This window comes from Lytechinus pictus, chromosome 16, assembly GCF_037042905.1.
Source record: "Lytechinus pictus isolate F3 Inbred chromosome 16, Lp3.0, whole genome shotgun sequence".
NCBI lineage: Eukaryota > Metazoa > Echinodermata > Echinoidea > Temnopleuroida > Toxopneustidae > Lytechinus > Lytechinus pictus.
In genome coordinates this window covers 11,910,737-11,962,613 of record NC_087260.1, presented here as the reverse complement: position 1 = coordinate 11,962,613, position 51,877 = coordinate 11,910,737, and the positions used below count along the sequence as shown (strand labels likewise).

At 36.7% G+C, this 51,877-nt stretch overlaps 2 protein-coding genes across 2 annotated transcripts; one reads left to right on the top strand and one right to left on the bottom strand.

The window, feature by feature from the left end:
• Nucleotides 1-1,543: 1,543 nt before the first annotated feature.
• LOC129278816 (uncharacterized) lies at nt 1,544-24,305 on the top strand. The gene is made up of 11 exons (XM_064111107.1): nt 1,544-1,973; nt 13,537-13,578; nt 16,901-16,974; nt 17,908-17,976; nt 18,526-18,592; nt 19,280-19,412; nt 21,480-21,548; nt 22,203-22,326; nt 23,169-23,268; nt 23,459-23,517; nt 24,129-24,305. Exons 1-11 carry the CDS (start codon nt 1,697-1,699, stop codon nt 24,195-24,197), a joined length of 1,083 nt encoding a protein of 360 aa, XP_063967177.1. The 5' UTR covers nt 1,544-1,696; the 3' UTR covers nt 24,198-24,305.
• Nucleotides 24,306-36,115: 11,810 nt separating this feature from the next.
• Nucleotides 36,116-46,800, bottom strand: LOC135157037 (uncharacterized). Its single transcript, XM_064111432.1, has 4 exons — nt 39,331-46,800; nt 38,715-38,807; nt 37,892-37,987; nt 36,116-36,662 (listed from the first exon to the last, which is right to left on the bottom strand). Exons 1-4 carry the CDS (start codon nt 41,189-41,191, stop codon nt 36,538-36,540), a joined length of 2,175 nt encoding a protein of 724 aa, XP_063967502.1. The 5' UTR covers nt 41,192-46,800; the 3' UTR covers nt 36,116-36,537.
• Between the last annotated feature and the right edge of the window lie 5,077 nt (nt 46,801-51,877).

The following is a 51,877-nucleotide window of genomic DNA, read 5'->3' as shown; positions in this document are numbered from 1 at the left end:
AGCGAAAAGTTAATGGACAGAATAGCATTAGACTAAATGAATGTAGAACCTGCTGCGAGTGGAGGAGTTAGCAGCAGACGAATTGGTTTCAACCCGCATACCGCCCAGGCAAGCAAAACAAATTCACGACGAAATGTCGTCGTCAATATTCAAATTGGCGACGAAATTGGCGACGTCGTGAATAATTCGCGACGAAATTGGCGACGAAATTCACGATGTCGTGAATTTCGTCGTGAATATTCAAATTGACGACGAAATGCACGACAAAATTGGCGACGTCGTGAATTTCGTCGCCAATTTCGTCGTGAATATTCGCGATTTGGTCTATTTGCGATGTCCCTTCAGGGCCACCATACATACTGACCCATTGTTTCACAAATTCAAAACATTAAAAATCTTTGACTGATATTAATATGATTAAAGTTACAATATTTATGTTTAAGTATTTTAATGATCAACTTCCTCTGTCAGTCTTTTAATAATATGTTTAGGTTCAACAGGTCTGTCCATTCCTACCCAACACGCATATCACCTGGAAACCTCCACCTCACTAACCCCAAATTATTAATAACCCACAAATCCATTCGACATGATGGTCCCTATATTTGGAACAATCTTTCAGACAATAAATCATGTTCAACAATTTACTCCTTAAAAGCTACTATTAAACGTAAAATTATTACATCTTATGCAGCCCCCTCTTCAAGTTAATATAAATGAAGAACTACATGTACCTTTTACGAGGCCGCCATCATCATCAAGCCTAATCGCTCACGATGGCGGTCTCCTGCATTCCTTTCAAATAATCATGTCTTGAAAAATGTATAATACATCTTGTGGATGTTTATTTTCAATTTTTATACCATACGACTATTATTATTTTGTTATATATATTGCCTTTGTATATTGTATACATGTATTTTGTAATTCTGATACTGATGTGAATGCAGAAATAAATCAAATCAAATGATGATGATCATAGGCGGGGGACGGGGGGGACCTGTCCCTCTAAATTTGAGGTGGGGGGACGATCCCCCCTAAATTCTATCGATAACCTTTTTTTTTTTTGCTTGTCAATTTTTTTCCTGCTTCCCCCCTAAATTCAGGATGGACCCCCCCCCCCCCTTAAAATTCAGTTTTGGTTGAAAACCTTTTTTTTTTTTTGCTTGTAAATTTGGGTGGTCCCCTTATTTTTTTTTGCTTCCGCGCCGCCAATGATGATGATGATGATGATGCCTGATGATGATGATGATGATGATGATCGACGATGGCGTCGATCCTGAGGAGGGAGCACAATGAAAATACATATATATGTATATTTTTTGAGGGACAAACATATCGATTTGACCCAACAGTTATTATGACAATTTGAGAAAAAAATCTTTACTGTATAGAATCTAGGCTTGATATGCCATACAAATTATGCAGCGGGGATGCAGTTCAGAGATGATGCAGTATACGTAAGATCGTATAGATCTCTGTGTGATGCAGTTGTGGTTGCGCCAGCTACCGTCTTACATCAGTTAGCTTCCATGTAGACGTAGACGTAACGTAGACGTAGACTCGAAGCGAGATTAGAAAAGTGCCAGCTCCGAGTTCGGGATGAAAATTTACATATAATTTAGCATGCTTGATTGATGACCCTCATCTAGGTCAAGGTCTAGTTTGAGGATACTTGTTTAATCTTCTTAAGAAAATGGACGACGAAGAGGAGATAAACTTGGAAGATACTTTTGATATCACGCACGAGCTTGAAAATCCCAATTCACCGTTTGCAAATAGCGACAGGGAACGGGAATGTAACGCTGAAGCACCGGGGATCGGCCCCGATCTTCTTCTGGTGGATGGGTACAAATCGGAGACGGAGGATGAGTCGCTCGGGATGTCCTCTGACATTTCTGATCAAACAAGAACCGAAGAAAGCAGAACATTTCTACAGAGTATTGGAGTCGGTGTTGTGTTTATTCAGTGTTGTAAGTACTTTCCATTGTTTATTTGTTTGGTAGGCGCAGGTTTGCAGTTATTTTTGTTTTTGTTTATGTCATTGACTAAGTTAGTATTGTTGACATAATTTGTGATTGTCATGTTTGTTTTGAATTTGTAAATTACTTACTTGGGTCGTCTTGTTTTTTTTGTTTTTTGGGGGGGGATGGGGGGAGGAGGGGCGTAGCCAAGAGGCACCTTCCGTACCTAGAGAACGTGTGCTTACTCTCCACGGAGCTAGGGATGTTGTGCCTAGTATAATTTATATTATACATGTACGTACAGAACGGATTAGACAGCTGGCAGCCGTCTGTTTCGAGGAGTTTTTTAACATTTTTTTTTTTAAATTTCTCCTCATACACAGACGGCTCGCTAGCGTGCAGCCACCATTAGGGGACTTGCAATGCAAAATCCCCCCGTCTGGGCTCTTCAATTCTTGTCTTTAATGAATAAAATTTTTGAAAATTAACGTGACCAAAATGCAAATTAATATTCCCTCTTGGCATTAATTGCCAAAAAACAGAGAAAAATCAAGTTAAAAGGAACAAAAACAGTGACTTACCTCAGCTGTCGCGCAAATTCACTTCCCCGTTTTATCCAATCTTAAGTACATAAACATATGGCCATTGAGTCCCCTGTACAGATCGCGCTAGAACTTCGGTCTCTGTATTTGGTGAGTGAAGCCAACGGAGTTCAGCTGAACAACCAACATAACAGAGACCGAAGCTTTTGGTCTAAGAATGGATGGGCATTGAATGAGTGGGCAAATTGAACGAAACTCTCCCCCCGAGATTTCTACTTTCCCTAAAAAAAAACTATAAGTTCTAGACTCTGCTAGATCTAGCCCTAAATCAAATCATGTCAATCATGGGCTAGAACTTCATTTTCGACATTTATACATTATCGATTACATTTTTAAAACAATGAGTTAAATGAGAAGATGGGATGTAACTTACCGATCAATGTTGTTTACATCACCATCTTGCTTTCTTTCGTAGTACATGCCCGGGGGGGGGGGGCCACTTCCATTGACGAGTGGATACCATGCGCGACCATGGGGTCTCGAAAAGCACCCTAAACACGTATTTTCCATATTCTGAAAATGCACCCCTTAACAAGTATTGGCGTGTGAAACCCTACCCTAAACAAGTATTGGAAATAAAACGATACTCTTGGCAAGTAGTCCCTGAAATGAACCCCTAAACAAGTGCAGCAATATTTTATTGTTATGTCACGGGTCCGTCGGTCGTTTGTTTTACCTTTACACATCATTTGGTTTGGTACGGCCCCACACCTCGCGCAAATCGGACTCTAAACACGTAATGTTTGGGGCAAAAAGGACATCCTTTATAAAACATTTTAATTTTGTTTTATCATCCCCGCAAATTTGACCCTAAATACGTAGCTTTCCTAGCGAAATAGATACCCTTTTTTCATTATTTTTGTGTTTTTGACACCCTTATCACGTTACGTACGTAACGTGACCTATCTTGAAATAGACATCCTTTTTACGTGTTTTTTTGGTCGCGCATGGTATCCACTCGTCAATGTAAGTGGCCCCCCCAGGAGTACATGCAGCTAAGCTAAGCTATGATATGCATATACAGTAGAGGGTGGCATGATGTTGCCTTTTTTTTCAAGAGTGGGTTAAGCTTAAGAATGATTTGTCTGATGATATACTGAAGGTTTTAAAGTAAAAAATTGTTAAATTCTTTTGAGAAAATTTAATTTCATTAATTTTTTTTTACCATAGTTTGAGATAGTCGATATGGGAAGCTGCTCATTTATGATTTCACAAATCAAAAAACATTAAGATTCTTCTACCTTTCTTTTTTTTTTTCGGGGGGGGGGGGGGTTGGTGGATTTCCCTCAACCTTTGCCAATGTTATTATTTTTTTGCTATTTCCACTATAAATTTTTTCCTTAGGGTGAACTTTCCCTTCATGAACAGAACTCTAATCAGCCAAGAACATTTAAACCAGAAAAAAGGCGGACCATCAAAATAATGTTACAGAGAAGAATTCTGTATTTCTGCACTGATCACAGACATCTCAAAACAATCACATTATCGTTATCAATATATTCACACAACCAAGGCAACATGTAGGCTTAGCCCAGGGTCGGATCCAGGATTTTCCAAAGGGGGGGGAGGGGCGCATTTTCCTATGGAAAATTTGACAAGCCCCCCCAAAAATGTTTTCGCCCAAAATTGAAGGTCATTCCGTCCACGAAAAATTTGACAAGCAAATAAACAACAAAAAAAACAAAAAAGTCCTCCCTTGTGTATGAATGACATATTCCCGTTTATGCTGTAGCTTTCAAAAGGGGGGCACACTTCACACTTGTTTATTAAAGAATGGCATATTTACATTAAAAAAGACTAAGTATGACTCTCAAAGGGGGGGGCACGGGTCGGATATGCCCCCCCCCCCATTGGATCCGCCACTGGCTTAGCCAGAATGTGTTTGGAGAGTACAAATCATGTGCTAAAGCGAGGTATTTCTCCAAGTTTATGACGCCTGGAACTTGTTACTTCAATGGCTTGTTTACATGTACAGTATGTAGTTCCATCTATGCACATGCAGTAACATGGATGACCACTCCAAATCTTTGACAAAACGATAATAGAAATCTGACTTTACTTCATGAAATGCTAGATATAATAGGCTAAAGGTTAAGGTTTATATATCAGCGAAGACAAAATAGGAACAAAAATCTCATAATGCGCGAGACGAGATAATTTTCACTCCGTCGGGTCGTCATCACCACTTCCGGTTCAGAGTCATGCTCGCGCGTGGTTCGCGATACGGAGTTTTCCACCACCCTGAAATCGATGCCAATCAGCGTAATATGTACAGATTATGATACTTTTTATTTAATTTGGTCAGTCTTGATTCCATTTGAATTATAAATAAAAATAAAAAATACATTTCACGTGAAAATAATTTTTATTCATGTTTTTATTTGGTTATAAAGAAAGTAAACAAAAAATGAATATCTTAAAATTTTGCATTTAGCGACCGGCCTGACATCACGATCGTATTCGACTAGACGCTAAATATATACAGCATTCATTCCGTTCAATTTTTCGTCGACCACAAAATGGATAAAAAATCAGTTTCGGAACTTAAAAAAATCTTTACTGACAGAGGAATACCGTGCAATGGAAAGCGTCGGGCAGAATTAGTGACTTTAGCAGAAAAGGCCGTTAAACTGTATCGTGAAAGAGAGGGTAGTGATCACGAACTTTCCGAGCGAAAGCGACGTTGTGTTGCATGACGGCACAATTGATCTGAATGGCAAAACAGTGCATTGGACTTCCGAACAGGAAGTTGTAATACCGAAAAGCTATCCCATAATGCAATGCGCGTTACAGGGATTTTCCCGGATCTCGGCGAAATCGCTATTTGGGGTAGCGAGAATTGAAATGCTGCATACATGTACCAGGGTACATGTAGTTTCAATAGTCTCACTCTTCCAGGGCAATCAGTCCATTGAGTTAAATGCAGGATCATAAAATTCTGACCTTGCTGTGATTATTGAACTTATATTAAACTTGCAGGATCATGACCTACATGTACATGTGTATTTCTTTTTCTTTTTTTAGAGAGGAGTTTATTAGTCAGTACCACTTTCAGACCTGCCAACCAGTACGTTTTTGCAACCAAAATATGGCAGTACGTTTTTTCTTTAAAAAATATGTTGGTTTTTTTTTATCGTAATTCAATGAGAAAAATCATCTCTATATGTCTCTATTTCATAAAACGTACACAAATATGGTTATTAGATCAATGTAATTTCAGGTAACTTGTTTTTTTTTTCAATCATTTTGTTAAAACCAGGGTGAAGATATACACATGTGTCAATATTTTTTTTTCCATCTGCAAGAGCAGTGCGCATTTTAGCTTGCATGCAGCTTGAGCGCCGCGATGAGCAAGTGCGCCAAGCATTTTATTATGAAATAAACTTTTTTGGGGAAAAATACATTTTTTTTTATCACAGAATACAGTTTTTCATTCCCAGAGGTTGGCAGAAGAATTACTGGTAAAAAATGATGGGAAATCAGCGCTTCGTCACTTATCTGCAAGTTGCCGACATTATTGGCCACTTCCACACTCACCTCACACACACACATATGGTACCGGTGTTCATTGCAAGTACGGTACATGTCTATGTACATGTAACTTCATATTTTTCATAAATTCCTGTGAAAATGGATAAAACTGATGCATTATTAAATCACTATAAAGGAATTATTTAAAATTACAACATTGTAAAAGGCGAAGACAAGAAGGAGAGAAAAAAACAACCCTAACCTTGCTGGCTAAAATCAATCTACTTACATGAATTGCATACAGTGTATGAAAGTGATGCACATGTACATGTAAGTACCAGGGGCCCGTTTCTCAACACCTGGACAAGTTAGTCATATCTTTATCCACCAACCACGGAGTTAGTTCCAATCTTACTAAACCCGTTTCACGAAAGGCTTCCTAACTAGAATACCTTGATATCGATACTATCGGTAAAAAGTGCAGACGAGACGTAGCCTTCGTCACAAAATAGCTTAATTTTCAACAAAAAAAAAATTATGACAAAATTGCAAATATTGTGATGAATTGGGAAATACATGTACATCTTTTCAAAATAATAGCAAAGGTAAATTATAAATATGCATCATACATACTTAGACCATGAAGACTGGAGCATTCAATTGCTGAGAAAATGGAACTATGAATAATTCATTTCATGACTAAAAAATCACATGTGGACGTTGAGATGGGTACCCCCGGGTTATCCAATTTTAATAGTTTACGAAAGTAAACCATAATGGTTTTCTTTGTAAAATCATGATAAACATACGGTCTTTTGCGATTCCAAACATCATCGAAATATAGTTTAACAAAAACAAATTATATCTTTGATACCGAAACTTACGATTTGACAGATTCTATGCATAATTAGAGATAGAATTTATCCAAATGTTAAAAGGGGTCTGAAAACAACAAATACGAGTTCAGTTATGGATGGCCTGACGTGGTAGAATCTTTTATTAGTTTACTAGTTCAAAATGAATGGTTTTGTGGCGTTTTACCAACAGTTTTTAGTTTCTTTGTATTACAATGATCATTGAATGTATTATCCAACTTGTTTTGTGATGTAATTTCAACCTCTATGATTGATTTCGTAAGATTATAATTTTCAAATTTCTAGGCACTTTTGCATGTCGTAGTCTACCACGTGATGCCACTATGTCATTAAGACAGAAGTTATGACAGGTTCGGAGGTGTCATAAATATTTAGTGAGGTTGTTGTACCCGATCTTTTTAAAGAGGGCTTCGTGAAACGGTTGGTGGACAAGTAGCTCACTATCTCCGATTAAGTCAAGTTTAGACTTATGACGGTGTTGACAAACGGGCCCCTGTATTTTATGTAGTTAGGCTTTGTTTTTCACTATTAAAGGTGCAAATTGTGATCAGTCATGCATTATAATGATTATGAAGATTTTATGAAAAACGATAATGCATATTTTCAGACCTTTCTGTGATACTAAGCAGTATCCCTTTAAAGGGAATCCAACTTTGGTATACATGTACAGTACAGTACATGAATAAGAAAATGATCTGTGTGAAAGGAGAAAAATAATAAAGCAGATATTAAAGTATTAGTACATAGTACATGTATTATTTTGTTTGAACAGTTCATATCTGCAGAGGCGTCAATCCTGGGGGGGGGGAGGGGGCGATCGCCCCACCAATGAAAATATTGGGTGGGCAAACATATTGTTTTGCCCCCCCAATAATTCCGGAAGTGCAAAAATAAAGTAAAATTGTAATGTTACACAGAAATCGGAAAGCGAGATTGAGATACACAACTTGCTCTTTATTCACAATCCTGCTCAAAATGTCCGCTTTTCAGATTGGAAAATGAAAATTTTCAGCTCGCGCTTCACGCTCGCATCATTTCTTTAGCAAAAACCATACTTTTCATTAAATAGGTGAGCAGAATGTCCCGTATACAGTTCTAAACCTCAAAAGAACTCGCGCTTCTAAGCCTATGTGTGTGTGGGTGAGTTTGTTCGTTTTGTGTGGTTGAGCGCCTTCGGAACGTTGGTTAGTGATTTTGCCCCCCCCCCCCAATGCCCCTGCATATCTGGCATCCACATGTGAGTCTGTGACCCAGAAAATTAGATCTCCTGTGAACATGCAATCTACATGTACAAATAAACTGGATGCAATCCAGAAATGTACATTTTAATAGTCAACTTCCCCAGCAAGCCTTTATGATTTGTTAAAAATGAGAAATTAGAAATAGGTGTTTGAAACATGGAAATGTACAAACATGTATGTACTGGAAATCAATTATATTTGGTGGGCATGTATGTGACAGGTGGCAAAGACAAAGTTTTGTTGTCATGTGAATGATGTGATGACAACATGCAGGAAACATCAACAACAATAATAAGAATGATGATGATGATGATGGTGATAATTATTATTATATTAGTAGTAATTATGATAATGTTAACAATATTATAATACTTATACTAATTATGTTGATGATAATGTTAATAATAAATAATGATGATAATGATAATAACGATTATAATTTTCATAGCTTACAGTATATACATACACTATATGTTACACTTAAAGCAAATATTTCAACATAAAAGGTACAGAATTTCTAACAAGAGTATGAATTTCCTACCAAGGTATGAAAATGCATTGTATTCTCAAAATGACATTAGGCCTACTATTGTGCATGTTATACAAATCCTCCATTTGCACCTACAGTATACACCTTAAACTTTTATCCAGAACGATAAATAATTCATTTGTTTTTAAGTGCACTTACATGTATAGCCTAATTATTGTTATTATTATCAGAATCATAATGTACAATGAATATTGTACATGTAGTCCTGAGGCTCTTTTAGATTTGTTGTATTGCATACACTGTACATCCAGACTCGAAAGTGTACTTGTTTTGATTACCATTTTATACAAAGTGCTCTGAACCTGTATTGTTATTTATCAATGATTATCAACACAATGCCTAATTATTTCAGAATGACAGATCGTTGGTATCTGTGACATTTTGAAATCATACATGTACTTCATATAAAGTAGATACTTCTTGATATTTCCCAATTCCCAGCTTCATACATACACTGTAGTACTGTACTCCCTTGAAACAATCATATTGATAATGATATGAATTTATAATCACTTAATAGAATTTGTGTGTTTCTCTCGAGTCAGTATTTTATGCATGCGTATTTTGCTTGTTCATGTACATGTTCTGTAAGCATGTGAATCGTGCATCGAGGTGGAATAAATTTACTTGCAGATCTACATGTATGCGCCTGCCTACTATTCACCTATGAATCTAACACTCTTCCTCTACCTGATAAGATTAGAAGGTGGATATTAAATTGAGTATGGTTGGTGTGTGAGAAAGCCCAAGGAGTTATTGATTGTTACAAGACACCTTTATTGGGAATGCGCTACAGGCCTCGCGTCCCAAGAGAGTAAAAGTCACATTTTAAAGGGAAGAAAGTCGATATTTCATTTCAAAGGGAGGAAAGGAAAGGAAAGAAAGTATTTCACAGCCCCAAAAGAAATTGATCATTTTAGATTTGATATCAAAGAAAAGAAAAGGGATTTTTTTTAAGAATGCTAGAAGAAAATTGAATATTTCTTAGGGAAGAAAGTTGATTGATTGATCATTTATAGTCCATTTTAAAAATATATTAATTTAAACAATGAATGTACATACATGTATATACAGGGCTCGACACTAGCGCCGGTCCGACGGTCCCAGACCGGTAAAAATCACTGTCGGGCCAGTAGATTTTCAGAAATAGCAAGATTTACTGGTCCGACATGACCAGTAAAAAATATCATTGTCGGGCCAGTCATTTTTCCAAAAATAGCAAGATTTATGGGTCCGACATAAACAGTAATAAAAACTATTGTTGGGCCAGTAACTTTTTCAGAAATGGTCAAATTTGCTAGTCCAACATAAACATGAAAAATATTCCATGACTCAAATTGCGAACCATTTTCCTCCCGTTAAATTCTGGCATTCACACACAGAACACACACAGAATGAATCGCATGCAATTTTTAATAGGGTAACATACAGTGTACACATGGCTAGCCAGCCACACAGCCCACATGGTAAATTTCCTACTGGCTGCACGAACGAAGCTTGGCTAACCTCTGGCAGAAATCTCTCACAGAACTGTCAAAATTCACATTTCACACTAATGAAAAGCTCTTATAATGTCCATATTTCCTAAAAATTTGCCCAAATTGGGGTAACTCTGTCATTTGTAAGCAGTAAAAGGAGAAATTTTCACTTCTGTTTTAGTTCAAAGAGATCGGGTTTCGAGTGATATCGTCTGAATACATGATAGCCCCACATATGCATTTGTGTGTGTGTTGATACACTTGGTTTCTTTCGTAGCTAGTACTAGTATATTTTAATTGAGCCAAAAAGAAACTGATAATTTATTTATGATGATAGTTTCAGCTTTCTTCCTTTGTTTTCTTTCAATCTTTATTTCCTTCTTTCTTTTCAATCTTTCTTTGTTTCTTCCCTCTCTTCTTTTACTGTCTTTCTTTTTTAATTTTCCCTTTTTCTTTGTCTTTCGTTCTTTCATTCTTTCTGTCCTGTTAATATTTTTCTCTATTTCTAATGCTCTTTCTTTTTCTTTCTTTTTTGATTTCCTTCTTTCTTTAATTCTTGAGTCCATCCATCCTATATTTATCTCTTCTTTCTTTCTTTCTTCATTTCCTTCGTTCTTTTCCCCTTTCTTTCTTTCCTCATTCCATCCATCCTTTCTTTACCCTTTCTTGTTTTTATTCCTTCTTTCAGCCCTTTCTCTCTTTCATTCCTTCCTTTCTTCTTTGTCTTTTGTTCTTTCTTTTTCCCCTTTGTTCCATCTATCCTTTTACCTTTTCTTTCTTCCTTTTATTTACTGCTTGCTTCCTTTTATTTCTTTCTTTGAAGTTTGGTCTTTCTTTTTTGTTCTTCCTTTCATTTATTCTTTTACATTTTCTTTTTTTTTTATATTGCTTGCTTGCTTCCTTCCTTCTTTATTCCTTCCCAACATTCTTTTTTCCAAGTTCTATCATTTTCCCTTTTCTTGATTTCTTCCTTCTTTCAATCCTTTCTTTCTGTTTTCCTTTTCCATCTCTCCTTTTACCCTTTCTTTCTTTTTTTATTCATTCTTTCCTTCTTTCTTTCATTACTTTGTCTTTTGTTCTTTCTTTCTATAATGCTTGCTTCATTTCTTTCCTTCTTTCCTTCATTCTTTTTTATTTTGTTCTTTCTTTCCTTCCTTTCCTTCTTTGGTTTTTTTTTTCCTTCCTTCACATTTTTTCTGTACTTTTTTCTTCCTTCGTTTCTTTTATTCTTTCTTTCTTTTTTCCTTCTTTCTATCTCTCCTTTTACCCTTTCTTTCTTGTTTTATTGCTTCTTTCCTTCTTTCTTTTTCTTTTTTCATTACTTTCTGTCTTTTGTTTTTTTCTTTCTTTATTGCTTAAATTGCATCATTTCTTTCCTTCTTTTTTTTTCTTTCTTTCTTTCTTTCCTTCCTTTTTTTCTTTTGTTCTTTCTTTCTTATTTTTGTTCTTTCTTTCCTTCCTTTCCTTCTTTCTTTCTTTAGTTCTTTCTTTTTTCCTTCCTTCACATCTATCCTTTCTTTACCTTTGCTTTTTTCTTCCTTCCTTCCTTTCTTTTATTCTTTCTTTCTTTCTTTCTTTTTGACTTTCATTCATTCATTTTTTTTTTTGGGGGGGGGGTAACAAGAAAGGACAGCAAAATAAACTCACGCCTTTTTTTAATGTTTTCTTTATTTTTTGGGACCAGTAGATTTTAGGTTCGGACCAGTAACAAATTGAAAAACTGGGTATCTACTGGTCCGACATGAATAGGTTGGACCAGTAGAAAAAAAGGGTTAGTGTGGAGCCCTGGTATATATATTTATGAATATTGAAATATACTGTAATACACAAAGAATGTTCATTTTACTATAAATTTGAATGGGGAAGGAGAATCTTTGATAAAGACGGATTTAAGGCTTTGCAAAATAAAAGTTCTCACAAAAAATGCACACATTTAATTCATATTATAACCAAAAATTATACATAGAACATCGTAAAGTTAGACAGGGATTTAAAAAGAAAATCAAGAAGCAATAAACAACAAAGTTGTACTTGATTTACATGTAAATGTATCATTTATTACATTTCATTCCAAATATTGGTAGGTTGTTCCTTTATTACGTGCATAGGAAGTAGATATTTTAAAGAGAAATGGGTATTTCATAAATTAGACATTTCAAATGGAAGAGAAAATAAAATGAATACTAAAAAATGTATGAGACTAATGTTTAAAGGGAAGAAAGAGCACATTATTGAATATTGAAAAAAAATTTACCTCAACTTTTCAACATACATACATGTATGTACATTTGAATACTTTTTATTTGCATTTATATGTACAGTACATGTCACTTTTAACTATTACAAGTGATAGATGTCCAAAATACCAGATGAAATGAATTTCCTGTGCTTACTTTGGCCAGCATTCCGATAAGTGCTATTCAATTAACATTTAGTAAATTTGACATTTTGATGCTATAATTAACCATACAGATCAGGGTTGAATTATAAGGTGATGATACCAGAGTTTCAGTTTAAATGTCAGGAACTCAGGATTCCATTTTTTTTTTATAACTTCTTAGTTTTTATTGATATATTTGAATGTACATATGTATGTACAGTTGTGAAATTTGTCTATTTCCCTGCACTATTTATTCCAATATGTATATTATATTGGGATGACACTTTTTCATACATGTATCTCAGATTCAGATTAGGGGGGGAGATGAATGACTAGAGATAAACTATAAAATATTCATAAACTGTCTAAACCCCAGATCTGATTCTAAAAATATACTGTACATTGCAGGCATGAATCCAGGGGGGGGGCACACCACATGAAAATGTCAAATATTTGTGAGAAAAACGCACCCCTTAATTTAAAACAAAATCCTGGATCCGCGTCTGCATTGTCACCTCAAAGAGAGACAGTGTCCCATTCTAATGATATACATGTAGTTGTATGATGGCTATATTTTTACCCACTGGTGGATCCAAGGGGAGGGCACAGCCGGCCCGTGCCCCCTCCCCTTTTTGAGAAGCAAAATCAAAATTTTTAATGTAAAAATGCCGTTAAAACAGAAGTATGCCCCCCCCCCTTTTGAAAGTGAAAACCTTTTTTTTTCTTCTCTTTTTTTTTGCTTGTCAAATTTTTCCTTAGAAAAATGTGCCCCCCCCCCCTTTGGAAAATCCTGGATCCACCCTATTTTTCACCTACTTGAATATTTTCACTTGGTTCTGATAAGAGGCTTTACTGTCCCTACAGTGATGCATTTTCTGCTCCTCAAAAACCAATTTGATATAAGTTTATTTTCTATCAGTTGTGGGTTTTATGTAATTCTCCTTTGACCCTTTAATTTCTTGTTTTCTTTTTCAGATTTTGTGACCATTGCCTGCATCTTGGGGACTGGAATTCTTGGTGAGTGGAGATTTCTTCCCCCCCCCCCATGATCCTTAAAACGTATACACTGTATGTATGGTGTGGACGTATGGTGCCCAAAACTTTTAAGTCCATCAATCATAGCCTACAAACTACAAATGTACTTCATGGAATACATGTACTTGAACATTGCTGATACGTACAGTGTATATGTTTTCATAGAATAATTATGAAACAAGGACATGAAATAATAATGCATGCATTCTGTATCGATGTACATGTACATGCACACCATCAGGATTGAACGTGCAGTTGGATTTAGAGAGGCCTGTGATAGGTTTGACTCTTCTGTTTGTTATGATGCCTGAATAGATTACCAAGAAAGGGCACTTCAAACCCAGCAATCCCTCTTTCAATGTCCTAGATGTGTGAGTTTCTCATGCATGGAACCATGCATAATTTACAGCCCCCACGGGTTGTCTTTAACTGTCCAATTACCATCACCATCTAATCTTACTAACCTCTTCCCCGACTGATGATGATTGTGGCAGACTGTTTACAGCTCAGCAATGATCTGTCATGCATTGTTTACATAATCGATGGCGTTTCTCTGAAGAAAGCATTTTATATGTCTCGTACGTGTACATGTAACTATCAGAGATTTTAAATAATGGTCCAGCTATTATGCACCGATGAAGAGACCTGAAAACAATTTAGATTGGTCTGCAATTGTTTCGATATTTTCTATCATCGTGGAGTATAAAAACAATTGCGATGGCTACATGTAAAAACAAGAATTGCCAGTAGATAATGTTTTGGTTGAGGAGTATGGATGTCTGTGCCCGGGAGTTGAATCAGTTTGTTGCCATTTGTCATGTTTATTTTGACAAGAATGGCTCAAAACTGTTCAGAGCAACCTTTTTCTTTGTAAGAAACATTTGCACATACTGTACACATGTAGGTGTCAGAGGAGGAGGAGAATGAGGAGAAGGAAGTGATGGGGGGGGGGAAGAGGGAGGGGTGTGCAGGAGAAGACGGGTGTCTGTGAGTTTTTTTCAGTGTTTTCATATCTGCAGAAGATAAGGATGTCATGAATTAAGGTGAAGGAAGAGGAGGAGGAAGAGGAGGAAGAAGAAGAAGGAGAAGAAGAAGAAGAAGAAGTGGAAGAAGAAGAAGAAGTTGTTGTTGGAGGGGGAGTACATGGAGGAAACAGAGGGAGAGGAAGTAGAACTAGGAGATAAGACAAAGAAGGAAGGGAGAGTAAGGAGGAGGGGTTCTGTCAGTTTTGCTCGAGTGTTTTCATATCTGCAGTAGATAAGGATTTGATATTCAAAATGAAAGAGGAGAAAAGGGGGAGCATGATGATGAGGATGGGTACGTGTTGGAGGCAGAGACATGACAAGTAGAAGTAGAGAAGTAGAAGACAAAGAGAAAATTAGAACTAGAATTAGAATTAGAATTAGAAGAGGATGGAGGAGGATAGAAGGAAGGGAAGGAGGGTGAGGAGGAGGATGGGAAGCCTGATGATGAGGTTGGGTACATATTGGAGACAGAGGTAGAGGTAGAAGAATTGGAAGAGAAAGGAAAAATGGGGGAGGGGGTTCTGTCAGTTTTGCTTTGGTGTTTTCAGATCTGCAGTAGATAAGGATTTTGTGAATTGAGGAGGAGGAGGAAGAGGGAAAGCATCATGATTAGGGTGGATACGTATAGGAGGCAGAGGAAAAGGAAGGTAGAAAGTGAAGGAGGCAGAAGAGGGGAAGAGCAGAAGGAGGGGGCGGCAGAGGAGGAAGATGAGGAGGAGGGGGAAGAGGATGAGGAGGAAGAGGAGGAGGGCAGGAAAGGAGGAGGAGGAGGAAAAGAACTTTCATATCTGCAGTAGATAATGATCTTGAATGAAAATGACAAATTGAAATTAAGCGGCTGTTCTCATTACACTTTCTAAAACTAGTTTACTGGAAACCGGTTCAGGAAACCAGTTTGGAATATCGCTTTGCTAGCGTTCTCACTTGATCACACGAAAGTGGTTTTCAAAATCACTTCACGTAAAGCGATCTTGTTGCTGTGGAAACGCTCTCAGTGGGGTGACACGTTTCGTGCGAAATTCAAAACCGCAGTGTAGGCATTCTACACCTGTCGTGTGGAGTAGCGCGCTCAAAATGTGCGAAGATTGCTTCCCGAAGAATGGTTGTGTCCTCACTTACGCTAAAACCAGTTTAACGAGGCAAAGTGTTCTTGAAAACTACATCGTGAGGTGGTTTTGTGAACTGGTTTGGAAAAAACCGCTTCCAAGATCGCTTCGACCGTTCTCACTACACTTTAAACTAGTTTCCACTAAACCAGTTTCCAGTAAACTAGTTTTAGGAAGGTAGTGAGAATGGTGTCGAAGTAATGAAGATGAAGGAGAAAAATATTTGAAGGAAAAGAAAGAGGGTTGAGGGGAAGAGGAAGAGGAAGGGTTGGGGGAGAGGAAAGAATGAACGACAGTGGGAAGAAATTATGTATGTATGTATTGCACAGTATAGCATTCTGTTGAGGGAGATGTGCGTATCCTCGTAGGATCCATGATGTACATGTACCAGCAGTGGATGCATATCCTAAAGCATTGTTTATATACAGTTTGGGTTTCGGTGTAGAACACATCCCTGAATATTTATTTAGCAGAGTGCAAATGTTTCTAGTTTGCGAATGGAAATGAAAAGTACTTGATATACATACACGATGTATACATGTTCAGTTGAAGAGGTTAGTTAATAATAACAGTATGCATGCTTCCAATTGTTTTTTATTTTCTTTTGTGAATTAGTGTACATATTCCAAATCATATTGTAAATGGTCAATTTATTAAATCTCATTTTTGATGGTACAGTTATGTGATTGACATCTATCAACATACATGTAAACACCCCTCTCTTTCTTTTACTTTGTCCCCCCCCCCCTTTTCCTATCCTAGTTTTTCTTATCCCCCCCCCCCTTCTCACCCTCCCTGTCCCCCGCTCTCTTCTTCCCTCTCTTACTAAGAATTTTTGGGGTTTTAAGTTCAATAAATGCTGAATGTTGCCAGAGTTGTAGATATTATTTTTATGAATACCGGTACTGAAAACAACATATTTTGACAATTAAGTTTATAAACGTGTTTTCGTACTTGTAATTAATTATTTCGGTGGCAGAATTGTCAGTCTCTGCATTTGTACAAAGCCACAAACAATTCTAGTACCACTTATTGTTTTCATATCCCCCTTTCCTGACCCCCCTCTCTTTCTCTCTCTCTCTCTCTATAAAATGTATCTTCCATTTTTATTTTCTTTATTCATGTATGATTTATTATGTATTAATTTGCTGATTTCTGCTTGTTTTCTTGCAGGATTACCAGTGACTCTATCTCATTCTGGATTCCTTCCATTTTTGATCTCCTTTCTGATTGGATTTGTTGTTCAGGTATAAAATCTTCTTACATGTGACATTCTTTTCTTCATTTATTTTTATTCTTTCTTTTTTATTATTGCTTGTTTATAGTCTTTTTTTTCCCTTCTTATTCAGCTTAGACTTTTTCCTCCTCTTCTTCTGATTGTCGTATTCTTCTTCCACTTCTTCTTCTCCTTCATCTTCTCCTTTTTCATGCTCTTCTTTTTCCCCTCTTTTTCATCCTCATCCTCCTCTTCATCCTCTATACACTGGGCGATTTCACATCCAGTGTTGGTGTTGAAATTTGGATTGCTTCCCCTAGCTCCAAAACTTATTCAGAGTTTGTAAAACTGATCCAGATCACGTTATTGACATCTCAAACAACTAGTGAGTGACTTTTCGGGACCATCTTCATTTTACGTTTTGTGTTATAATCGTGTAAAAATTGACCTAACACCAACACCAAAAGGTCAACACTGAACTTGAAATCCTTTTCCTCTACCTCATTCTACTCACCCTTTATTCTTTTCTTCTCCTTTTCTCCTTTGTGTCTCGCTATAGGTGCTGCTTTTCCGACGGTGGCCAACATTGAAATCTTAACCAAGTTTAAGTTTTTGAAATGTCAACATAACTTGAAAAGTATAGGGACCTAGTTCATGAAACTTGGGACAAAAGGGTAATCAATTATTACTGAACATCCTGCCTGAGTTTCAGGTCACACGACCAAGGTCAAAAGTCAATATGGTCAATGAACTTAGACCATGTTGGGTTCAATATCAAAATCTTAACCAAGGTGAAGTTTTTGAAATGTCATAACTTTGAAAGTTTATGGATCTAGTTCATGGAACTTGGACATGCGGGTGTTCAAGTATCATCGATTGACTTGCATGAGTTTTTTTCAAGTCACATGCCCGAGGTCAAAGGTCATTTCAAAATGACGACGATTCTGATTTGTCTTTCTTTCAGGCACTGCTTATCTACTTTTTCATTGATGTTCTACAGAGAGCGCACGCATACGACATTGAAAAACATAAAGTAAGTTATCACATTGATATATCTTGGAAACGATTACTGATTAATAAAAAAAAAAGACAGTTTTCAAATTAATCCAACGCCATGTCTGTTTATGTTCTGTTGACGTGCTGTCACGCCGCTCCCATTGGCCTTGGAGATGTGTTGTGCCCATTAAAAAAAAAATCCTTTTTGTGCAGCAATATAGAACTTTGCCCTATTGAAATTTAAAGCCTTGGGAGATGTAAGGTGTACAGTATTTTGTAAGCTAATGAGTGCAAAATGAATGGTACAAGTGTATACATGACCATGGGTTTTGAACGTTCCCTATTGTGTCACGTTGCATGAATCTAATGATGCACCTACATGTACATGTACATGAATCAGTATCAAAATGGTCTTATAAAATTTTGTACTGCTTTTTTTAAAGCAAATTTACTCAGATCCCATGCTTAACTGAGAATGTGTTTAATATAATCATTCTAATCTACAGTTCACTTTATTTGCATGCAGTGTAAAGGAAGGATATTAGATATTGTCACCAACTTGGTAACACTTTTATTTTGTTTTCAGTGTCTGAGTTTTGAAGAGCAGCAAGTCCCACTCACTAATCTGACTGACGATGAAGAATCCATCCATGGTAAGGGCCCTCCATCTTTGAAAATTGAAGTGTTGCTGAAAATCTTTGAAAAAAATATTTACATTTAAAATAATAGAAGAGGAGGCAAAAAATGTTATTGTCCAAAAAGATTCTAATACTAGTATATGTCAGTGATTACATTTGCAGTTGTACATGTATCTACCTGTTAGTTCTTCGATTTAACTTGCTGCCCGAAAAAATTTTTTTTGTTTTGAATAATATTTTATTTTCTTCCTCTCTCAAATCAATAAGTTTACAATCACAATTCATATAAATCAAGATTCTGTCCATGTATACAATAATTAAACAAACAAATAAATATATCAATGTCAATGAGATTACAAATATTTTTAGAATTATTACAAATGAAGTTAACTGCCCAATTTCTCTTCCATAACAATGTGAAAGCAGAGGGGAAAAAACATATCATTAGACAAATTAAAAAATATACTTTGTAAAAGATGACTTTCTTCCCTGAATAGAATAGAAATAATCTCTTTTGCACATATTTATTGTACAAGAAAAAAAAGGATAAAAGATAATTTTAAATGTTAATTAGAGGAAGGTTACATGTATTAGCCTAATAATGATACGCTCAAATTTCTGTGCATAGCGCCCTCATGTGTCACCTTCCTGTCCATGTGATCTCTTGGTAAAAGTCTATCGCTGTTTCTCTCATATTCTCAGGTTCTTCAAAAGCAAGGCATTCTCACCTTAGTATAGCTAGGAAAGTGGCCAAACCAAACCTTCATATGATGGGAACATTGTTTCTTGGACGGGGTCTCAGCCAAGCATTTGACATCATTCTCCTCTTACAGTTGTAAGTGAATTGAATATTGAATATTATTAGTTTTTTTTAATATTTTGATTTGTTGACATTCTATTAAATTGGAAAATTTATTTATTCTTTATTTCTTAATTTATTTATTAGAATATATTTATTCAGGTACAAAAGATTATCAAAAAGCTGTTTTTCATCAATGACCTGATGAAAATAATATTATTAGTGTTTACACTTTTAAAAACTAATAATACTTTGAGAGAAAAATTTGCTTCCTGCTTTTTGTCTCACCTGCATAGCAGAGTGAGACTATAGGAGCCGCTTTTCCGATGGCGACGGCGGCGTCAACACCAAATCTTAACCGAAGGTCAAGTTTTTGAAATGACAGCATAACTTAGAAAGTATATGGACCTAGTTCATGAAACTTGGCCATAAGGTTGATTAATCAAGTATTACTGAAGATCCTGCCTGAGTTTCATGTCACATGACCAAGGTCAAAGGTCATTTAGGGTCAATGAACTTAGACCATGTTGGGGGCATCAACATCAAAATCTTAACCTAAGGTTAAGTTTTTGAAATGTCATCATAACTAAAAAAGATATGGACCTAGTTCATGAAACTTGGACATAAGGTTAATCAAGTATTACTGAACATCCTGCTTGAGTTTCACGTCACATGATTAAGGTCAAAGGTCATTTAGGGTCAATGAACTTTGGCCAAATTGGGGGTATCTGTTGAATTACTATCATAACTTTGAAAGTTTATGGATCTGATTCATGAAACTTGGACATACAGTGTTAGAGTAATCAAGTATCACTGAACATCCTGTGCAAGTTTCAGGTCCCATGATTAAGGTCAAAGGTCATTTAGGGTCAATGAACTTTGGCCAAATTGGGGGTATTTGTTGAATTACCATCATAACTTTGTAAGTTTATTGGTCTAGTTCATAAAACTTAGACATAAGAGTAATCAATTATCACTGAACATCCTGTGCGAATTTCAGGTCACATGACCTACTCAAAGGTCAATGAACTTTGGCCATGTGGGGGTACATGTATCTATTGAATTATTATCATACCTTTGAAAGTTTATGGATCTGATTTATGAAACTTGGATATAAGAGTAATCAAGTATCTTTGAACATCCCGTCCGAGTTTCAGGTCACAGACCAAGGTCAAAGGTCATTTAAGGTTAATTAACTTTGGCCCTGTTGGGGGTATTTGTTGAATTTATCTCTGTAAGTGTATTGGTCTAGTTCATAAAACATAAACATAAGAGTAACCAAGTATCACTGAACATCTTGTGTGAGTTTCAGGTCACATGACCAAGGTCAAAGGTCAATGGACTTTGGCCGTGTTGGGGGTATTTGTTGAATTACCATTATAACTCTGTAAAGTATATTGGTCTTGTTCATAAAACTTGGACATAAGAGTCATCAAGTATCACTTAATATCTCATGCGAGTTTCAGGTCACATGACCAAAGTCAAAGGTTATCTAAGGTCATTGAACTTTGGCCATATTAGAGGTAATTATTAGACTGCTGTCATAACTTTCAAAGTTTATAGATATAGTGTATAAAATGTGAATATAGGAGTAATCAAGTCTCACTGACAAGTTTTAGGTCACATGATCAAGGTCAAATGTCAATGAACGTAGTATTTTATCATATGAATGGTGTTATTTTGTGAATAATTATTTATAGTAGATTTCAAATTCAGCACTGCTGCTATACTGAATCGCGTGATGCAGGTGAGACCGCCAGAGGCATTCCACTTATTTTATTTATCCAGGTACAAAAGATCAGCAAAAAGCTGTTTTCATCAATGAAAAAACTTTAAAAACTAATAATATTTTGAGAGAAAAAATTTGGACATTGCTTCCTGCTTTTGGTTTCTCTATTCTGTTGTACAGTAGATCTAGGGGTAGCAGATTGATCGGAATCAGGGAAAATGTGAAAAAATGAAGAAGGTCTAATGGGAAGTGGGAGATATAAAAGTGAATATCATTTTCATTGTTGCTTGGAATTATGTGATTGTTATGATTGTATTATAAATCTGAATTCATTTTTTTTTAAGATACCAATCTTTTTGTACTCTGTTTCACAGTGTTTCAATCCTAATCAGCTATGCACTGGCTGGGAGTGAAGCCTATGCACAACTCTTTCATATTGAAAAGTAAGTCTAATTCCTTCTTTTTTTGGCGGGGGGGGGTCAAGTAAGCATTTTATGTGACCTGTGTTGTCAATTATATTATACATTTTATGAAGCACACTTGAGATTTGATATGATACATTATTATCATTGGTAGTAGTAGTAGTAGTAGTAGTAATAGTAGTAGTAGCAGTTATAGCAGTAGTAGTAGTAGTAGTAGTAATAGTAGTAGTAGTAGTAGTAGTAGTAGTAGTAGTAGTAGTAGTAGTAGTAGTAGTAGTAGTAGTAGTAGTAGTAGTAGTAGTAGTAGCAGTAGCAGTAGCAGTACTAGTACTATTAGTAGTAGTAATAGTAGTAGTAGTAGTAGTAGTAGTAGTAGTAGTAGTAGTATTGGTAGTAGTAGTAGTAGTAGTAGTAGTAGTACAGGTGTAGCAGTAGTAGTAGTAATAGAAGCCGTATCATTGAAACTAAAGCGGCTACTACTAGCTGCTATAAATACGAATGTACTATTACTACATGTATCGCTACTCCTTTCACCAACACCACCACTGCTTTAATGTACTATGCCGGATCTAAGCCTATAAAGCTACTGTTTAAAATGCACTTGAGCCATATTTTACTAGACACTGGAGAAAATATGAAAGTTCATCTGTGCGATATTATTCTCTCCTTTGATAGATACCTCTACATCATCCCAGCTTTTGTTTGGATTCTGTCTGGGAGCATAGTGTTTGCTCAACGGATCATCCAGCCTGTAGTCTCCCTGTTCACACTGGCCAAAGGTGGTCTCCTTGTCGCAACGGTGAGCTCACATGCAAGCCAATATGCTTCAGCTGTTCGGGGTCATATTTGGGATGTTAGGACGGCCAAGATTTCTTATCATAAAGAAAAAAAAATACCTACAAATGGTATGTATCTATATCTGTGGAGCGTTGTGGCCCAGTGGATTAGTCTTCTGACTTTGAAACAGAGTGTCGTGGGTTCGAATCCCAGCCATGGCGTAATTTCCTTCAGCAAGAAATTATCCACATTGTGCTGCACTCGACCCAGGTGAGGTGAATGGGTACCCGCCAGGATTAATTCCTTGAAATGCACTGAGCGCTGAAAGGCAGCTCGAGCTAAAGCAGGGGTAATAATAATAAACACTGCGCCTTGGAATAGATTATGATAGATGCGCTATATAAATGCCTATTATTATTATTATAACAAATTTATTTCTGAAAAGTTCAATATTTTTTTATCTTAACCCGTTTAGATAAACAAACAACAGGTTTCCAATGGAAAGGGAGACATCCCCCCCTCCCGCTGTCATTAAACCCTGTATACAGCCCCATATCCAAAGAGCAATCCTTTGAGCTGGATCCCGTGAGCATTTCACAAAACAAATAGTGAACTTCACTGACATCTGTTTTTACTGAAAGTTAAGTTACTAAATTGCATCTCTATTGGCTCAGAGTAAAATTGCCAGTTAAAATCGTTCCCTCCCCCTTCGCTTCATGATACACTCACCTGTCGGGTACTCTGATATTCTTCATGAATAACATGCATTTAACAACGTACACGGAACTATGATTCTTTCACCTTCCTTAGAACTTTACTTTTCCTTGAAACAGTTGTTTTGTTTGTTGTCCCCTTCCTTTGTAGGTTGTGGTAACATTTGGTGTTGGCTCGGCAGTAGGCAATACTATAAGCAATGACTTTCACTATATGGGGTCGCCTTTCCTGATGGGAACCGTAGCATTAGGTAAGTCTTTCACAGTCAAATAAAACTTGATGAATAATTGAGACCAATATTGAATGATGATGATGACGGTGGTGGTGGTGGTCGTGGTGATGGTGGTGGTGGTGGTGATGATGATGATGATGAGTATGATGATGATGATTAATGGTATGTACATGTAATTCTTACTGATTGTTTCTGTTCAAACCTGCAGGGGGTGTGTGCAATGTGATGCCAATGATGTACAGCAGAATAGCATATTCTAGAAAACAGGTAAGACACATGAGAGAAGAAAAATATGAGTTGACAGATTTATTATCCTGATGTACCCTTCCGATGAGGTTCAGTTCTGGGCATTACCATAAAATAATTAGTTTTTTTGTGGACCACTTTCATTATTTTCATGAACTGCCTAAGCCATGATATCTTGAGAGTATTACGAGTAACGTAGAGACAAATTATTTAAAAAAGGGGGGGGGTTAAATGTACAAATTTCATGGACTTGCCCTTTTAATTTATTTGTAAATCAGGGACGTAGTCGAGGTCGGTATTTCCGAATCACAAGGCTGTTAAAGAAAACCTTCTCCCAGAGACTTTGTACATGTGACTCGGGCCGATGCCAAGGCCGGCAAAATGTGGCCTCGAGACCGGCCTCAACTGCATTCCTGATTATGATAAGAAGAAATTTCAAGTTACAAATGAAACTTTATGTTGTGATGTCACCTGAAATAATTGATTTTTTATTGTAGAGGAGTGGTAATTTGCACTTTTCTTTTCATGACTCTGTAAAAAAACAGTCCTTCGTATGATGAGCAAAAGACACTCTTATCTCACTGACCCTCGATCTCCATGTGACCAGTATCAATCATGTTCATTCATTTCAGATCTCTTTATTCTGGTGGACCGTGTTTGCAGGTCTTGCTACGTGTATGATCCTCAATGTGTTGTGGTGAGCTTTGAATTACATGTAATATTCTATTTTTCCTCGTACCAAGGCATAATAATTAAACTCATGAATGTACAATTTAGATAACCAAATAAAAATTGGCTTGAAACTTTTTAAGTGCTCTGTATTTTCTTGTATACAATATATGAAATTATCTAACCTTTATCTACTCCTGGTGGGTGTTTCCAAGTTGTTTGTATTAAAGAAACAAGCGACTTTAAGAATTGCCGGTGAGCCTTAAAGGTCAAGTCCACCCCAGAAAAATTTTGATTTTAATTAATAGAGTGTTACAGTGTTTTAATTAATACAGTGTTATGCTAACAAGCATAACACTGAAAATTTCATCAAAATCGGATGTAAAATAAGAAAGTTATGACATTTTAAAGTTTCGCTTATTGTTCTCAAAACAGTTATATGCACAACTCAGTGATATTCAAATGAGAGAGTCAATGATGTCCATCACTCACTATTTCTTTTGTTTTTTATTGTTTGAATTATACAATATTTCAATTTTTACAGAATTGACAATAATGTAAAACTTGACTGAACCACAAAATGTTAAACAATACTAATTCCACATGTTCAAGGAGGAATAAAACTCTATTCCACATGACAAGGGGGAGAAAATTAGAATATTTCATATAATAGAATACAAAAGAAATAGTGAGTGAGTGATGTCATCAGTCCCCTCATTTGCATACCAACCAGGATGTGAATATAACTGTTTTGTGAAAATAAGCGAAACTTTAAAATGTTCTAACTTTTTTATTTTACATCCGATTTTGATGAAATTTTCATTGCTATGCTTGTTGGATTTTTCTCTTTTTATTCAAATCAACTTTTTGTTTGGGTGGACTTGTCCTTTAAGTGCTAAATTGTCGCCAATAATACCATTTACTACAACAAAGGATCACCAGTCGTTTGTAAAGTCGCTCGTAACTTAAAGAGAAATTTGTGAAACACTCCCAGGGTCCACAAGTACAAAACATGGTGATTAAACTTACAGTTGAATTACTAATGCAATGAATCATACAAATCGGCCTTATGATCAATTGAAAAGCTTTGTATCCGGGACTTAGTCCTATTTTTTATTGCAAGCTCTCTTTGCTATTCCTTTGTTTCAACGAAAATCAGAAAATCTATTATAAGAGCACAAAATGATATCAAAGTTCACTGAGAAGGGCATTAAGGCCATTCAAACGAACTTGTCTTCTATCTATTTAATCTTGTCTCAAATCTGCAAGGTTCATGATGGTGTACATGTACTTCTATTGATATATATATATATATATACGTGTGAAATTATACATGTACAACAGCTTTGGCAACTCTTTTAACCCATCTACACCCGACAAAGGAAATTATAATTGGTATGGTGTCGAAAATCTGTTTATCTGACAGTCAATTGGATTGGGGTTGCCCTAGCCACTAACCCGTCTCTGTGGTCTAGTGGTTAAGGCACCGGCGTTCAAAGCTGGGGGCCCGGGTTCGATTCCCGGCAGAGACATTTTTTCCGCATCACCAACTTTTCCAAAAGGGTAGATAGCTCTGGGGAACCTTGATTTAAGCTACGCCTACCATTGTTCTCTTCGTCCATTTCTTTCACAATTATATATATATATATATATATATATAACACTTTTTCCGCACTTAGGGGGAAATGCGGAATAAATGATACTTAAGGGGAATTTTCATAAAAGCTGAAATAACTCTTTCAAAAAAGTCAGAAAAAAATAATTTTTCCACCTGTTCTTACAAAATAATATAACAAAACGTTCCGTAATCGAAATATATGTGAAAAGTTCATCATAAAGGATTTAACATATACACCAGCCAAATTTATTCCCCTTTACGTATTTTAACTCCCAAAGTGACAATAAGGGGAATTTGTCATATTTCCCCTGTTAGTTCCGCTGAGGGGAATTTTTATGAATTACCCTTAAAGTGCTATATTTACCCTAAAGTTGGTCTAAAAGCACGAATATGTCAATGTGAGAGTGTCGTGGTGTAGTGGATCTCGCCTTTCGATGCGAGGGTCGCGGGTTCGAGTCCCACTATGACCGATGCTATATTGCCATTCGGCAAGGCATTAATTCACAATTGCAGCTCCTCGAGACATTAGGTTAATACATATTTCCCCTAAGAGTTGAGCGCTTCGCTTTAGCAAAATATTTCCCCTAAGAGTTGAGCGCTTCGTTTTAGCAAATTACCAGTACCGTAACCAAAAGGGATAGTATGAAACAATAAGGTAATATATAATCATATTTCCCCTTAAGGTTAAGTATATGCTTTTAGGGGAAATATATTTTACCTGTACCGTAACCAAAGGGGGAAATATGAGACAATAGGGTAATATATTATCATATTTCCCCTTATGGTTAAGTGTTATGCTTTAAGGGGAAATATATATATTACCCGTAAGGTAACCAAAGGGGGAAATATGAGACAATATGGTAATATGTTATCATATTTCCCCTTATGGTTAAGTGTTATGCTTTAAGGGGAAATATATATATTACCCGTAAGGTAACCAAAGGGGGAAATATGAGACAATAGGGTAATATATTATCATATTTCCCCTTATGGTTATGTGTTTATGCTTTAAGGGGAAATATATATATTACCCGCAGTGGCGTACCTGACATACCTCGTCGGGGGGGGGGGGGGGGGGGAGCGATTTGGACGAGTAAGGGGGGATGTGTGGGTGTGGAAGGGGGTGAAGGGGGACTAGGGGGTGTCCTAATAACACAGTAACAATCTGGTTGATATTAATATTTGCGATCGGGCGATTGCATATCTTTGGTCTATTTTGATTTAAAGCCACACTACACCAGTACTCAGAAATTGCTCCATCTCGAGTCCTGAACTACTCATATTGTTCCCATGAGCTCTCCCAGGATGCAACATTCTGATCTCGTAGTCTTAAAACATATGCCCACTTGAATGATTACAAATATATCCGCTACTCTTTTCAACACACACACCACTAATATGTTACCAATTAACAAAATGAGTATTGAACATTCCTGCTTTCTGATATAAAACCCATTATAGGTTAATTTACTGAAATACATACTGTCAATAATTGTGTTAAAAGGCATAGGGTCTATTTATTAAAACTAAATCTTAACCACTGAACCAAATGCTCACTGCTCGCGAGCCTCCTGGTGTAGTGTGGCTTTAAAAGAAAAAATTATCATTAAAAAAAATGTGAAATGTATTGAATTTTGACAAAATCAGTGGTTAACTTATCACTGGTAATGACAATGTTTCTATTAACGTACTTCTATTATTCCCGGGATTATTCCTCTTTGAAGAAGCTATTGACATAATTATTATGCTCCCAATTCTGCATTTATTTGGAGATGTAAAAAAGTGTATTTGACAATGAATTGAATTGAATTGATTTGCATTTGTTTCATTCCCACATGCACAATTAAAAGAATATTCAGAATATGCATCTATTCACTCATTGAAAATAAATGTAGTAAAGTGAGAAAAAAATTAAACAGTAAAATTGTGTATCACTAGATATAGGAAAAATCACTCACTGGGAGGAATGTCAGAAGGTTGAGGGAAATGAAATTGGAGGAAGATAGATAGGGGAACAGAGAGATAGGATACATACAGGGGCGGATCCAGCCGGCGGCGAGGGGGGGGGGGGGCAAATCGTGAGAAAATATTAAGCGGCTCGTCAGCGCCGTGTTCCGCGCTTGTGAGGACAGGGGGGAGTCTGAGAAGCTGAAGAAAAATCGAATTTTTAAACTCAATTCGTGCGATTTGGTGTATACTTTTTGCCAGGATATCATTTATAATCTGTGAATTTTTCCAGCATAAAATTATGATAAGCCTTGGATTTCTAGAGGGAAAAGACTGTTAACACAAGAAGCGGGACTATGTGTGCAGTCCTCATGGATATAGTACGCCGGTGTAACAAAAAGTCTTTGGGACACTGGTATTCGTGACACCGGTACCTCGGAAGACAACCATGTTGACACGGTACAGTTATCTAGTACCTCTTACACTTATCACTTGATTTTCAAAACCAGTCAGTACAAGACTAGTACAGTAGTTGGGATGGGCAGACAGCAATCACTGGCGTCGGGCTTCAGCTTCAAACACCTTACATCAGGCCCCGGGGAACGTTTTTCAAAGTGGGGGGGGGGGGAGGGGGAGGGGGTGGCTAAAGTATTTACGATCAGGTAGAGCGTAGCGAGCGAAGCGAGCGGAGCGTAAATTGGCGTGGGGTCCAGGGATAGAGCCCCCGGAAGCTCAGGGGTTTCAGCAGGCCAGGGGCGGCGGAGCGTCATTCAAAGTTGGGGGGGGGGGGGGGTGAACACCACCAACAAAAAGGGCACTTTCCGGGAAAAAGGGGGCACCTACAAAGGGAAACCTCTGAAAGCGAAAATATACAATTTTTTAGACATTGGTATATACCCCTACATTGTGAGTACATTATCAGGGATGATTTCAATGTTTGTTCTCTCTTTTCATGGTCCAAAATACTGTTTAAGCATATACATGTACTTTGCAGTTGGTTGTGATGGTTAGAAAATTCATTTGCGAGCGAGCAAAAATTTTGAGATTTGTGAAGTCGCAGTGCAAAAAATTACATGTTATAATGAAGAAAAAACGATCCTGATGGGGTTCTAAGCAAAATTTAATCATGAAAGACTGAAAAAATCTTAACATAATTATATCAACTTCAAATACGAGCGAGCGTAGCGAGCCAGATTTGGGTGATATTCAAGAAAAAGTTGCTCTTAGTCGCTTTAAATTAGGAGCACTTTTTATGGGGAAAGGAAAAGGGGGCACATATCAAAAGGGAAAAGGACACTTATTAGAAAAGAAAAAGAGCACATGTCAAAGTAAAAAGGGGGATTACCAGACCGTGAAAATGGGGCACTCCTCGCGCTTAATAAGGGGCACTCACCAGAGAGGAAAATGCACTTATGACAACGGAAAAAGTGCAATTATCAGATTAGGAAAATGGTACTAATTAGAAAGGATAAGGGGCAAGTGTAAAATAAAAGGGGCAATTATCAGAGATGAAAAGGGGCACTTAGTAGAAAATAAAAAAAAAATCTCACGCACAAATAATGCAAAGGTGGTGAGTAATTGCGTCCCGCAGGATACAACAAAAGTTCCCAGGTTGGTTTCCGGAAGCTGGAGAAGAATCATTTTCCCATCGTATACTGATTATAATTTTAATGTTTTACACATCTATCCAATCTGTCCATATAGTGTAACAGTAACGACCCATCTGTGACACTAATAAACGATGTGCATGAGACTAATTTTGTTCGGTATAATTTGCATATAATTATGCGCGGATTGAAAAAGAAAATTTTTGACCGACAGTTCGTCTTCTGCGCACCTGTACAACTGAATGGAGTGTTTTTACCCAGATTCTGGCGTTAAAAGTGTTTAATTTTACGAACAACTTAGGCTTTTACGATCGCTTTTACGGAACTGATTTTATTAATCCGCAAACTGCCGAACCCGGAAGCTTTGCCGAGATGCTTGACTATGCCTCCGTCTTTTTTGCTGAATTACGTTCGCTAAATCGTGCTTTTACGTAGGTAAATGTGGTCTCGCAATTTTGCAGGGAAAAAAAAGAATGAGTTTTTTGTCGGGGCCTTGCCCTTAGCTGGTTGCTTTCTATTTCTCTTTATAACATACTTCTTCAAAAAAAGAGGGAAGGGGAGGGGGGGGGGGGCTCGAGGCCCCCCCCCCCCCGAGGGGTATGCATCCCCCCAACTCACAAGGTGGGGGGGATGACATGTACAATCACCCCCCCCCCAGGTTTTAGGGAAGGATGTTTGCTTACAATTAAATTGAATTAACATGTTATAGAAATGATAGGAACAGCAATAATGATAATTATTATTATAACAACAACAACAACAACAATAATAATAATAATAATAATAATTATTATTATTATTATTATTATTATTATGATAAAAATATAATAATAGTTATCATCATCATCATCATCGTTAATGTGACTGAAATGACGATTACTATCGTGTGCGTGTGTGTGTAAAATTGATCCTCGATTTCTCGTGAACGGCAAATCATCCCCCCCCCCCTGGTGTAAGAACCTGTCTACGCCACTGGCCTATATACTGATAAGTGAGTGCCCTTTCCTTTCCTTTCCTTCCTTTCCTTCCCCCCCTTTTTTTTTTTGTTGTTGCTTGCTTGTCACTCGTCAGGGGGGGAGACTGCCCCCCTGCCCCCCCCCCCGTAGGTACGCTAGTGATTACCCGTAAGGTAACCAAAGGGGAAAAATGAGACAATAGGGTAATATATTATCATATTTCCCAATAAGGTTAAGTGTTATGCTTTAAGGGGAAATATATTACCAGTACCGTAACCAAAGGGGGGGGGGGGGGAGTATGAAACAATAAGGTAATATATAATTATATTTCCCCTTAAGGTTAAGTATTATGCTTTAAGGGGAAATATATATTACCCATACCGTAACCAAAGGGGGAAATATGAAACAACATGTAATCATATTTCGCCTTAGGTTATGTGTTAAGCTTTAAGGAAAGATATATATTACCCGGAACGCAAGATGGCGGGTGAGTGCCCACGTTGCTATGGCGGGAGCTACCTATGAATGTTATTGAGCGAAGCGAGCGAGCGCTTGAGCAAACAATTTAAAAATTTCATTAGAATGTGAGATTTGGGACAGCAAAAATATGAAGAAATGTCTCAAGATGACAATCATTTTATATAAAAAAAAAATATAATGAACAGGAAACACTTTTAGCACTGTACCTTGCTTGACTTTCGTTCGAGGGCAAAAACCTCTGTCCCACTTTCATCCAAAACGTAACCTTGCACAAGACATCACCGGGTAGATAGGTAAAATTACATTACGGTAAGCTTTCAATAAACCAAAGCCGGGGAAACTTTGACAGGCTGTTAAAAAATATTAATTTGTTATCTTAATTTTAGCTCATTTCTAGTGTAGTTTTAAACATTTCCATCTCCATGTTGATGTCAAATTATCGAGATGTTTAGCATAAACAAAAATCGTGATTACAGAGTTCAACTTCTCAAAACCAGCAAATTATATATATGTAGTTCTGGATCATGATGGATATAGCAATTATGCATTGATATGGTGTCCCTTACCCTGGGCCCCGTCAGGAAACAGCATCGTAGGTACTAGACTATACACTTTTCTATTCTGTGGAAAAGGCACTAAATAAAGATAAACATATCATAATACCAAAATATAATATAGAACATTATTATGTGTGAGTGTTTGCATGGTTTGTGTGCGCAGTATAGTATAGATCCTCCTTTTTTCTTCCTCGTTGTCCCCCCCCCCCACCCCTCCCCTTCTTCTGTATTGATGTCCATTTTTGCTGTTGCTTTTCCTGTTTCCCATTTTTATTTCTATCGCAAAGCAGCGACTTTGGTATGGGTTTCGTGCAGGCCATCTCTCCCTCACTCTCTCTCTTTTTTTTTTCTTTCCACTCTTTATCCATTTTGTCCTTGTTTAATATGGGTCGCGAAGGGTTTTTTTTTTATTCATTTCTGTGTGATTTAGTACAGTAATAAGTGGTTTTAATTTTTAGGGAGATGTAATCTACAAGCATGGCTTTTTAGCATCTCCCTCCCATTTCAAACAGGTATTATTTTTTGCAATCATGTAAATTTCGTAAAAATTCACATCAATTTTTGTTTATTATGTTACATATATATATTGTTCATTATTTTATGATTTCACTGTTTATCATGTGTATTTATTATAATATTTTTGTTGGAAATGGAAAATAAATGAAATTAAAAGAAATTCTAATCTACAGGGATTTTTTTTTAAAGCGTCCACCCAAAATGCAAATGAAACTGTACTCTAACCCCGTTTAAGGTTCAAAATTGCAGAATCTTGGAAGCACGCGGCTCCTCTCAAACTCGAAATTTGGTTAAAATATGATATACCCCACTCCCCCGCGGGGGCTACATTACATAATAAATAGGAAATAGACAGTTTTGAAAAAGTGTCCCTTTCTACTTTCATCATTATCATCACCATCATGCATTATCATCATCTTCTTCTTTCTCCTCTTCTCTTTTTTTTTTCTTCATTTAAAAAAAAATTTATAGGGGGCCGGCTGCTTCCCCTTTAGCGCCGCCCCTGTTTCAAACACACAGATACCAAATCACTGAAAAGGTCAATTTTGAAAGAAATGTCACTTCTTTCCTTTTGGATAAAAAAGGCAGTGTAGAGGAAACTGCAAATCATGTAACTCTTACGATCATTAATAACATGTATAGCCTAAAGTCTTGCAAATTCATGAAAATGATACATGACATTATTTTTTAGTACTAGTATCCGTTTCTCGACATATGTATATGCTCAATGATATGTGCTAGTTTGATAATTGTTATCTTTATAAATTGATAAAATTCAATTAAAAAGTGAAAGATGACCAGAAAAATGCACTCGGTGAAACTATCATTTGATGTAAACACTGTCCAGTTAATTGATAATACATACATCACCCGATAATCAAACAAGTGACAACTAAATTGAATTGAACTGAAACTTTAATACCAGTGTTGTTCAAAACATTATGTAACACAAGAATTTACAGCAGAATACAGAAAGATTGATAAAAATGACCCTAGATAAGAAGTTAATATTCCAAATTCAAGTAAATTCAATTCAATTCAGATTTCATTTAACACTTTCACACACAAAAATACAATACAGGTTACAAACATATTCACATAGAAATATAGATCATTAAAAAAATACAAAGAAATACAAAGAAACAGTTATTGCATGAAAAAGTGTAAGTACGGATTTCTGTAGAAAGGCAAATATTGACAGAAATCTACAACATAGATATACACATGTATATATGTATATATAAAGTGTACAAAAGGGAAAGAAAAAAGAAGGGACAAATGTACAAACAGACAAAGTACAACTTTGTTTGATATAATCGGGAATGCTGTTCCAAGTAACTGAACCTTCATAAAATATTGAGTTTTGAAAGACAGATGAGAGTATTTTGGGGTATGTGGTAATTGGAGGAATTTTGAATTAAATGACAATGAACATTGTAATTAAAATTAAAATATATTAAGTAAAGACCGAGGTAGAAGTTTCTTTGAGCATAAAAACATAAATATCCAAATTTGAAATTCATTAAAATCATATCTATTTAAAATAGGGGGCAGGACCCTGCACCTTTATAAGACAGGGTGCTCTACATGCATGTACAATACAATTACCTAGAGTATAGCTTATTTGGATACAAATATATGGCAGTTTTGAATGACATTAACAAAACTGAATATAAAACTTTTGGTATTCACCCATGTAACAAATTACAGTAAGTGTTCAGGGGTGTCGATCAATTTTCAGGATTGGGGATCGGGCAAAAATTTCCCAAGCTGACCAACCCCCCCCCCCCCTCCCCTCACACCACACACACACCCGGAAAACGTGGATGAGCGATACGATCGAGCTTAAGAAATTTGCAAATTGAATACGCATTCTGCCCGAGAAGCATTGCATTTAAAAATAGGCCCTATGCTCTTTTTATTGCTAGCGAGCGAGCCTGAGAATCTACGCATTTTGAAAGAGCATTTAACATGAATGCAAGCGAGTGAAGCGCAAGCAAGTATGAAACCACGCATTTCAAATAACAGGAATGTGAGCCAGCAAAGTGATTGAGCTTGAGGAGCTATGTATTCTAAATAGCATTTAACATGAATGCGAGTGAGCAAAGCAGTTGAGTTTGAGAAAATACATTTTAAATAGCATTTAACTGAACATGAATGCAAGCGAGCCTGATAATAGGCAATTTACATTTTTTTCTACACATTTGGTAAAATTATTGGGGGGGGGGCTACAAATCGCAAAATGTAGGTCTATATAATAATAATACAGCATAGTATGTAAACTACACATACTTGCATAACAAACATTTCTTAAGACTATTATACAAAAAAGATTAGTTGTCCAAATATGTTAAATCTCTAATGGTAAACCAATCCAGATTTTTGACATGAGTGAAATTGATGTTTTCCCTTGCTCAGTTCTTACTCTTGGCATAATAATTGTACATTCCTTTTATCATGTACTATAAACAAAGTGAAATACTCATACACTAAATGTGAAAATTATGTATGTACGTTATGAATAAAAGTGGCCAACATGTGTTTATATAGAAATTGCTTGAGGAGTCAACCTGACATGACTGTTTGATACTATTTGTATTTATAAGTAAATGTATTAGCATGAAACTGTAGTCAATAGGCATTTAAATTCAATTCACTTCAATACAATTTTCATCCAATAAAAAAAAAATCGGGCATTAGCTTAATTAATGAAGAATTCAAATATCTCTCAACATATATAACATATGGGAGTTGACCACTCCTTTGTCCCAGTGCATTGCCAATTTGCATTATCCATAGAAATAGAAAAATAGAAAAATTACTTCTCTTGCTGATCTCTGTTTATTGAAACCCATTTATTGCCAGGGTTCACCTTCCCTTTAAATTGATATCAATATTAACTCATCAAAGTACAATATCAATGTTATTATCAACCAACAACAATATGTTTTAGATTACAAAAATATTACTGTAACTTTTACAGTTACAAACATACTTAATGGTCTGTTTATAGACAACTAACTTTCATGGAAAGTATATACACATCATATCTAAGCAAATTATTGTCTAGAAATGTTGGTGTTATCAACAAACTGCCGAAAACAACGTTCCCTCCCAACATTTTGCTAAACTTGTATTGTACACTTATTCTCCCTTATTTGAATTATGGAGTATTAGCATAGGGCAACGCCTCCAGAATTCAGCTAGACAAATTATTTTTGTTACAAAAAAGGGCAGATAGAATTAGTTTTTCGTAAAAACAGATTAGCTCATATTAATCATTTATTTTATTCCAATAAAATGTTAAAAATACACGATTTATATCATCTTCGTTTGGGTTGCTTCATCAACTGAATGCGGATGATTTGCCTAAAGCATTAACCTTATTTTCAGACAAGTGGAACGCCTCTGGCAGTCTCGCCTGCATTACGCAATTCAATATAGCAGCAATGCTGACTTTGAAAAAAACAACATGGTTAAGATTTCAATTTTGATAACCAAAACATGGTCAAAGTTCATAAATGGCCATTGCCCTTGACCATGCGACTTGCAACTCATAGTCAGTGATACTTGATTACCCTTATGTTCAAGTTCATGAAATAGGCCCATGATGATGACATTTAAAAAACTAACAGTTAAGATTTCAGTGCTGTTACCCCAACATGTTCAAATGTCATTGACCCTTTGACCTTGATCATGTGACCTGACACTGATGCAAGATTATCAGCAATACTTGAATTACCTTTTGTCCAAGTTTCATAAAATAGGCCCTTATAATTTTAAAGTTATGACGACATTTAAAAAAAAACTTAACCATGGTCCAAGTTCATTGACCCTAAATGACCTTTGACCTTGATCATGCAACCTGGACACTCATGCAAGATGATCAGTGATACTTGGTTACCCTTATGTCCAAGTTTGACGAACTAGGTCCATATTATACTTCCTAAGTTATGATGACATTTAAAAAAACCTTAAAGGAGAATGAAACCCTTGAAACCAGCAGAATCCATATCAAAGAGAAAAATCAAAGAAACATATTGTTGAAAGTTTGAGGAAGATTGAATGAATATTAAGAAAGTTATGAGCATTTGAATATTGAGATCACTAATGCCATGTAGATCCTCCCATTGGCAATGCGACCAAGATCTGTGATGTCACACACGTACAACTCCCTCATTACTTTAGTACTTATTTCACTTATATTCTCACTTTTATAGAGTCTATCACAAGGTAAGGTGTTCTCTTTATGAGAGGACAAGTACAGAGGTTTCACAACATTATATCATTGATGAATCGTTTGTCATATGATTAGAATGAGCAAAAGGAGATGTTTTGGGGTATATTTTCAGTGTCCAAAAGGGGAGAGTTGTTCATCTGAGTGTGACATCATAGATCTTGGTCGCATTGCCAATGGGAGGCTCTCCATAGCATTAGTGATCTCGACATTCAAGTGCTCATAACTCTTCTATTGCTAGTCCTATTTTACTCAAACTTTTGTTGATCTTATTCTTTGATTTTTCTGCTTTCACAAAAGCTAACTTGCTCCAAGAGTTTCATTCTCCTTTAACCATGTCTAAGTTCATTGACCCTAAATGAACTTTGATCTTAATCATGTGACCCGGAAACTCATGCACGATGATCAGTGGGCGGAGGCATAAAAATGAAATGAAAATTCCTGTTTTGGCCCGTTACACTACTTTAGGGAATCTTTTGTTTTTGTTGTACACTACATTCATCATTTTTGTGCGCACTGTCTGCCAAGGGTGAGGAAACGATGGGTGTGCTTTCAGGAATATAAAGATTTCCTTCCTTCCTGTATATATGAAAGGGGATATAAATATGTTGGAGAAATGAGAGACATTGTAAACTCCCGCATTTGCCTGAAATAATACATTACTGTGTCATCTTGTCAGGCAAAGGTGTATCTTGCAACTTTGTTACCCTCAATCTTGTTTGTGAACAACATATAGTTCAAGGAGTTTACTCTTATAGTGAGGTTGTAACTCAATATTCTTTATGAAGAGGTGACATGCTTTACACTGTCAAAAGTGGTTATTTATTACACACAGTTTTTCTACAAACCCACTTGCCCACTTACCTGGATCAAGCAAATATTATACCTTGGCAAACACTTTGACATCTCATTTGCATGAACAGGCAAGCCGTAATAATTTATCAACAAGCCTTTCGTTTATTTTGGGTGATAAAAAGCAGAATTTAGCGAAGACTTTGCAATTTGAGGGCCCAAAACAGTCAATTGTGACTAATTGCCAAACAAAACCAACCAAAGAAGAAGAAGAAAAAGAAAATAGTGCAACAAAGAAAACTTAAAGTTCGTTTTAATGAATGGGACATACAAGATAATGTTTTGGCTGTTAAAGGTACTCCAAGTTATCAGAGAAATGCCCAAATCAAAATTGAACTCTTCTCCATTTTATGCTCCCACAATTGGCAAGCTTTTAATCTTCTATTTATTGAATATTGTCTTTATTTGGGTTGAATTCAAAAGATTACCTAAAAAAAAAAAAAACATTGATATTATAAAGCTGACTTTGTTTTGATTCATAAAAGGAAAAGTTCTAAGAATTTTTTTTTTTGTATGTGAGTAATAAGCGTCACAGGCAATTTGATAAGATAAGTGAATTTGATATATGGATTATCTGTAAGTGTATGTGCAATATGAGGCTCATTTGATGGATGATTGTTATAAGAAATTCTAAGCTCTTGTGATTCATAACTTTTATGTATGCAGACAAAATACCCAGTGGAAGATCCTGAAATTTACTACTTGAATACCTTACACCATACAGGGTACAAAATAATTATGGATAAGGATAGGATTTTTAAAGTGATATAGACAAATTCATTGGGAGATTCACCTTGACAAATATCTATTTATCTGTCAAGGAATATAACACAAAATTTTCATAAAAATCTAAATTGAAATATACTACTAAGTTGTTGGAAATATTGTTCTCTTTTTCTCTCAAAACCTTACATTTCTCTGCAAAGTGGCATATACTATCTAATATGGTAACATACCCGGAAGCTTCTTTGTTGCTTCTCCATTGATATATTCTTTGAAATGTGCCAACAGCTCCTTTTCATCAGATTTCCGCCATTGTGTATAGTTACGACCTTCACAACCAAAGAGAGAGGGAAGACAGAGGGAGGGAGAGAGATGGAGAGAGAGAGATAGGGAGACAAATAAATTTAATACTACCATTAAAAAAGTTGGATCTCGATAAAATTTGGTTTTGAATATTGATTGACTCTGCTTTTTTCTGCATTTTATATATAACTTTTATGGGTTTGTGTGGAAACTTCATTTTCATATTTCATATTCATTTTCATATTGGCAAATGAAATTTTTGAAATATAGCAAAAAGTGGAATACAGATGATTCAATCTGTTCACCAGACACTTTAGAATTGCTCTTGAAAGTTTGTAACCATATTTACATTTATAGGTAATTAATTAATGAAATGAGATTGTTGAATAATAAAGTTTGAAAAAACAAAATGCAAGTGAAGTGAATATTCGAATACCTGCATCTAATAAGTAAGATTTAGCTAAAAACAATTTAAAAAATCAAGTACTGTATACATTATCAATTCTTTCTTTGATGCTAGCAGTGAATACTATTATCTATTAATATGCTTTTGTAATGCCTTTGGTAGTAAATTAAGATACTGCATGGTGACTATCAATATTTTTTATCAGGAAATTATCCTTCAAACTCAACTATTCCTGCTCGTAATAAAGAGCAGCTGTATAACATGATAAGATGACAAACAAATCTGTCTCATATAAATTCATTTTTGATAGGCAATTCAATTATATATACATGAAATCTATATGGTACCTGATGGCTTCACTTGAGGCTTCACTTGAGGCTTCACTTGAGGCTTCACTTGAGGCTTCACTTGTTCACTGCTGGTCGCAGGATCCATTATATCTACAGCATGTTCGTAAAGAACGGGAAAAAAGAAACACATACAGAGTGACCGACTTACATGAAAACTGGGGGAAAATGATTATGAATCTATAAATGACCTGCATTATTCAAGACAATAAAAACACTGACTTTACTCCCAGCCCCCCCCCCCCTCCTCCATCCATGAGTTTATCATGAGTTGATAGAACAGTTTATATTTTTTTAAATTTGTTTTTGTTTGTGAACAAAGCTCTGAAGAGTGTATTTCTTTTTTAGTTGTAGGCCTACAAGTGCATTCATGGAAAGTAGGCATATCATGCGATAAAATTACATTGAGAGATTGTCATGACATATACAATATATCACATAATTCATAATTTGCTTTGTTTGAAATATTTCATGTGGACTCGTGTAGCAGGGAAAATTTTGCACTGCTTGTTCATATCCCAAAAATAAAAGTATTTATTTGACATCATCCTAGGTATACTGCTCTTCTCCAGCAAACTTGTATACATTGAACTTGATATACTAGAATGCAGCTCACCTCCTTTATCCATCATTTGGAGTTGCCTCCCAACAACTGTAACTTCTTTGAGTGCCAGGGGTGCCTGATAGATATTTTCGTTTGTTTCCTGTGAGTGTCCTAGATGTTTAAAGATGAAAGACCTCTCTCTTTCTGGAATATGTGAAAGTGCAAAGAGTACACTCACACGGTGTCTATTTTTAGTTGCTGTGATTGACTGCTTATCATCGAGGGTCACACACTCACATATGTTGTCCAAGGCATGCCATCCGGATACATGGGAATTGGCACCACTGGTTGTTGGGAATAGGTAGTTGTTGTCGTTTCCTATTCCTGCACACGATCGAATTTCTTTGTTAATCAACTTGTCCAATGCCTCATGGGTGTCTGTGGGAAAAAGCACAGGGATTAAATGCTTTCCCTTTCCCAACTGGTACCCAACCTTTAAATCCTCGACAAGGGCTTTGTCTATGGAGTCTAATGTGGCCAGCTGTTGCTTGTCCAGCCATGCTCCTTCCTTTGCGTCTTGCCAGCACTTGATATATAAACGGCTAGGCTCTCCCCCTCTCCGGGCATTGAACAATGTGAGTCGTGATACGAGGCAGTCTCTCAATTCAACAAAACGATGCCTATCCCAGAATGCCAGGGTATCTTCAAGTAGCTCTGTGATTCTTGAGGTTGTGTAATCTCTAACTGCCTTAATGTCAGCTTCCAATGGCTGCCCACTTGGTCTTCGTAACTTTTCTTCCCTCCTTTTGTTTAGATGATATGTAGCATCGCCAAATATTTGATTGTGTTGAAGATCAAGAACAGCAGTAAATCTGTCAATTTGATCTGCTTCATTGTCCTTATCATCCATCAAGTACATTGCTTTCAGTATTTTGCTGCTCGATTTCAGGAGGTAGAATACTCCTAACTTCAAACCTGCTTTGACACCCAAGCCTTCACCTTCTTCTCTCCTCTCAGTGTACTGCTGCACTGCTACTTCTAGGTGCTGGAAGTTGGAGCGTTGCATCAGGTCAGATACATTTCCTGCCTTTACAAGAAGAGGCCCAAGATTATCCTGCACTGAGATCAGGGTTAGGTAAAGTCTGGCAAGTCTTCGCATGTCAGTCATGACCGACTTCCGTACTTCAGTTTTTTTGTCAGGCTTCTTGTTCTGCTTTAACCACAGCCTCTTTCCTATTTCCCGAAGTATGGGATCGCCTTGACAGAGTTGGCCAACTTCATCTTTTCTGAACTTGCTGAGAATTTCAGAAATAAATGACGAATCTGTATCATTCATAACTGAAAGAAATGATGCTGGAATGTGCATTGAAGGCTTGGAGGAATCAGACTTGTATTCACAATGATGCTTATGCCTTCTCATGTATGGAGCAGAGTAAGCCCCTGAACAGTTGCTACATATTACAACAGAATTGGATGCGCTTGACCTTTCTCTCTGAAATTGTGGATTGTCATCTTTTGCTCTGATTTTGTTAACTTCAAAGGTCCCTTCTTTTCTGATTCTATCAAATTCTTCAATTCGCTCCTTTGTAGGTAAACCGAGTGCATATTGTATTCTTTCTTCATTGCGGTGTTTATTTTTTAAGTGATCTGAGAGTTTTGACATATGTTTCTTGCAGTACATGCAAAAGCGATAGGGCTTCTTATATGGCTGTTTCCTTTCTTTTTCTTCAGAGCATTGTGCTGATTTTGAAGATGTGACTTGTGTCTTGACATGGGGCTCTTCATTGCCCGTCTCCATTTCATCGGGTACAGGAAAAGTATCACTATCACTCCTGTTTGGTGAGCAATCAGACGGCACGTATGAGGGATCATCATCACTGTCTATGTCAGAGAAAGTTTGTGAATGCAAACGCCTCCTTTTAACAACAACCATTGTGTCTGAGTCGTCATCACTACCGTCTTCTTCGAAGCTATCTACAACAACATCTGTAATCAAAGATAACGATGCAGTGGGTTGTCCCAATGGTTGCGATTCAGCGAGGAGATATATCACACCTTTTCTCAAATCAGCAGAGGGCCTTGCTTCAGGAAGTGGCTGTTCATCATCAGCTCGAGTGCTGGTGGGAGGATATATCACACCTTTTCTCAAATCAGCAGGAGGTCTTGCTTCAGTGAGAGGCTGTTCATCATCATCAGATTGATTGCAGGTGGGAGGATATATCACACCTTTTCTCAAATCAGCTGGTGGTCTTGTCTGAGGAAGTGCCTGTTCATCAGATCGATTACTGGTGGGAGGATATATCACACCTTTTCTCAAATCAGCTGGTGGTCTTGCTTCAGGGAGAAGCTGTTCATCATCAGATTGATTGCCGGTGGGACGACATATCACACCTTTACTCAAACCAGCAGGTGGTCTTGCTTTAGGGAGTGGCTGTTCATCATCAAATTGATTGCCGGTGGGAGGATTTATCACACCTTTACTCAAATCAGCAGGTGGTCCTGATTCAAGGAATATCTGTTCAACATCAGATCGATTACCGGTGGGAGGATAGATCACACCTCTACTCAAATCAGCAGGTGGTCCTGATTCAGGGATTATCTGTTCAGCATCAGATCGATTGCTGATGAGAGGACATATCACACCTTTAGTCAAATCAGCAGGTGGTCTTGCTTCTAGGAGTGGCTGTTCATCATCAGGGAGTATCTGTTCAGCATCAGATCGATTGCTGGTGGGAGGATTTATCACACGTTTACTCAAATCAGCAGGTGGTTCTGATTCAGGGAGTATCTGTTCAGCATCAGATCGATTTCTGGTGGGAGGAGATATCACACCTTTAATCAATTCAGCAGGTGGTCTTGCTTCTAGGAGTGGCTGTTCATCATCAGGGAGTATCTGTTCAGCATCAGATCGATTACTGGTGGGAGGATAAATCACACCTTCACTCAAATCAGCTGGTGGTCTTGCTTCAGGAAGTGGCTGTTCATCATTACGTGTAGGTCGATTACCGGTGGGAGGATATATCACATCTTTTCTCAAATCAGCAGGTGGTCTTGCTTCAGGCAGTGGCTGTTCATCATCAGCTTGATCGCTGTTGGGAGGATATATCACACGTTTACTCAAATCAGCAGGTGGTTCTGATTCAGGGAGTATCTGTTCAGCATCAGATCGATTTCTGGTGGGAGGAGATATCACACCTTTAATCAATTCAGCAGGTGGTCTTGCTTCTAGGAGTGGCTGTTCATCATCAGGGAGTATCTGTTCAGCATCAGATCTATTACTGGTGGGAGGATAAATCACACCTTCACTCAAATCAGCTGGTGGTCTTGCTTCAGGAAGTGGCTGTTCATCATTACGTGTAGGTCGATTACCGGTGGGAGGATATATCACATCTTTTCTCAAATCAGCAGGTGGTCTTGCTTCAGGCAGTGGCTGTTCATCATCAGCTTGATCGCTGTTGGGAGGATATATTACACCTTTTCTCAAATCAGCTGGTGGTCTTGATTCAGGGAGTAGCTGTTTATCATCAAATTGATTGCCGGTGGGACGACATATCACACCTTTAGTCAAATCAGCAGGTGGTCTTGCTTCTAGGAGTGGCTGTTCATCATCAGGGAGTATCTGTTCAGCATCAGATCGATTACTGGTGGGAGGATAAATCACACCTTCACTCAAATCAGCAGGAGGTCTTGCTTCAGTGAGAGGCTGTTCATCATCAGCTTGATCGCTGTTGGGAGGATATATCACACCTTTTCTCAAATCAGCTGGTGGTCTTGATTCAGGGAGTAGCTGTTTATCATCAAATTGATTGCCGGTGGGACGACATATCACACCTTTAGTCAAATCAGCAGGTGGTCTTGCTTCTAGGAGTGGCTGTTCATCATCAGGGAGTATCTGTTCAGCATCAGATCGATTACTGGTGGGAGGATAAATCACACCTTCACTCAAATCAGCAGGAGGTCTTGCTTCAGTGAGAGGCTGTTCATCATCAGCTTGATCGCTGTTGGGAGGATATATCACACCTTTTCTCAAATCAGCTGGTGGTCTTGATTCAGGGAGTAGCTGTTTATCATCAGATTGATTGCCGGTGGGACGACATATCACACCTTTACTCAAACCAGCAGGTGGTTTTGCTTTAGGGGGTGGCTGTTCATCATCAAATTGATTGCCGGTGGGAGGATTTATCACACCTTTACTCAAATCAGCAGGTGGTCCTGATTCAGAAGGTATCTGTTCAGCATCAGATCGATTACCGGTGGGAGGATAGATCACACCTCTACTCAAATCAGCAGGTGGTCCTGATTCAGGGATTATCTGTTCAGCATCAGATCGATTGCTGATGAGAGGACATATCACACCTTTAGTCAAATCAGCAGGTGGTCTTGCTTCTAGGAGTGGCTGTTCATCATCAGGGAGTATCTGTTCAGCATCAGATCGATTGCTGGTGGGAGGATTTATCACACCTTTACTCAAATCAGCAGGTGGTCCTGATTCAGAAGGTATCTGTTCAGCATCAGATCGATTACCGGTGGGAGGATAGATCACACATCTACTCAAATCAGCAGGTGGTCCTGATTCAGGGAGTATCTGTTCAGCATCAGATCGATTTCTGGTGGGAGGATATATCACACCTACAAATAAAAAACAAAATAATGGGAGAAAATTAGTAATTGGAAATCATCTGAAAACATGAAGGTGGGAAAGGAGAGAAAGTGACAAGTTCTGGTAGTCCTTGACATGTGTCTTTTAATTGACTATCTTTATTTGTCCAGGTACTGCTGTTTGATGAGCAATCGGATGGCAAGTATGAGTTTATTATCATCATCACTGTCTATGTCGGAGAAAGTTTATGAATGCAAACGCCTCCATTAACTAATAACCATTGTGTCTGAGTTGTCATCTGCACCGCTTCTTCAAAACTATCTTCAACCACATATCTAATTAAATAATGTATAATGAAAAGTTTATTACACCTCAACATGAATAAAAATATTGTTTTTTAATAGCCAATCACATTACAAATAGACAATCTGTAAATGCAATGGCAACCAACTTTACACAGGGGTAAACATGCTCTTGATTTAATAGAGAGTTGTGACTCTGAAGATAAATATTCTGCATTCTGCATTTAATACAATGTGTATGAAAAATTTTGAAAGGATTTTACATTTTCAAGTCATAACCCTTGTGATATTTGGCTTTCTTTTTTTAAATCTGGGATTTAGATTTTCTAAAAATCATCCTCGAATGTGCTGGTTATGATAAATAGATAGACTGGAGAGAGTTCAGGATGTCATCACCTGGGTCATCTGGCATAGCACAGTCTTCAACTCACCCATGACTTAAAGGTATACCACAGTTTTGGTACATGTATGTAAAAAATAGAATTGGTTTATCATTTTCCCAAAGCAATATGAAAGTATAAGTACTTTCCACACACCAAAAATCAGCTTCTTAAACACTTTTGTTTTGGAGATCTTATAAACAAAAACGAAATAAAGAAAATAAAAAGAAAATAGATTTTTATTGTGTATCCAGGGATACGATACCGAGCAACAAAAGAGAGAGGGAGAGGGGAAAGAGGAAAAGCAAGAGAGAAAGCCGGAGCAAGGAAAAACAGACAAGGTAAGAGGAAATAAAAGACACAAATAAGAGGAAAGAGATGGACTTAATCCTTTAAAGTATAAAGAAAAATGATAAAATCATAAGCTCATTCATCATCCAAGACCCCCTGCTCGAATAACATTTGCTGCTCTGACTGGAGCGTGCATGCCCGGCTTGTGCCTAACCTGGCTCGCTTTGGCCCGCCCCTTGCATTTGGATCCTCAAGAATTACATATACAGCTAGGACTGCAGCCAGAAAAAAAGCCACAAAAAAAAGCCTTTCCAGGGAAAAATTCTCAATGTTTAAAAATGACCCCAAATTTTACATACATGCTGTGTACTAGATCAAACAAAATGCAAAGTTCCAAAATGCAATATGCAACAAATTTCGCTCGGTCGCTGCGCTCCCTTGCAAGATAACATTAAAAAAAAATCAACAAAACAAACAAGTTTCACGGCCCCTGAGGTATTGGTCATGAAACTCTCAATATAAGGGTCAGATTACATCATAATCATTTAAACCACTGAGCTTCCAAGACCCGCTTAAAGGCTCATTCACACATGCACAGGCAAAACTGGAAAAAAAATCTTATTTATATTTTAAGATAAACTGGCAAATGCAACTCTTTGCACTGCCATGCAGATTAACAATTTCTTTTACAACCCTGAAGTTCTTTATGTCTTGTTGGATGACTGTTAGGGGACATTTCATATGAGACAATGATTTCTATTGCATTCTTACTGTCTATATGTGAATTCCAAATTGACTAGAAATATATATATATATATAGGGCTATATTTTAAAAAAACAAAACAAAAAAACTTGCCTTCCGAATGATGCACCTGGCACACTACACGTGACTTCAGTTTGCTGAAAAGATCTTTGGCTCTCCGGCTTACTATGATACTGGGCTTATATCTGCACACCTGTCATAAGATGAATGAATCATACTGATAAGAGCATATATAAATATATAATGTTCATGCTGAAAGATGACTTAACCATGATAACTGTACACTGTATAGTAGTGGGCTATTTTGAGCTTCATGTAACTGCTTTGGGGTTGGGGGGGGGTGCTCTTCAGATCATGGCCTCACTGGGTATGATTGCCATAAAATGCCATAAAATTCGGACCAGGGTCTAGAATGCGTGTGAGCATAGAGCCAAGCTATAGTCTGTAGACAAGAATTTTCAGAGGCACCAATTGCATGCATGCTGTCATCCACATTCTTTTCTCTTTTTTTTTTTTAATTTTTTTATTTCTGCATTTTCAAAATAGTAAATAATCAGATACATAAATCAACTATTATTTCTTCATTATACATGATTATAAAGTTTTCAGTACATTAAATAAGATGCATACAAACACAAATATTTTTCAATGAAAAAGAAAAAAAAAAGAGGATAAATTACAAAAAAACGCAGGAGACCGCCATCATTGAATCGGTACCAAAGTTATTTCATTTACATAAAGGTTAACAAAAAAATAGATGGATCTCAACTGTGCGCAGTCAAAATTAATGCCTTCTCATGGCCCTGGAAATTTGTTTGTATGTTATAATGTATTAATATAAATCTCAGCACGTACCCCCGGTGTATATACAATATACGTATACAGGCGCTCAGCGCTCGCATGATTTAAAAAAAAAATAAGTTATATCATGTTCATGAGGAATTTAAAAACCGCTCAAACTAATTCATAGCTTCAGGTCACTTTCGAAAATTTCCTCTCGCGCTTCGCATGACTTGCTTTTTAGGGATGTTATGATCATGTTCATGAGGAATTAAAAAAAAAAAAGAATTACAACAAAAAAGTGCTTAAAGCCCTTGTCTTCAAGCACTATATAGACAAAATTTCGGCTCGCGCTTTGCGCTCGCATGATTAAATTTGCAAGGCGGTTAAAAATCAAGTTTATGTGAAACTGAAAAAATTAGAATTTCAACCAAAAAAAAAAAAAAAAAGGCTTTCATTCCATGTGTACATTTCACTATATAGACAAAATTTCAGTTCGCTTTAAATGCTTTTTTGTCAGGTCACCTAAGGGCAAATTTCGGCTCGCATGATTTGGTTTGCAGGGAGGTTTTAATCATGTTCATGAGGAATTAAAGATATGTATCCAACAGTTTATGTTCATGACGATTATTACCACCCCCCAAAAAAAAATCGATTATAATGCCTTGTTCTCACGTATCTATATTGAAAAAATTAGAATTTCAACAAAAAAGGCTTTTATTCCATGTCTACCTTACACTATAAAGACAAAATTTCATATATATATATATATATATATATATAAATCTCAGCACCCCCGGTGAAAAAATCGTTCCCAGGGCCCTGTGCCTTCCCCCTCACCAGGTGTTGAATATATCGCACATGCGTAATGCATTTTCATAAACTTTGAAGAATTTAATCAGATAGCTATCTATGATAGCAGCTAAAATAGTATTGTCAATGGAATAACGATTTTGAAAATGGTTGCCGAGACCATGCATGCCCCCAAATGATCACTGCCATTCCAGTGTGCATACATGGGCCAAAACTGAACTTGAGCTCCCAAATAGTTCTTAAGATATCATAAAAATAATAAGAGTCATTTTCATTCATGTGAACTCTGTGACCTTTAACCTTTGACCTCATAAACCCAACATTTTATCAGATCACTATCACTCCAGTATACATGTTCCAAGTTCATTGGTGATCCGCTAAACGGTGTATCTTGAGAGTATTTTCATATATATATGATGGCCTTTGTGACCTTTGCCCCATAACCCTGAAATCCATTAAGATAATTGCCACTTCAGAATCCATATATGTGTCAAGTTTGAAATTGATTCGTCAAATGGTTTTTACATTATTGTGAGAACAAGTATTTTCATGTATACAAATTACCTCTGTGACCTGTGACCCAAAATCTTACCAGATCATTCTGGTATGAATACATGCTAGGTTTTGGAGCTTAGTTAAGTTGTCATGAGGATGGGTTATTTTCATGTATAATACCCATTGTGACCTTTTGACCTTCTGACCCCCAAATCGAATCAGATTATCGTCAGTCTAATATGCATACATATTTTGTGTTATATCCCTTCTATGAATATTCATGAGTATTCTAGGAACGTGATTGGTCAATTGATGCTCGCAGAATACAAAATAGTTTCACTAGAAACTAAAATCTCTGCCTCAGCTCCGATTATGTTTTGCTATTTTTTCCTGGGGAGCACGTACTGCGCATGCTCTATTTACTATTTTCTTCCTTGGCACTACTGCGCATGCTCTCTACCTGATAACAAAATTTGTTTTGACTGCGAGCAGACGACCCGCCGCTGTGCGAGACACAATTTACGGACCGCTCATGAACTTGCTGCCGGGAGGATAGCGGCGCAAGTCACCGCTTAGCCCCGGCAATCAGCTAGATCGCGTTCACGTTTGATATGAGGCTTTATACTCTCAGTTCCGACCACAATTTAGATTATTGAACTAGCTAGACGAGGGGAGAGACAGTTTCAGATTCACCTTGTTTGCTTCATTGAGGGTAACCTATCAAATGGCTTGTACACAAGGGATAAATGAGATGAGTCAAAACATTTTTTTTTCTTGTTCCTTTTTTGTTATTGTTTTACAAAAGGGATATAAAACAAATATACCAAGCATTGAGTTCGAAAGTATAGTGGAAATTATCCATCTTCGGAGGGACTGGCATAAGTTACTATTTTTTCCTCGGGGGCTTCGCCCCTCGGAAAAAATAGTTCTATGCCAGTCCCTCCTGAGATAGATAATTTCCACTATACAATCTCACAGCTTGGTATATTTGTATAATATACGCTATATAAGAATTGCTTATTATCACTATTATTATTATTATCATTATACCTGTGCCAAGTTTGAAGTTGGTTCACTAGTATGAAAACAGGACAGACGTACAACTCAAAAACATAATGCCTCCGGCCACTTCGTGGCAGAGGCATACAAAAACACAACTCTGCAACTCAAAAGTTACAACGTATTTAGTCCTTTCATGTTTTCTTATTTTAATTCATTAGGAAAGTCGGGTACTATTCATTTAACCACAATGTGGCATCTGGATGTCCTATAGGACATGATATATTAATGTGCTCAGTGGTACTGAGGCTGTTTTAATGATAATAAAGTATAACAAAATAAGCTTAATATATATAATTTATAAATACACCTTGAGGCATACATCTCCCAATCCCTTCATTAAATTTAGTGTGAACGTGGTGAGGAAAATTATGTTACCTTTTTTATTGTCTGGATAAATCCCATATTTTTTTTCAAAAGGGATGTTAGACTGGGAGGTAGATTTTCGATCACCTTGTCAATCCTTGCCATGATTTGCATGCTTTTGTCTAAATCCTTGAGAAAAAAACAAACAAAACAAAACATGTATACCTTTAGAATATGTCTATGTAATACCATTAACACATAAAAGCACCAAATTTTTTTAAAAACTCACATAATCCTATCTAATTGAATGGTATCATAAACTATTAGTATTGAATTATTAGTGTAAACCTGAATATAAGACGCTGCAACAAAGCTATGAAAGAAAATATTAATGCCTATTTAATCACAAGGTGAATGCTAAACTAATTTCATGGCAATGAAATGTTGACAGTTGTTTCTTTGACCACTGGTAACATACTAGTATATATCATAGACAGTTTAAGTGTCCCTACTAGCTGACTGAAAGAAACATGGAAATTAATTAACAAACAAGATCAAACTGATGAGATTGAGATGGAATCTGGTGGTACTCTCATCAAGTTTGATTTCACTGGGTCAGTTTTGACAAGACTAAAACTTTTCCATGAATATACTGAATATCTCTTAAAATTACTTACAGGTTTTTCCACAGACAGAGACTGCATGAGTTCTACATGAAGAATTTCAATCTCTTCTGCAATTTGAAAATAAAAGTAAACAAATAGTTTTTCACCATTGATGGTACAGGCAAGAACTGGTAGCCTAGGGAGAATATACTAATACAAGACTTTGTAGTTAATTTTACATTGAATGATACCATTAATAGTATTGAAAATGTCACTGGACTATATCAGTCTACTCTTGTGGAATCAAAGGAATACTCTTCCAAAATGTTTCAAGAACATTATGACTATATGCACATAAGCAGTGTTTTAGGATATGACAGTTCTGGTTGAGACTGCACTGCAATAGATTATTCATTCTTCAGGTTGAAGAAAAGTGAGTGTAAGAATTACCAGTTTGATGTCTTTAAGCATTAAATGACATTTGAAAACTTTTGAAATAACCTCAAAGATAGTTTTCCCACAACATTTTACACCTCACTTGCAAAGATTTCCAGATAAAGTTGCACTTATGTCACTACAGGGAACAAATACTGTAAGTGCAGGCCGGAAATGAAAGCCATCCTGAAGAGTGTGGTAGGATTATCAAGAAAAAAATAGGAAACATCCTATCAAACCTTGGCTTTGCAAAGGTCAAAATTAAGATTTTTCCTCCAAATTTAGAATGGTTTGGAAGGTCAGCATTATTCCTTATCCAAGGTATGTTTTGACACCAAGATCACTAAGATATCACGCAATCGGTCACAAGATCATGAGACAATTTGTTGTCATACGTCCAGCCAAAACTGCTCCAAAAATTAGAATTTTGCTTGCAACCACAAAACAAAACAAATGTAAATCAATGATTTTTGTTTGTATATATTTTTTTCTTTCAGGCACTCAAATGATTAATATGTTCTTTAAGTTTATCAAACTCCAATCTAAAAGAGAAAATAAAGTAAATGAAATCAATAAAATACATAACAAGTGGAACGCCTCTGGCAGTCTCGCCTGCATTACGCAATTCAATATAGCAGCAATGCTGACTTTGAAAAAAACAACATGAAATGGAAAGGCGAGAAAGGGGAAGGTTAGAGTAATCTTTCTTGAAAATAAGTGTAGTCCTGAAATGGACTGTAAATCAGAAAAGGTTGAAGAATTGAAGAAGCTTGAGTAGTTGGATGGATGAGAAGATGCTGGCTTGAGTCGGTTGTCCGTCTTCAGGAGCACTGAAGACGGACAGTCAACCTGCCCGAAACGTCGAGTCTCTCTACTACTATTGCTCTCCAAGTCCACTCGCCGACTCAAGCCAGGATCTTCTCATCCATCCAAGTACTCAAGCTTCAACTCTTCAACGTTTTCTGGTTTATAGTCCTTTTCAGGACTACACTCATTTTCAAGAAAGATTACTCTACTCTAACCTTCCACTTTCTCGCCTTTCCATTTCACTTCTTCATCTATCCACTTTTTTCTAAGACTCCACATGGTGTACCGTAAACCACATTTGCGATTGTACATACCACCATGCAAACCTTCAAACATACATGTACAATGAATAATTTTTCAAAAAGAGAAGGAAAAAAGTACATATTCATTTGATTTGATTCATTTCATCAAAAAGTACACAATCATTTGATAATATTTTGACCTGAAATGACCTTTGACCTTTGTCCAGTGACCTAAAAATCTGAAATTAAATTTATCCATTTGCTGATAAATGATATTAACCATTATATGAAAGTTTTCTGGACTAGGGACTTATACTTGCAAAATTACATTCAAATATTAAAAAAGTTATGATGACATCTCAAAAACTTTGGTTAAGATTTCAATTTTGATAACCAAAACATGGTCAAAGTTCATTGACCACAAATGACCATTGCCCATAAATGACAATTGCCCTTGACCATGCGACTTGCAACTCATAGTCAGTGATACTTGATTACCCTTATGTTCAAGTTCATGAAATAGGCCCATGATGATGACATTTAAAAAACTAACAGTTAAGATTTCAGTGCTGTTACCCCAACATGTTCAAATGTCATTGACCCTTTGACCTTGATCATGTGACCTGACACTGATGCAAGATTATCAGCAATACTTGAATTACCTTTTGTCCAAGTTTCATAAAATAGGCCCTTATAATTTTAAAGTTATGATGACATTTAAAAAAAAACTTAACCATGGTC

Bases quoted from the DNA above. Each gene is read 5' to 3' on its own strand.
- LOC129278816 (XM_064111107.1), top strand. From the start codon at position 1,697: ATGGACGACGAAGAGGAGATAAACTTGGAAGATACTTTTGATATCACG. The intron at 17,977-18,525 runs GTAAGTTATCAC...TTTTGTTTTCAG, and splicing joins ACGACATTGAAAAACATAAA to TGTCTGAGTTTTGAAGAGCA. The intron at 18,593-19,279 runs GTAAGGGCCCTC...TCATATTCTCAG, and splicing joins CGATGAAGAATCCATCCATG to GTTCTTCAAAAGCAAGGCAT.
- LOC135157037 (XM_064111432.1), bottom strand. From the start codon at position 41,191: ATGGTTGTTGTTAAAAGGAGGCGTTTGCATTCACAAACTTTCTCTGAC. The intron at 38,808-39,330 runs GTGAGCTGCATT...AACATGCTGTAG, and splicing joins CCAAATGATGGATAAAGGAG to ATATAATGGATCCTGCGACC. The intron at 36,663-37,891 runs GTATGTTACCAT...TCATATATACAG, and splicing joins AGCAACAAAGAAGCTTCCGG to GAAGGAAGGAAATCTTTATA.